Here is a 70,997-nt window from a genome sequence, read left to right as displayed (position 1 = left end):
ATCATTGTTCTGGGGCCCAAGGCATTGTCCGTTCAGCCCTTCCTGCGGGACAGTGTTGCTGGGCCACAGTGTAAGGGCAGGATCCTGCTAGGCCCTTCCACAGGACACTGAGCCCTCTCAAGGTGCTCAGCGCCCCATAGAAGATGATCAGCATCCCACAGATTTACACAAAGGGAGGACTGGGCACCTACCTTGACCTTCTCTCCTGTTGGGGACTCCAGCATGGCCTCCTCTCCAATAGTGAACTCATTGGTCAGCACTTTGCTGCCGGTTGTCACGGTGACCTTGAACTTTTTGCCATTCTGCACGATGTCTGAGATGCTCTTGATGTCCTTGCCCTTTTCAATCAATTCCTCAGAGAGACCTGGCCAGAAATAAAAGCCCAGGCTGAGTGAATGATCTGAGGAGAGCTACCACCGGGGAAAATGGGGGAAGCCACACACACAAAGCCAGCTTTCAGGGCTGTGAAATCCATGGCTGAGCAGGCTCCTTGACTTGTACACAGTGGTCCCACTCTAAGGGACACTTCCTAAGTTAGCACAGGACCATGCAGTCAGCTGCTATTTGGGTGCAATGAATAACGCAATTCATAGCCTCGTCTGGGGACAGTCTCCACCTCAGGACTTGTTCCCTGTCCTACAAGACTGATTAGAAAGAGGAAGCAATGCCACCCCCTGCTCTCTTCCCTGCACCTTGAAAGTCTCAGGAGAAAGGAAAGATCAATCAGAAGAAAATGGACGGAAGAGAGAAGAAGACAACAAATTTTGGGGTGATGTGGAAGGAGTAGGGTCCCCAAAAATATCCTGCGTGGCATCCCTCAAATTCCTGAAGCCAGTCGTACACATGAAAGGTAAAAGGCATGTCACAATATGTGGAACAAATGATAAAGCACATCAGTGATAAATACCTAGAGAGGCTGTAGAAAATAAAAACCCTGGCTAGAAAGTTATTGAAAATGTAAGCCAACATTTTCAAACTGGAGTGCCTAAAAGTAGGTCCCTACATCTACCTCCAGCCACTTCATTAAATGGCCCATTTTACCTATCTCTTGGTGAGCAATGGAATCAGAGGTTTCATTCAAAAAAACAAAAACAAAAACAAAAAAAAACCAACCAAACAAAAAAAGCAGAGTGACAGATTAAAAGAGTCCAGGCAATCAGATTCTTTTAATGGATTCCTAGGATGAGCTTCTCAGTCAGAGTAAATTGTCACAGCTCCACTAGCTTAGATGGAAATTCCTGCCAGTCTGCAGTAGCTGAGGATCTGGTCCAGAGATTTATAGACCAGGAGGGATCATTATGATCATTTTAGACCAATTTCCTGCACAATACAGCCCAGAGAATTGTATGCAGTGTTTCTAGCATGTCAGCCATACAGACTTACTCATTTGTGTGTTCTTTTCACAAGTGTAGGCACTTGTGCACATGCACAGTGTTATGTATTTTAAATGCACATGAATGCATAGAGACAAAGCAAGGTAACATTCAACATTAGACATGGAAATGATTTTGGTCTAAATCCTGGCTTCCTGCATACAATGTTATTTTGCAATTTTAAACAATGCTGGACACTACAGACAAATGGAAGAAACACGCAGTCAGCATAGTTACATTATTTGACACTTACCAAGGGCCTTCATGAAAGGCTCAAAATTTTCATGGGACTGCAGTTCAAACTTTCCGTTGAAGCTCATGATGGAGATGTTCTCTGTGGCCTTGTTGGGAGAGAATGTAGCTTGCCAATAACCACTGCTTGGGCTTTATAAAGATCCGTTGCCTTGAAAGTTGGTCAGAGGTAATATGATGTAATTCTTTTATGGCCTTGCTCAAACATTAACATAGGACTGAGCAATGGTCAGTGGTAAATTGCCCTCAGATTTGGACCTAGCCTTATAAAGTGGGGGTAGGCAGCCCTGGGCAGTGGGGCTCAGGCTTCGGCGTCAGTCCCAGGCAGTGGGGCTCAGGCTTTCGGTCTCCCAGCCCATGGCTGAAGCATTCTGGTTACCCTGCCAGGGATCACTCCTGGGATCGTGCTGTGATGATTGTCACGGTGCAATGAGGTTTACACCAGAACTCTGGAAATGCACATTGGAAAGAGCCGGGGAGGTGGGAAGCTATTCTGACGTCAGGGCGTAGTGCTGCGTGAGACGTAGGGATTTTCATGTGCTCTCCCCGAAGAGCCATGGCGGTGGTCCCTCAGCTACACGTATCACCTGAGTTGTAATGCTGAGCAGCATCAGAGTAACTGCAGTTTGGGTGGCAATTCAGGGTTATCCCTGGATATCGCAAGAGTATTAAAGAGCCCTCACCACCCTCCCGTAGGTCAGGGAAGAGACTGAGGAGCGTGAACCAAAACTCCAGACTCAAACTTGGAGAAACTGTGCTTCAGATTCCTGCTTGATCACTGGCCTTAGTCTCCAAACTGGGGTTGAGCTTGTTAAGAAAGAGCAACTTGCCACTGGATCAGTGATCACCAACCTACTGATAGAACTTGGAGCCTCTGACAGGGGATCCTGCCTGGATTGGCCAGGAGGTGGGACTTCACCTGTTCCTCCTTCCACTGCTGTGCTGTTTCTGCCCTCTGCCTTGAAGATGACCCCCCCCCCCCAAGATTCCTGCTTGCTGTGCAGTTTGGGGGAGGCAGGAATGGGGGGCACTGATGTCAGAATGTCCCCTTCCTCCTATATGCCATCTCCACAGAATGAGCAGGGTGCAGCCTCGGCGAAGGGGCAGGAAGGAGGTGGGGCAAGGTTTGGGGTAGGTCCTGGATTTACTTAAATTCAAAAAGTGATCTTGTGCCATAGATGAATGGCAGCAGCAGAGTGGATAATGCCACTTGCTACCCAAAAAAGGGGGAGGAGGGGGAACAGAAACAAGCCCTCCTTAAAATCCCACTTCTACCACTTTCCATCCCCATTCCTGCACCTGCACACACACACACACACACACACACACACACAACACACACACACCATTCCTGCACTCACACACACACACACACACACACACACAGCCAGTTGGCTACTTAAGGATAATTTCTTCCCCTCAGATCTGCATATTAGTGTCTTTAGGAAGCTGTATAATTAGAGGGGTGAGCAGCAGATGCCATGCTAAATTGTTGCACCATCTGCCCATTAAAACATGACTGTGAAAATCTTCCCGACTGCTTGGAATTTCCACGCTTTCACTCCTTTGGCTGTTCTCCGCCTTGTTTGTGCATCAAGCCCAAGCTTGCATTTATCACATGTAGAGCTTTGCACTGCTCCACTCCTGTCTCTGATCACATCTCTTTCTGCAGCCTCTGAGGACTTCTGTCATTCTCCCTGCAGCTCCAGCTAAATTACTCTCTTCTTTTACCTCCTTCCAGTCTTACTCGTGTGGCTCCTTATGCTGGGAGGAGTTTTCTTGTTTGCTAAATGACCAATAGGGCTAGCAAAAAAATTCTATCAACACTTTTCTCTATTGGGGTTTGTCCACTTGTAAATTTTGCAGTAAGATTATGTTTCCCTTCAACATTTTTGTCAGAACATCAAAAATCTGAAAATCTAGGCTTTATTTTTAGCCAAAATTTTTCAGTTTTTCAGTGAAAAGTCACAAATCACCACAGAAAACAACCCCATTTTCCAACCAGCTCTAGTGACCGAATTCTCTTCAGTCTTGTCCCTCTTTAAACCTTGCAACTTCCATTAAACCTTCCAGGGATGAGTGACTAACGAAAGCCATAACTCTTCACTGTCTGTGCCAAAACCTTTTGCTGTTCAGCTGGTTTATCACAGCGTATATCTGAACTGCCATGCCGGGGCTATACTCAGCCCAGCTGGCTAGCTAGTCCAGGGGGTAAACTTTGTGTTATCCCTTTTGCACAGAGCAGTTAGTTAAAAAATGTGGCTTTCACAGGCAGGGGGCTGACAGCCTTGCTGGGCCCCTGTGCAAGGTGTGCAGGGGCGAAGCCACACTCCCAGAAGGGGTGGGGCCCGGGGCAGACTGTGCAGCACTCCAGCAGCAATTTAAAAGGCCTGGGGCCTCTGGCCACTTCCACAGCCGTGGCTGGGAATTCTGGGCCCTTTGGAATGCCCTGTCGGCAGGCCTACTTGCAGGCTGTTTCAGCTGCAAGAGGAAATCGAAGACGAGGCCAGGTATCTTTCGTGCAATTCTGTTTGTGTACAAAGTCCCGTTTCCCTGAACACAGGAGGAATCAAACCACTGGGGCCAGCAGTTTTTCTCACAGGTCAAAGCCTCTCTGCACTAGCCCTCAGCCCCAAAAGCTCTGCCTCCCTAGGCTTTTCTCAAGGCCATGCTCCCAGGTCTTGCTCAGGCTTTGTCTGTTGCTTCCTTGCTGCCTTCTCTGGTCTTTCTGCTTTTTCTCTCAGACATACAGAGCTTCACAAAAGAGTAGCCAAAGAGCCCTCTTTGTTTTGGGCTGTGACATGTACCTGTGGTTGGGGTGAAGGGTGCTATTGTTTCAGCCACCTGGTTCCATAAAGGAGTGTAATGGTTTCTGACATTTACATTAGGGAAGGCAGTTAAACCACTTTCAAATGGAGGCAGGGTATAACTCAGCCCTCACCCTACAGGTTAATAGTCGGGGCAGCAGAAACACTGACGTTGGGGAGGCTTCTGCAGTGGAAAGTAGCTATATCTTTGCTGGAGGGTGGGCTGGCTTGGCCAAAAAACCTCCAGTAGATGGTGCTAGCTGGGATGACTGAATTCAGCACAGACTCCCTATGGAATTCCCTTCCCAGAGGGAATTAAACCTTCCCTGGGGAAGAATCCCAGAGGCAAAGTAGGTGACAGCAGCTGGCAGCGTGTGTGTGTGTGTGTGTGTGTGGGTACCTACCCTCCTCCCCCCCCCCCCCCCCACTGCTGTTGTTGGTGCATTTACACCTCCTCTAACCAGCCTCTGGTCATGTGGCCCTCTGCATAATTCAGGTAACAAGCCTCTTTGGGCAGAACCATGCTGTGCTGCCCAGCAGTGAGAACCAAGAATGCAGGGTAGATAAGAAATGCTACTGATATGTATGGCTCTCTGTCTCCTTTGTGAGAGGATTTCCCAAATGAACTATGCGGCAAGAGGCTCCAGCCCTGAAACAGGCTATCTCCCGAGCAGTGTTCCCCCTAATTGTTTCCATCCATGTGCGAAATAAATTTGGCTATGTACACTGAGGCATATGTGGATGTGCTCCACCAGCAGAAGCCCCTGCTGTGGGTGCTCTGCTAAACAGCTGAGTGGCATTTGAATCGCTTCTGGGTGGCCACCCCAGCACTCAGTTTACAGGGGACATTACTCCTGAATGCAGTTTATCACTCATGCTTGCTAGAAGGACTAATATTATAGAGTATATGGTGTTTGGCCAGACCCAACCTCTGATTCTAATGCCAAACTCCCACCCACTTCTGTGTGTTAGGTGGAGGACAAAATATGGACTTTGAATCAACAGGGAGTTGCCTGGCTACAGGAGTTTTAACAAGCCTCTCAGTCAATTTGAGATTCAGTTACAACATCCTGCACTCAGGGACCTTGCATGTGTGCATAGGTCTCTTAGGGTATATCTAGACTACATGCCTCTGGCGACAGAGGCTTGAGGATTAGGCTACTCGGCATAGGGAAATTATTTAAATTTAAATGGCTGCCGCGCTCTGCCGACCAGCTGATAATCAGCTGTTTGTCGGCAGATTGGGGCAGTCTAGACGTGCCGCAGTCGATAAGGAAGCCTTTTTTGACTGGCGCAGGTATGCCTTGTGAAACCAGGTTTACCTGCACCGGTCGACAAAGGCTTCCTTGTCGACCGCAGGGCATCTAGACTGCCCCGATCTGCTGACAAACAGCTGGTCGGCAGAGCACGGCAGCCATTTAAATTTAAATGAAGCCGCGATTATTTAAATCGCGGCTTCATTTCCCTATGCCGGGTTGCCTAATCTACATGCCTCTGTCGCCAGAGGCATGTAGTCTAGACATACCCTAAATATCTGAAGGGTTTGACTATTTGATTTATTATAATAACCAGATCCCAGTGAAACAAATGACGCCAATGGCCCAAGCAAACCTCTTCTGCCTGATAAAGGGCAGGATTAAAAACACCAGGATCTGACAGATATTGTTTTAAATTGTGACAGGTACAAATCCTGGTGGCTCAGTGGAAAAGTAAGTGTAGACTGGGACAGATTTCTGAAACCATGGTTACAGTCTGCTCTAGCCTTGCACTGAGAGGCTATGTCTACGCAGCAGCGTTATTTCAGAAAAACTGACATTCCAAAAGAATGTAGTGTGCGTCTACACAGCAAGCCCGTTATTTTGAAGTAATTTCAAAATAACGGGCTTCTTACTCTGACTCCTGTAACCGTCATTGTATGAGGAGTAAGGGAAGTCGGGGGAAGGGCGCTCTATTTCAAAATAACTGCGGTGTAGACAGCGCCAAAAGTCAAAATAAGTTATTTCGACCTAAGCTACGCAATTAGCGTAGCGCAAGTTGCGTAGCTCATTTCGAGTTTAGTCCTGCTGTGTAGACGTGCCCAGACTGTGTCCATCCCCATTTCAGTTTCATTCAGGCCTCACACCCAAGACCTGTCTGTGCATATGCCTTCACTGCAGAGTTAAGTTGTGATTGGCATATGGGGGCTGGTTACGCAACCTGCTTTAATCCAGGAATAGCCGTGAAGCTTTGGTGGCACGGCTCTGCTTTGGTGAAGCTCGCCTATTGGCCCTATCCCTTCTACCTGAATCCCTGCACCCCAGAATCCCCTGATCCTTCTCCCACGTCCAGAGAAGCCCCAGCTCACCTGCCTCAGCCACATTGGACCAAACCACCAGGCTGGCACCAGCATGGGGGTGAGCTCCCCTGCGAGCATGGGCCTCCTGCTTCCCAGAGTGCAGGCTGAGCTGCTGGTTTTCTTGCCCCTGAATCTCCTCCAGCCAAGCTGGGTTAGGCACCTACCCTCCCCCAGGCTACCAGCCCCACCCATCACCAAACAGTGCTTGGCCAAGCTGCTTGACTCCCCTGCCAGATGCCCCCAGCCCGCCGCCTATTGGCTTGTTGCATCCCTCCTCACTACCCGTACAAGAGGAAGAGGGATGCAGTGAGCAACAAGGTCTACTGAGGGGGGAGGGTGTTGTGGCAGGGCCCCTGTGGTCCAGATGTTCAAACAGGTTGGTGTCAGGAAAGCCTTAGCCTTCTCATGCCTACTATTCCTGCCACTCCTGGGCATGGCTCATCCTTTCCCCACTCTCTCTCCATTGCCAGAGTCTTTCCCTTGCCCACCACAGGGAAAGATTCCTGCAGCAGGGAGCTGCTTTTCCTGGCTATCTTCCCCTGCCAGAGCCTTTCATTGCTACACACCACAGAATGGATGCAGCAGGCGTCTCACTGCAGCATGTAGCTCGATTTCCCGTATAAGCCATCACCAGTGATGTGCCATGTAAAGTCAGGTTAGCTGAACCTATTTTAAACCAGCTAGGGTTTGGGGGAATTAGCCCCATTGTCAGCAACTGGTAGTTTTCCTAGCACAGACCAGGCTGTAGAGAAGCACTGTTATCCTATCTTGGTATTTACTATAGTGGATTCACTCTAGCCTGCTTATCTCAAGGCTGCTCAACTAAATTGCTGCTCATGAGTCTAGAAAACCAAATCCACAACCCTCTTCATATTTGGTAACAATAATTGATTGATCACAATGCTAAATCCCACTCCACCTCCTGCTTGTGGGGGTTTGTCTGCAAATCCTTTGGGAGCTTTGTTTTTTTTTTTATACTCAGGTATACAGAGGAACATTTAAAAAGAAGAAAAGAAAAGAAGACTTTATTGAATGAAATTTGGCTTGGATTATTATTATCTAGATAGGCTTGCTGACAAGTGAGATAAATGATCTCAATAGCAAAGGTTAGGCAACTTCTCCTTATGGGTTATTTTTAACCATGAGGTCAGTTTAACCTCTCTAGCTCAAGAAAGGTTGCCCGAGCTGCTTTATCATGGGATCCCTATCAAATCAATTGATTGTTGGGTTAAAATGAATTCATTTCCCCCTAAGCCTGAAATCTCAAGGGTAGGTTTCCAATGTGGGTGAGGGGTGAGGAAGGGGAAGTGGAGAGAGACAGACAGACAGAAACAGGGGCCAAGATTTTCAAGAGTGAATAGCAATCTTGGGATGGATGCTCATCTAGTGACACTTTAAAGTGGTCTGATCTTCAGAAGGTGAGTACTCAGAGCTTTCTAAAGATGACTACAATTTTCAAAATTGCCTAATATTGTATGAAGTGTAGTTGTAGCCATGTAGGTTCCAGGCTATTAGCGAGACAAGGTGGGTGAGGTATGTCATTTCTTGGACCATCTTCTGATGCCGAGAGACACAAGCTTCAAAGCCACACAGACTTCTTCTTCAAGTCATCCTAAGAAGAGCTCCAAGTAAACTCAAAAGCTCGTCTCTCTCACCAACAGAACTCTTAGCCAAACCTTTGTTCAACATGTTTATAAATGATCTGGAAGAAGGGGTAAACTGTGAGGTAACAAAATTTACAGATGATACAAAATTATTCAAGAGAGCTGAGTCCAAAACATTACAAAAGGATCTTACTAAACTAGGAGACTGGTCGACAAATGGCAGGTGAAATCCAATGTTGATAAATGCAAAGTAATGCACTTTGGAAAACATCATCTCAGCCATACATACAAAATGGTGCAGTGGAAATTAGCTGTTACCAGTCACAAAAGAGATCTTGAAGCCATTGTAGATAGTTCTCTGAAACATCCACTCAGAGTATGTCTAAACCTCATTTTTTGAGGGTTACAGGATCTTTTGAAATGGGGCATTTCTGTCAAAAGATCTCCATCTTGACTGCGATTTTTTTTTTTAAAGTGGCTTTTCGAAAAAAAGCTGTGGCCGCCATTATGCAAATGAAGTGTGGGAAATTCAAATCCCGGCTTCATTTACAATTTTGATATGTCTAATTTACATCCCTTTATTGAAAAAGGGATGTAGTTTAGACATACCCTCAATGTGCAACAGCAGTCAAAAGAGCTAATAGAATGTTAGGAACCATTAGGACAGGGATAATAAAACAGAAAATATCATATTGCTGCTATATAAATCAATATTATGCCCACATCTTGAATACTGCATATCAGCGGTGACTGGTAAGAGGAGGTCGGGGGGGGGGGGGGGATACACCAGCCATATTACACCCCCACCTGGGGAAGGGCTGGGATACACCCTTTCCACTCAGGCCCTGTCTCTCCTGCCCTTACTCTGCCTCCTCCTCACCCCTGTTCCACCCTCTCCCCATCCTTGCTCCATCCTGCCCCGCCTCTTCCCCCAACTGAGGCGATCTTTGCTTCTCTGGCTGCCGTATTGCTCCACTTCCTGTCAGGGAGTGCAAGGGTAGTCCCACCTCCTCCCCCGGAGCAGCACAGCCATGAAAGCAAAGCAGCGGGGCCGCCTTGCTCCGCTTCCCCTGCCACTGCTGGTGAGTGCAGTGGGTGGGGGGGAGAGGTGGAACCTCTGCTAGGGCACTAGGGCCCCTCCCCCTCTAGTACCCTGGCTGCTAGCTGGCCCCTCCTGCCCACGGCATTGGGTGCATGTGACCCCTTATAGGTTGCCCCTGCTGCATGCAGTTCTGATTGGAATTGAGAAAGATATAGAGAAGAGCACAAAAATGATTAGGGACTTTTCAGCTTGAAAAAGAAGAAACTAACAGGGACTATGACAGAGGTCTATAAACAATCAGTTTGTTCAAACATGGAGCATAATAAGGCGATAAACAAGAGGCGCACTGGATATGACAAGAACAAATCATGCCAAACTTCTTTGACAGTGTAACCAGCCTAATGGATGGGAGGAAGCAGTGAATGTGATATAGCTAGACTTTAGTGAGGCTTTTGATACTTTCTCTGATGACATTTTCATAAGTAAAGTAGGAAAATATGGTCTAGATGAAATTACTATAAAGTGGGTGCACCTCTGATTGCAAAACTATATTCAAAGAGAAGTTATTGATGTCCTGTAAGGTTCAGCCGATGGCACCTAGTTTGGGGCTATTGCAAGCACTTTGGCTGACAAGACAATACTTCAAAATGGAGAATTGGAGAATTGGTCTGAAATGAATATGATAACATTCAATAAAGAGAAGTATAAAATGCTACACGTGGGAAGGAAAAAACCCAAACCCAGATGCACAACTACAACATAGGGAATAAGCAGCTAGGCAGTAATAATGAAGAAAAGGAGCTGGGGGATATAGTAGATTACAAATTGATGATGAGCCAGATATGTGATGTTGCAGTGAAAAAACGCAAATGCCATTCTAGGGTATAGTAACAGGAATGTTGCTATATAAGACATGGGCGGTAATTGTCTTACACTACTTGGCCCTTTTGAGACTTCAGCTTGAGTATTTTGGGCAATTTTAGGTCTACACTGCAACTGAGAGTATATTTCCTAGCTTGAGTAGACAGACATGAGTTATCTCCGCTAGAGCTAGTGCACTAAACATAGCAACATAGCCAAAGGGAACCATGGTAACAGGTCGAGATGGGTTTATCCTTTGCTGGCTAGCTTAAGCTTCCACCTTTGCTATCCCTGGCTATGGGGCTATTCTTAGCATACTAGCTCAAGTAGAGCTAACATGGGTCTGTCTCCTTGAGCTAGGAAGCGGGCTCCCAGCAGTGTATAGGCGTACCCTGTTCAAAATATGTGAACATACTGGGGAGAGTCCACATGACAGCATAAAAAAATTGCAAAAAGGTTTAGAGACCCTCTGACCTGTGAGGAAAGGTTGAAAGAACTGGGCATGGTTAGGCTACAGAAGGCTGGCAGAGGGCAGGATAATACTCTTCAAATATGGAGGAGATGTAAAGAAAGCAGATACAAGACTTTATATGAATGAATCCACAGGCTGGATCCAGCACCCTGCCCTAGACTACTGTGTTGCTCGGTCCTGACTGAAGGCCAGAGCTCCTTAACTCTTGGTGCCCAGTGCAAGGGCTTGCCTCAACGCCAGGCTCACTGCTGCTCTGGCTGATTGAAGGCCAGAGCTCTTAACTGTTGGCTGCCCTGCCTTGTCTGAGGACTCAACTGAGGTTCACAGACTCAGTTGCTGCTCAACCTTGGCTATGGGCTTGAATCTATTAACTGTCGGCTAATTCTCTCCTGTGCCGAATTTCTCCAGAGGTGTTGTAGCATGGGGGTGTGGCCTCCTTTAGGTTAAAGCTGTGTCGGGGCCTATCTATGAATGAAAATTTGTAGAAGGTAGAATGTAAACTTAAAGCAGAATAGGTATCCCGCATAACTCCATGTGTGAATAGTCCGATTCTGTGAGAAAAGGCTTTTTACACATGGTGTTATTCAGGAATAGGTGAGCTCTTAATAAGGGGTTCCTCTTATCCATATCTTGTTTGATTTTTTCACCCAGTGTTATTTCTCAAGTGCCAGGCCTTGATGTCTATTTCCTAGATTAGATTGCATCTTTATCAGCTGCCTGATAAGTTCTTGCAAGCATAGCAGCTTGTTCAGAAGGCTGCGACATGATATACTTCAGTGAGTAATGCTCATAAGGGATGAAATTCACCCCTGCTCTGTGCAGAAGGCCAGTTCCAGGCCTACATGTCGTGTAGGTCCCTATTTTGAAAACTTAAAGGGTATTTATGCAATGTGTAGTCACTGTGCTCGCTCATGGTGAACAGGGCTGAATTTCACCCAAACAACCTATCACACCAGATCTTAACTTACTGTCTTAGGCCAGGTCTGCACTAAAAGGGAAGGTCAAATCAAGATAAGCAACTCCACCCTACGTTAATTATGTTGCTGGAGTCAAGGTACCTTGTTTTGAGTTTCCCAGCTGTTCCTGCAGTGGGAACATTTGCTCCGGTCGGCTTCCTTACTCCTCGCAGGAGCAGGAGTACTGGCAGGCAGTGGGGGTGCTCTATGAGTTCAATTTAGCATGTCTTAACTAGACTCACTAAATCGAACTCTGGAAGATCAATCACAGCAGCATCGATCTTCGGTTTAGTGAAGAGATGGCCTGAGGCTACGTCTACATGGACTTTTTTTGCAGCAGAAGAGATGCAAATCGCACTCTCATTTGCATATCTTCTCCAATCCTTTTTGCAGAAGAGGTTTTGCCGCTAAAAAGCCCCGTGTAGATGGAGCCATTTGTCGGGAAAATGCCTTTTTGCGCAAGATCCTGTAAACCTCATTTTTTGCGGAATAAGGGATCTTGCGCAAAAGGGTTTTTTCCTGATAAATGACCCCATCTACATGGGGCTTTTTAGTGACAAAACCTCTTCCGCAAAGAGAATCAGCAGAAGATATGCAAATGAGAGAGCAATTTGCATATCTTCTGCTGCAAAAAATGGCAGTATAGACGTAGCCTGAGAGTCCATGCTAAACACAAGGTAGATCAGTTTTAGAATAAGTAGTTAACACTTATTTCAAGGCACCCTTGTCACTAAGTACATTTTCCTAACCTGGAGAAGAACTCTGTGTAAGCTTGAACGCTTGTCTCTATCACCAACAGAAGTTGGTCCAATAAAACTTACTACTTCGCCCACCTTGGCTCTATAATTTCCTGGGACCAACATGGTTACAACAACCCTGTGCATTTGACAATAGATAAATGTGTGCATCCAAATGTACTGGATATTCTCTTGTATCCTCCAGTGTCCTATAAATTGTTCTGGCTGGTTTTAGATTCTGCGGTGGTGTGGCATGCCACTGATAGTGGGGGTGGAGATGCCCTGCGTCCTGAATTTCATAGCACAGCTCTGACTTGCATGGGTCTTTCTGCCCCTTATTCTGCAGTTGGAGTCCTTCATTTATTTTGGGACTGCTGGGGCTGTGGTGCAGTGGCTGACATGACGTCACTGTGCATGGAGGCACTCTCCTGCTGGCAGGAGGAGGAGATTATGGTTTTGTGACACAGCTGCATCTGGCTGTTTTGTTCTGCAAATCACTGGGAAATACAATGAACTATGATATGGTCTCATGTTTGAGTGAGGCTTCCTCCCAAAACATGCCCTTGTAGTACCCATGCTTAATCCTACATGTGGCATCTGATCACAGAGTGACATTTGGAGTTAACGCTCTAGGTGGAATCAGTCCCCTTTTGCAGCATTCAGCAGCATTTTCCTTGTGAAATGTTCTTATCCATAAGGCAACCTCTGAGAATGCCAGAGGGTCTTGGAGAAGCTGAAACTTATCAGTGTCACTTAACGAAGTGTCCTGGTCAGTGTTCCCTGTCAGCTGAGCACTGGTGCAGCTGCCCGTGGGAGAAATTCCCAGAGTTGTTGACTCGAGTCCCATGACTTGAACTCAAGTCTGACTTAAGTCGCCTAGGTGACTCGACTCGTGTTCATTGTTTGTGACTTCAGACTCGACTTGAGACTTGCTAATTTTGTTAAATTGACTTGGTGAAAAAATTGTCTGAAAATGCCGATATTGATGGCTTATACAAAAGCGACTTGACATTTTTTAAATTAAGACTTGAGACTCGACTTGGGACTTGACTCGAAAGTGACTTTAGGGACTCGAGACTTGACTTGACACTTGAACTGTAGTGACTTGAGACTCGACTTGGACTTGACAATGACGACTTGAAGACAGCACTGGAAATTCCAATGCCACCCAGCTGATTAGCAGAGCGCCCATAGCTACGTTTGTGTTTCCACTGGCAGTGCACATTCTCACATGCCTTGGTGCACCCAAATTTATGCCATACACGGATGGAAAAAATCCTCACATCGATGGGAAAGATTAGTGGGAATATTGGTCATGGGGCCTGCCAGATTGTGCCTTAATGGGTATGCAAAATGGTGTGTGGGAATCAGATTTGCTGCTCCTTGAATTCTATGAGGAAGGGCCAAGGGTGAATGCAATCTCTGCCCTTTGGGAGCAGAGAGGTGGCTCACTCTGTGCATCGAAATGGCATGAACTAATTACTCCTAAATCAGACACTGCCCTGCTGTGCCACTGGAGTGACTATGAAGCTGTGACGGTCCTGTGGATGCCCTACCAGGCATTCAATGAAACTTAGCGACTCCAAGATTTCATATGCTGGGAGCATTACACTGTAGGGATCTGCTCAAGCCCCGCCATTTGCATCTGGATTTGGAGCAGGGACAGTCTTTTTGTTTTGGGTTTGTAGAGTGCCTATCACCATAGTATCGGTCCATGCCTGCGGCTCGAGGCGTGACCATGATACAATATAACAAATAATAGTCATTTATGTCATTGGCCCCCTAATTCAAGAGAGTCAGATTTGTAGGTTACAGTTTGCATCCAGCCCAAGTCATTAGCTTGATGGTAACTATGCTTTCACCAGTTTGACACCATTAATTGCATTGGAGTTTCTACTTATTTGTACTGCTGAATCAGGGCCTATATATATAAAGTTTTCCTTTAAGCCTTGCATATGCATATTCATTAACTTATAAGGGGTTACTGTTATTTATCACTAAAATGTGCACGTGTTGGCAATCAAGTTATTTTCCTTCTTGATGCCACTTGGGAAATAGCATGATCTAAAAACTGCTGTGTGCATAAAGATTATTTGTATTATGTCCTCTCTTTGCATAGGAACACCACATTTCCGATCCCAAACTATGTTCCGTGGTCTGTCTATGGACCCCATCACTATAGGATCTGAGCACTCCCTACTAGTTAACATATATATCCTCAAGATACCTCTCTGAGGTAGGAAAGTGCTACTGTCCCCATTTTGTAGAGAGGGAACGGACACACACAAAGATGAAGTAATTTGCCCAAGGTCATAAATTTTATCTGTGGCAGACCTGAAACATCCACTCAATGTGCAGCTGCAGTCAAAAAAGAAAACAGAATGTTAAAAATCATTTAAAAAGGGATATAGAATAAAACAGAGAATAACTTATGCCTCTGTATAAATACTCAGTACGCCCACATTTTTAATACTGCATATACATATGGTTGCCCCATCTCAAAAAAAGATGTCTTAGCATTGGAAAAAGTTCAGAAAAGAGCAACAAAAATGATCAGGGGTTTGGAATGGCTGCTATATTAAGAGAGATTAAGAAGACTAGGACTTCACAGCTTAGAAAAGAGACGACTAAGGGGGATAAGATAGAGGTCTATAAAATCATGAGTTATTTACTTGTTCCCATAACATAAGAACTAGGATTAACCAGATGAAATTAATAGGTAGAAGGTTTAAAATAAACAAAAGGAAGTATTTCTTCATGCAATGCACAGTCAACCTGTGGAACTCCTTGCCAGAGGATGTTGTGAGGATCAGAACTTAAAGGGTGCTGCGTAGACGCAAATGGCGTAGCTTATTTTGAGGTAATTTTGAAATAAGGAGCTATTCTGAAACGTCCCTTAACCCACATGCAATGAGATTTATAGGGACGTCAGGATAGTGAGCCCATTATATTTTGATATAACAGGCTTGCTCTTAAGACGTGAAATAGCCCCGCAGTGTAGACATAGCCTAACAGGGTTCAAAAAAGAGTTAGATAAATTCATGGAGGATCCATCAGTGCTTAATAGCCAGGATGGTAGGAATGGTGTCAGAAGCTGGGAATAGGTAACAGATCACTTGATGATCACCTGTTCTGTTCATTCCCTCTGGGACACCTGGCTTTGGCCACTGTTGAAAGACAAGACTGGGCTAGATGGACCTTTGGTCTGAGACAGTATAGCCATTTTTATGTTAGAGAAGGAATTGAACTGGGTTCTCCCATGTGTTAGATTATTAGGCTAACCTCTGCATTCTTTTTTTTCTCTGGTTTGGGCTAGAGGTCCCATTCCTCATTTGTTTTCATTCACACTCGTGTACAGCTGTTGAGATAAAATTTAGCCCCTGCCTTTGATTTAATTACCAGACTTTTAGGGCTGGGTTTTGCAATCCTTCCTTTGGGAAACCCTTACTAACTCAAATTGTCCCATAGTCAGGAGTAAGAGTTGCACAATCTCGCCCTCAATCTTCCTGTGACCTCTGTCTCCACAACTGTGTCTTGCACTTTGCTCTACTGAACACAATTGGAGGCAGTGGTGCCCTTAGAACCTATTGTGAATGAGAAGATGAGATTAAAGGACTTGAATCCTCTTTCAAGCCAGCTTGTCTCTCCCTCCCTCCCCCAGTGATCTTTTACCTTATTAACTCTTGGGGAAGTTAGGGAGGAAAGGGGAAAAACCACCCACGTGTAAATGTTATCTCTGAGTCCATGTCAAATAACAGCCATTCTTTTACACACACTGTATCTGGAAAGGGGATGTATATTTGTCATGCCAAAAGGGCAGTTTTGTGCACTTTGGTTTGTTTGTAGATTTAATAATATATCTATATAAATATGTCAATAAAAAGGCATTAAAAGAAGATTAAGAGTGCACAGTTACATGATCCAGAGGGTATATCTACACTGCAATCACAGGCTGTGATGGGTTACTCATAGAAAAATCGTCCAACCTAACTGTAATCCAGATAGCCCGAGTAACTACCTAATATTCTGGGCAAGCATTGTACACACAATATTTCCCTATATCCTTAGATATAAAATGGACAGTCTTCCAGTGCTGTCTACTTCTCAGGCAGAATCAGAGGAAATACCACATTGGACTAGACCAGGGGTCTCCAAACTTTTCTGCCCGAGGGCCGCATTAACTATCAAACAGCAGTTCGGGGGCCGACTACACACTTGAGGTCCAAATAAAAAACAATCAAAACATGGATGTTGTTTTTAATTATTTATTTAATATTATTTTATTCAGTTATTATTTAATAACACATTGATACACTACACATGAACACCTGTATTAGTGTGAATGGTGAAATTGTTTCCTGGATGCCAAAATAGAGCCCAGCCCACTAGTGACCTCATGAGAGAGCTAGCCAATAGGATAAGAACGCACTGGCCAATAGGGAGCAATTGTCCACGCCAAGTCCCAACCCCTCTTGCTGTGAGGGACGCGCAGAGCCCGGGCTCGGCCGTCGGTCCGCAGGGCGTGTGGCCGTCCGTTGGCGGCTCCGATCCCCCGCACCCCTGGCCGGGGAGTCTCGCTGCCCAGGGCAAGGGCTGCGCGGGTCCAGAGTCCCTCCTCCGTCCCGCTGGCTCCTCCGGCTTCCCTCTCCTGGCTGCCTGCCCAAGAGAAAGTGAGTGCCGGCCGCCCCTGTCCTTCCGGCCCCTCCCCCTTTTGAGCCGGCATGCACGGGGCGTGCCGCTCACCCTGGCGTCCCTGCCCCTTCTCCTCCTGGGTCCTGCCGCCTTCCTCGCCTGCCGCGCCTGCGGCTGTGCGCCCTCGCTCCCCTCCCCGTGGGCTTTCCCCTGGGCTCCGCTGTGCTGCGCCGCTCGGCGCTTCTCCGGGGGAGGGGCTGTCAGTGTGGGGAGTTTCTTCCCCGCCCCAGCTCCGCGGCGCTGCGCCGCTCGGCGCTTCTCCAGGGGAGGGGCTGTTAGTGCGGGGAGTTTCTTCCCCGTCACAGTCTCCACGGGCCGGATGAGAGGGCCTCGCGGGCCGCATCCGGCCCGCGGGCCGTAGTTTGGAGACCCCTGGACTAGACCAATTAATCATATATCGATTCATTTTGATTTGATTTTGGGGGTTTAACATCCAATTAGATAGAACTTTGCTTATGGGATGGTTGGGATTTGTAGTCCTTATGCTGAGGTATCCCTGGCCCTTTTTTTTTTTAATGTGTGAACTGTGAGGAACTTAAAATGTGCTTTTGACATGAGGATTTGCAATGACATGTTATGTTGATGGATGACAGAAAATTAATATTTAACCCCCAAGAACTTGTGTTTAAATCTTCTCCTGATGGATGAGTTTTTTATTGTTTTCCTCTGCAAAGGGGAAAACAGTGCAAGCTTTTTGGGCCTTTGTCTTCTTCTGTGTTAAAAATTGACCTAATTTTCTAGTAGCTCATCCCTATTGCCCATCTCACAGTTCCCATCACTGCTCCCCAACCAGGAGTTGTCAGAGAACGTGCAAAGTATTGTAGGATCAGAAGAGGGTGAACATCCCACAACTTCCCTCCTGCCCCCACTGGATGCACTAGGCTCAGGGCAGTCGTAGGGTACAGCCATTATAGACAGCTACAAGGCACTTCAGTTAATGCATGTGATGAACTGGGCAGGGGGCACAAAGTCCAAGAAGATCCCTGCAGGTGAGGCAGACATATTGAGGGGTTGTGCCAGAACCTCCCTAGCTTGGGAATGGTTTGAACCGAACCGGTTTGGGTGGAGGCACTCATAAGACCTACCCGGAGATGGTGCAGTCATCATCTGGCAACAGGTGCTTGTGTGTGGTTTGCAAACATCAGCCTGCCTCACTGAGCATGCAGTGTGTCCCTTTCTCTCACAGTGGGAGCAGAAGCCTTCCATGGTGTGTGTAGCAATGAGATTATAGCTCACTAGACGATTTGCCTGGCATTGCTTGGGTTGGCAAGGTCCCCGTGTGAATTGTGGGGGAGAGTTCTACCCCCCTGCCCTCCCTAAAGAACACCTGGGGGCTGGGAGGCTTGGGTGGGGCTGAGGAGGAGGAGCTCAGTATGCAGGCTGCCCGGGGGAGAAAAGCCAATCCCAGCCCTCTCTCACCGCAACAGCTTGGGGACAGGTGAAAAGCACCTGTCCATGGCCACTGCAGCTGCAGCAGCCACAGGTGGGGAGGGGACCAGGTTCCCTGGTTGGGGGATAGACACACACACACACACACAGAAACAGATAAACTCTCTCAAATATATAATAGATAGCTATCCCTTTCTCCACCCTTGCCCCCTGCTGACCCAGTTATAGCTGTCCTGGTCCCCATCTCTGGCCTTTTGCTGCCCCCCTGTGGTCATTATACAATAAAACTGTCCCTGTGAGCAGAGCCCTCCCTTTCCATGTTATGAGCAACAATTGCATTCCAGCCACACCCTGTTGTCCCGGCACAACCAACCCCTTACTTTGCTTTAAGATATAATAAGAGGAAGCTGCATACCAAATTTGGTGGTCCTAGCTCTTTCTGTTTAGGAGTTCTTGAACAAACAGACAGACAGATTCACTCACAGACAGACAAGCTCTCTCAAATATATAGCAGACTAGGACTGCGTATTCCAACCCAAGCAGGGAGCAAGTTCTCTTCAAACTAACTAGCTCCCAAGGAGAGAGTCACAAGGCCAGGTAAAGCATTACATCAGCACAGCGTGGGCCAGTCTTGTAGCTGGTGCAAACTGGTGTTGTTCCACAGACTTCAGTAGCGCCTTGCCAAGCCACACCAGCTGGGGACCTGACCTTCAGCATTAGAGCACAGAGTAAAAGCAGGTTTGGAGAATGTGGCAGCAACAGACGACTCTGGACAAATAGATTTGGGGCTCACCAAACTCAGGGATTCATTCACGGCTTCTAGCCTGATTCTGAGGGGTGAGCACTTGCAGCCCCGCTGAGAGTAACTCAAGGCCACCTCTCAAGTTCAGGCTGCTAGGGATCATACCCTCATAATTCATTTCTGGGCTCCCCTTCCTCTGAGGGTGCTCTGAGAGAGTCAGAAATTTGCAGGCCAGCCTGAGAAACCTCTGAGAAGCCCAAATGTGCGGTTGAAATTGGTACAGTGTGGCTAATGGTTCGTTGTATTGCAGGTGTTGTTGTGTGACCACCCTGCACCTCAGTTTCCCCAGCTGTAACAATGAGGGTAACAATACTTACCTCCTTTCTAAAATGCTGTGTAGGCCTCAGCAGGATCATGAAAATTAAATGTGTACACAGGCACCCATCTATGTTCTGTAAGGGTATGTCTACACCACCACCCTAGTTCGAACTAGGGTGGTTAATGTAGTCATTCGAAGTTGCAAATGAAGCCCGGGATTTAAATATCCCGGGCTTCATTTGCATCTTGCCGGGCGCCACCATTTTTAAATCCCCCTTAGTGAGGACTCCGTGCCCGCGGCTACACGTGGCACAGAGTAGGTAGTTCGAATTAGGCTTTCTAATTCAAACTACCGTTACTCCTCGTGGACATCCAGCTAAGTAAACTCATGCCGAACCATGGATGGTGCGGGGCCAGAGAGAGCTGTGCTAGAGCTGCTTGACCTGTATAGCAAAATGCTTCAAGTATCAGAGGGGTCGCCGTGTTCGTCTGAATCTGCAAAAGCGGTGAGGAGTCCTGTGGCACCTTATTGACTAACCCAAGTGTAGGAGCATAAGCTTTCGTGGGCAAGGACCCACTTCGTCAGATGCATGCAGTGGAAATTTCCAGAGGCAGGTATAAATATGCAGGCTAGAATCAGGCTGGAGATGACGAGGTGGATCCAATCAGGGAGGATGTTTGCGCCACATGGCACTGTGTATGGAAGTGGTGGTTGCTGCCACCTAGTGTTTAATAAGAACAGTATATGTTGCTCTGGAAGAATAAAGCTGGGGAGGGAAAACTTTTTTGGGTCGGGGCCACTGACCCACAGAAAAATCAGTTGGGGGCTGCACAAAAGTGAGAAGCCAGAAAACCCCCCACCCCAATACAAACACTCACTGATGTGGCCTCTGAGTGAGAAGTAGAAAGACTCCCCACATGCCCCTCTTACACCAGGGCCTAGAGGGGCCCATGCAAGTAGATGTTATGTGCTCTAGCCCCATGGTTAGGCAACAGGGGACTGGAGTACCAGCATCAGTTCCCCAATGCTGCGGGGAGGGGGAACCATGAGCCCAGGGGCTGGATCCAGGCAAACTGGGGGCCACATGAGGCCCCCGGGCCTGAGATTCCCCATGCCTGGAATAAAGGATATAGTGGCTGGCTGGGTTCGGTTTTGTGGTTACATTATTTGAGGCCTGCAGCATCTGTTCTTTGAGGTTGACAGACTATTGGTTTGCTTGGAGTTTCTGGTTCCCCTCAACCTAAATATCATTAGCCATCCCCAACCTTGCTCCTTCCCCTCCCTTCCCCGCAACCTTGCCTTTACATAATTGTGGAGGATGAAGGGAGCTAACAAATCAAATCCATCTTAATACAGCCAAAGAACGGCGCACTCTCCCCTCCCCCACAATCATGTACACAGATTTCTTTTTTTTCATCAAGAAAAACACCTAACAACCTAGGAAATGAAGTGCAAAAAATAATTAACATGACATGAAGGCTGGAGGCTTACGCACTAAAAATAGGGTTGCCAGTTGTCCAGTATTGAACCGGACAGTTTGGTATTTTTGCCTCCTGTCCAGTAAAAATATTCATTACATCACAATCTACATTACATCTTATTTAGAAAAAAATGGACATTTATATTTTCTCGTTTATATTTTTTCAATTTGATTCCTGAACGGAAAGCTCATATACCGGACTGTCTGGTTCAAAACCATACTGGCAACCCCACCAGTATTTTCTGATTTTTTCTCCCGGCCAGGAGGCAAAAATTCTGGGCTGTCCGGTTCAAAACAGAGGCAGGGTTCTGCAGGCGAGATGTCCGGCCTGTGCAGAGAGGCAAGATGGCTGGCAGCTGCCAGCAGCCTGTTAGGGCCAAAAAGCCTCCCCATGCATTAATGGGCCATGCTGCCTTTTTTTTTTTTTTTTTTTTTTTATGCTTTGCTTTGCTTTGCTTAACAACTCTTGGGGGTCTTCTACTCCCAGGGTCTTTTTTGTTTGTTTTGCTTAACAACTCTCAGGGTCCTTTTTTTTTATTCGGTATTTTTTCTGATACCATCTGGCAACCCTAACTAAAAAGTGAGGAAAGGCAAATGTGATGACTGGGTGGGTACACAAACCAATTCCTTTTGTTCACAGGCATTATGATACAGCCTTTAAATGTGTGCTCACTGGTTACATAAAGTATTTGGGGAGTATTTAAGATTGCAGCAAATGGTGTATTATTTACAGTTATCTGAGAAGCAGTATGTAATCACATACTTACTGTCATCATGTAAAGGCCCAAGGACAGTGGAGCTGTGGGAACAGCCCTTGCTTCTGTAGTTCGTTGCTTTTGCATGCTTAATGGTGCAACTTTAGGCCTGGTCTGCACACAGTGTTTGTTCTGATTTAGCTATTTTGGTTAGGGGGGGCTGCTTTAAACCAATATGGTGAAAACAGTACAACCACTGCTGTGAATGTCGTTACACCAGCGCAAAGTTGCCTACCCCAGGATAATTTTATTTCCCCAAATTAAGGCGTATAAGTTATCCAGGCATAACTCCATTCATACTAGGAGGTTCTGCTTTAGCTATAGTAGTTCTCTATAGTGAAAGCAGTAACATAACTGTATATTGACCAGCCCTCAGTGTTGCACTACTACTTTTTGCATCCAATAGCCCTGGTCTGTTGTCAGTTGTGTGCAGGGGTATAACCAGTCCATCTTTGTAGTTGCAAACTCTGCTTGGCAGAAGGGTTACCCAAGAGCAGATTTTGGCTGATCATTTCCAAAGACCCTAGGGATTATACTTGAGCTATACCTGGGAGCTAAGGCTGAAGTGAAGACAAGCCTTAAACTGATGGACGAAAAAGAAGCAAGAAAGAGAGGAGGAATTGTCTTGTGGTTAAGGCAGGGGGTTGGTCTGAGTGCCACTGAAAGGGCACAGTGAACCCTGTGTGTGCGCGCCACTAGAGGGGACAGTGTGTGTGTGTGTGTGTGTGTGTGTGTGTGAGTGTGGAGTTCTTCATTAATTGTCTGTAATGAATCCAAAGATCCCTGGAGGGATGGAAATGCAAAGGTTATTTATGCCGACTTTTGGCTTACCGCTGGCTGGAGGGAGGCCTATTTACAGGGGAACCGGCCGCCTCCAGGAGAGGTGGAGCGGGGGCAGTTTCCCGGGAGCACACACAGGAGGAGGCTGGCTTGCAGCGGGGAGCGAGAACGGCTTGTTGCTGGCTGGCAAACGAAGCAGAGCTCGGTGAATGCCGGGGGCTCTCGGTTTTGCTCTCCCCCGGAGTCCAGGCGGCGTGTGCAGTGGGTGGCCGACGCGTCCTGCCTTGCTAGTTATAGTAAGTGCCCCCCAGCACCTCGGGGAGGGCCAGGGCGGCTCTGTCTGGGTAGAGCCGAGAGCGCTGCTTGGAGCGGAGGGGTCGCTTTCTGCTGCCGGGCCACCCTGGCAGCCAGCTGGCTCTCACGCTCTGCGGGACTGGCTGCCGGTCGGGGCTCAGCAGCCAACGCTGCAGGGATCTGAAGCCGGGACCTGGCCGGGGTCTTTGCACGGGACCTGGCGCGCGGGGCTGCGAAACGCTGCAGCCGCAGCTGGCAAGAGCGGGCGCGCCCCGGGCTGGGCGAAGCATGGATCGGTCGGGGCTGCGGCCACGACCGGGTCGCTCCCGCCGGCGCGGTTCTGCCGGTCCCATGGAATTGGGGTTTGAACCGACCCGTGATTGTGCATCAGAAACTGGAACGCCAGAATCGCCCCTCCCCCAGACCCTCTGGGGAATCCAACACATCTGGACTCCTGGGGACCCCGGTCTGCATTTTGGGAGGGAGGGGTAAAAAAAAAAAGAGTCACTGAAAAAAATTCTTCCCGGCTCTGACTGAGCTCTCCAGGTGGGACAGGGACACCTCGCGCTGCAAGCGTGACTCAGGAAGGGCATAGGTTTGTCCTAGTCATGGACTCGTTGTGTTAGGCGCTGTACAGAGGTGGAGCAACAAAAATGGGCCCGGCACTAAGTTGCTTCCAGTCTTAGACAATGCAAATTATAACACGATGAGATTTTTAAAAATGAGTTTAGGCTCTTTTTGGTTGTTTTCAGTGTTTATATTTTCCAGCTTTAATTTAACAAAACAAAACAACCCTCCCTCCCACTCCTACCGCCCTCCCCGCCCCCGATTTTCCAATGAAAGCTATGAGTCCGAGGCATTCATATGTGCTGGGATGTAAAATATCATTTTAAAAGTTAATCGTTTAAATGGCAACAATTATGTTGTTTAAATAGTTAACTGATTACAATGAGAGAGGCTGTGACTGGGCTGGGATTGAACAGTTGTTGAGGCGCTGTTTGGCTGGCCCAGGGGTTAGCAGTTAAGCTGGGTGAACCAGGAAGACTGATGCTCACCGATTAACTGGTTAATATTTTACATCCCTAATGCAAGGCCCAAAGGGACCTCTCTATCTAGTCTGTCCACCTGCTTAGCATAGGCCTTGGAACTTCCCTTCAAATAATTCCTACAGCAGATCTTTTAGAAGAAACATCCAATCTTGATTTTTAAATTGCTAGCCATGGAGAATCCACCATGTCCCTTGGTGGATTCCACTACTTAATGATTCTCACTGTGCTCAATGTATGAATAATCTATATTTGTAAGTATTAAAAAGTTACTATAATGTAAGTGTTGCAACTGTGCACATTGTGGTTCCCAACTATAAAATAATTTAAATAATACTGGTCCCAATCTTGAAACAAATGCCTGTCAGTCCTCAAAATAATAACTGGAAATTCTTAATCTGTATAATTAATACACAATCTAACAATCCCAGCAACAGGCAGATGCAATACCAAGAGAAGCATTTCTCTATCCTTCTCCAAATTAATCTCCCCGCCCTCATAGAACATGCAGGGTTCCTCTAATGTGGCCAGAGAATCCTGGCCTGAGACTACCCCTTGCACTTCTAGGCTACGTCTACACTGGCCCCAAATTCGGGAAAAGGGATGCAAAGCAGGTAAGTCAGCATAGGGAAATCCGCGGGGGATTTCCCTATGCTGACTTACCTGCTTTGCATCCCTTTTCCGGAATTTGGGGCCAGTGTAGACGTAGCCCTAGAGTACTAGTTGGAATCAGTCCTGAACCCAGTCTTGTTCCTAGTTTCAATGACACTGATCAGTAAAGGGCACAGCAGCATCCACAAAACACCTGTCTGTCTGTCATGAGCTATCCCAGACTGCTCTGCCAGGGGGCCCTAGTGTAACTGCCACGTCTCTTGCAGCGACGCTGGAAACATGAGGTACATCAGCACTCGAGGAGAAGCCGGAAGCGTTGACTTTGAAGGAGCCCTCTTTTCTGGCTATGCCCCGGATGGTGGCCTTTACATGCCCAAGGAAATCCCTACCCTGGACTATCACACCCTGCGAACATGGAGTACCTTCTCCTATCCAGAACTGGTGAAAGAGCTGAGTTCCCTCTTCATCTCCTCTGAACTCATCCCACGGAAAGAGCTGAACGGTAAATGGAAACTGGACTGCAGTGCAAGCAGCCTGCTGTAGGGGTCGCTCGGTTTGTAGCAAAGATTTAGAGGAGCCTGTTACCTTGCCTTGTATTAACCCATCATCCTAATAACCTTGATCCTCACTGGACCTGTACAGGCCCTTAGTGGCCAGAATCTGCATAGTTATTTTAATATTACTCTGCTCTTTCTCCCCTCCAATTGTGTCATCAACTTGGTCTTGTCATCACACTAGCTTATTGGAGATCTGCTCCTCTTGTGAAGACAAGCGGAAAAGTCACCAAATCCTGTCTGTCTGCCTATAAATGTCATTCTCTGAAAGGGTCAATGCAGTTTCCTAGGTTACTGTAGAAAGGGACATCTCTACTGCAAGTGGATGCAAATACAGTGTATCTAATGCTACAGTATCAGTGGTACTGGGCACTAGGAATGTAAAAAGTCAGTTAAAAAGGTAACCACTGAAAATCCTAGCAGTTTCATGGTTACACAAGCTGCAGGCTCTGCAGTATAAAACTTAAATAAACTTTATACTGCAGAGCCTTCAGTGAAGCCTCCTTGGGATGAGGAGGGTTCACTGTAGGCTCTGGAGCTCCTGCCATCCCTGCTCCTGGGGAGCCAGCATGTAACCTGCAGTGGGGGAGGAGGAGGCAAGCTGGCCATGGACAGGGGTTGCTCTGGCCAGGTAATCGGAGCAGCCCCTGTCTGCAGTGGCTTCTATGGGGCTGGAGCAGTCCCCGTCTAGGGCAGGTGGGAAGCTGCTCCAGCCCCTATGGTTAACCAAAACCGGTAAGTGTTACCCATTTAGGGTGATGCTTACCGGTTAGCCGGTTAACCTTTCACATCCCTTCGGGGCATCTCTGTGTTGTCTGCTGCAGCCTCAGCCCACACTGCTGTTCCATATAGAAAACTCCTTTTAAGAACATGGGAGAGTGTCATATGGGCCCTTTGCTGTATCAGAGGGTGAGCATGGAAAGGATACGCTGGCTCTGTCACCTTTGTAGCTTCCCAGCCCACAAACGTGTTTAAGTCTCGGCTTGACAAAGCACTGGCCAGGTTGATTTGGTTGGGATTGGTCCTGCCTAGAGCAGGGGGCTGGACTTGATGACCTTCTGAGGTCTCTTCCAGTTCTATGGTTCTATGATTCTATGATTCTGCGATAACGTTATGTGCACCATTATGGAGGCGGTGTCCTACATCACGTATTGGAGCACATAACAAAATTCATTCTGCACATGTGGGGGGAAAATTCAGAGGGAACGCTGCTTCTTGTCTCTCACTTCCATACCTCTGTGGTACTGGAGAGTCTTGGGTTTCTCAGTAAAGAGTTTGATGAGCTTGGCAAACCATGGTCATGATGAGGCTGAAGTGTTGGAAATTTATTGCTGGTACCTACTGTAACCGTCCTCGTCAACTGCTTCCCTCTAGATCTGATTGACAGGGCCTTCCGGCGGTTCAGACACAAAAACATTGTGAATCTGTCCAGGCTGAAGAACGGGTTGAATGTTTTGGAGCTCTGGCATGGGGTCACTTATGCCTTCAAGGACTTGTCCTTGTCCTGCACTGGTCAGTTTTTACAGTACTTCCTGAAGAAGAGGAAGAAGCACGTCACGATTCTCGTAGGTAGGTTACAGCTGAGCAGATGGATGCAAGCAATGTACTTGGCATTTTCCCTGGTGCCGGGGCTGCTGAGAGAGTACAATGGCCTTATGTGGGTCTGCTGCACTGGGCTATATATTATATGGACTCTATTCTCCTGTTAGTGCTTGTGAATGGAACTGGGTTGTTAACCAGTATGTAAGCCTCCAGGATTATCTCCAGAACACAGTGGCTAATATGCCTCACTTGACCTATAGAGGGCATCTTTCATAGGCACTGACTCCATGCATGCTCTGGGGTTGGAGCACCCATGGAAAAAAGATTAGCAGGTGCTTGGCACCCATTTGCAGCCAACATCTCCTTCTCTCCCAACTCCTCCTGACCACTGACAGCCCTGCCAATTAATTCTTCCTTCCTCTCTCCCAGTGCCTCCACCTGCCACAATCTGCTGTTCTACTGCGGGTGGGTGGCTGTGGGAGGGAGAGGAGCGGGAACAGGACATGCTTGGCAGAGGGGGTGAGAAGAGGTGAGCAGGAGTGGGATGGAGCTGGAAGCTGGAGAAGGCAGGATTGGTGTGGAGGGGTGAGGGAAGGGATCAGGTGGGGGCGGGGCCTATGGCAGAATGGGAAGTTGAGCAGCCCCTGGGCCTGCAGGCAGCTGCCATCAATGGCATCTTTACTGCATCAGCCTCCCATTCAGTACTTGATGCCTCTGCTGAGACCAGCAAGGATGCCACTGGTGGTGGTGGGTTGTGATGCAGGCATTTGGGCTGAGTTTCCATTGTTGGGTGCCGGGTACTAGGGATGTTAGAGTGTAATTGAATAACCGTGTAACCGCTGTAGCCGCACTAACCGCTCTAGCCTGCCCTCCTCACCCTCCGCGATGCTGCCTCTTTATCAGAGGCAGTAGCGCAGGGGCAGGCAGATTCAGTGCTCATCGGTAGCCTACTTAAAGCCAGCTCCTCATGGGCACCGGCTCCCATTCCTCCCCCCAATGTATCTGATACAGAGGCAGCAGGGGGGAGGAGAGTGTGTGTAGTCAACAAGAGTAACCAGTAAGCCCAGGTTTATCGGATAATCGTGTAGTTGACTACACGTTGACATCCCTACCGTGTACCTGGCACGAACCAAAAATATCCCGACCTGCTGACTGCAGCCTTCTTCTGTGTGAGAACACACACTTGGCTGAGCTTTCCATCATCAATTAACCTTTCATTAATAGATATCACTCAGATTTTTCTCCTTGATTATGTTCATGTGTTACAGGAACTTCAGGAGACACTGGCAGCGCGGCAATTGAAAGCGTGCGAGGGGAAAGCAGTATGGACATCTTTGTTCTATTACCCAAAGATCTCTGCAGCCAGATACAAGAGCTGCAAATGACGACGGTGATCGAGGAGAACGTCCACGTGTTCACTGGTTTGCATGTCTTTGGGTGACCTACTTTATACTGTTGCTGGGTGGATGCTAACGTCAATCCCAATGTTTACTGGCCAGTAATTCTAGAAAGTCTCGGGGGGATTGTGTTATACCCAGCTCCCACTATGGCCGTACCATGTTGGGCTATCAGACAGCACAACTTGCATTCAGAATTGTTGTAGCAATGCGGGTTCCAGGATATTAGAGAGACAAGGTAGGTGAGATAATATCTTTTTGTGACGGGATCCCCGTGGGGTGCAGCCTCAGACTGTGGAGCCCCTGTAGCCCGCTGAACTCTCTACAGCCTGGGATGTCTTTCACAATGCCTTGCTAGCGACCAGCAGCAACCCCTCCAGGTCCTGTTATCACTCAGCACCACCACATGTGGAGCCCTACCCCCAACAAGATTGCATGAATGCTCCCAGAGCCACTCAGGAATCCCTCAGAGTAAGGCAACAGCCACATTTCCTTCCCCCAACCCCCCAATTCCCAGCACTGCACATCAGGGATATGCTGTCTGATTTATGAATGGGTTCACCAGAGTCAATTTGCCACATATGTACAGATTCACAGGTAAAGATAAACAGTGAAACAAGTGTATTGACTTCAGCAATAGAATTTAAGTGACTATATGTGTTAGACAAAAAGAGTAGTTCTAAATATAGCCACCCAGTCTAAACGCTCAGCTCTCTGAAACTGCATACCAACAAGACCCAGCAGTTTTTCTCACTTCGCTGGATATTGAAATTGACTAATTTTCAAATACCAGAGCCATGAAACTGACCAAAATGGACCTTGAATTTGGTAGAGCCTTACTCATGACTCCCTTTGGCCCAGGCAGCACTCTGAGGGTACGTCTACACAGCAATATTAATTTGAAATACCTAGTGTTATTTTGAAATAACTTAGTCTGGGTATGTCTATTCATCAAAGTTATTTTGGGATACTCAGAGGTATCCCGAAATAGCTACCCCACATCTTCACAAGCCACCATTATTTCAGAATATTTTTTGAAATAATGGGTGTGCTGTTTCAGCATCCCGGTAGCCCTCATTCCACAAGGGTTAAGGAATGTCTCGAAATAGCACTTTATTTCAAAATAAGCTACACAATTTGCATAGCTCAAATTACATATCTTATTTCGAATTTAGAGTGCAGTGTAGACATAGCCTCTGTGTCTACACAGCAGGCAGTTATTTCAAAATAATGTTGAAATACTGACAAGTGGGAGGACTTCTTACTACCACTCCTGTAACCCTCATTGTGCAAGGATTAAGGGAAGTCGGAGGAAGAGTGCTCTATTTTGAAATAAGTGCTGTGTAGACACTCCTAATTTCGAAATAAGCTATTTAAACTTAAACTACACAATTGACATAGGTCAACTTGCGTGGCTTATTTTGAGTTAAGCCCTGCTGTGTAATGCGACCTGAGTTACCGAACAAAACTGGAAGCCACGTCCTGACTCTGCTGATGGTTCATAACATTGGAATAAGCTAGAAATGGGCCTGAACCAGAAACCCAGATCCAAATGCCCTTAAAAGTTGGGAATTCTTGAGTACCTCAGAATTAGAACCTCATCTGGATCCAAATATTGCTGTTGGACTTCTCTCTGTGTGATGACTGAACCAAACCCCAGCTCCATACTCCAGTTTGATGGCTGGAATTACCTTTCAGTCTTGAATCCCATTAGTAGATGAAAACATAGGCATAAAATATGTCACCAATTTCAGTAACATTTTTATTAATGCTCCTGACTATGATGTCCTCTTTTCCGCAGCTCTTGGAAACAGCGATGAAATTGATGAACCAATCAAAGAATTGTTTGCTGATGCAGATTTTGTCAGACAACACAATCTGATGAGTTTGAACTCAATCAACTGGTCCCGGGTTATGGTGCAGATCGCTCACTACTTCTACGCTTACTTTCAGTGCACTCCATCCATGGACGTGACTCCACTGCCAACTGTGGAAATCGTTGTACCAACGGGGGCTGGAGGAAATGTCACAGGTAAGGTGGGGGGGAAAAGACATTCTTTGGGCCTTAAAACAGCAAGCAGCTTGAGATGAAAAGGGAGGTTGTGTTTTATTTTTTGTGGAGGGATAGCTCAGTGGTTTGAGCATTGGCCTGCTAAACCCAGGGTTGTGAGTTTAATCCTTGTGGAGGCCATTTGGGGCAAAAATTTGTCAGGGATGGTACTTGGTCCTGCTGAGAAGGCAGGGGACTGGACTCAATGACCTTTCAAGGTCCATTCCAGTTCTAGGAGATAGGCAATCTCCATTATTAAATTAAACACTTACATCATGATTGTTCATATTTAAGTCCCAACAACATTGTTGGTGCCACATGAGGCACAGATAATCCAACACTATGATATGGTGCCATATATAGATATCACGGGAGTGAACACATTAGAAGTACACATGAACAGAATGAGTTGGGTATTAAGGCACCTGGCCAAAAAAAAAGGTTCTCTCCACTACTCACCCCCACTTTACGTGAATCGTATCTTTTGTAAAAACAATACAAGGGGATGTGAAAAGTTGCATTCTTGGTAATTGAGGGGCAGCTATCTGAAGCTGCATTAGCAGGGCCCTGGGAGTTCAGTGTCCACATCCAATCGGATGATGCTTTCCATTCAAATGGCCATTCTCAGCACTGTATCTCCTAATATGATGGTGCGGTCCACAAAGATCCTAGAACCAACCATGTTGCAGTTTCTCTTGCTATGAGACTGATCAAATGGAGCATTGCATAGTAGAAACTAGCTTTCTTTGGGTATATTAAACATAGAGCTGCATTATGGAACACAATAATAGCACTTCCTGATAAATTGGCATGAATGGAGGAACAATGATTTCACTGGTAAATCTGCTTTATGAGAGTTTTGTCCTGGAACTAAAGGCCACATTTTTGAATTTTTCTTTCTTAGGTGGATATATCGCACAGAAAATGGGCCTTCCAATCCAACTGGTCGCTGTGGTAAATAAGAACGACATTATCCACAGGGCAATTCAGCATGGAGATTTCTCATTGTCAGAGAGTGTTAAGCCCACCTTAGCTTCTGCAATGGATATTCAGGTAGGTGTCTGGCTAAGAAGGAGAGATCATATAAACTGTGTCGAATGATAGATCTACTAAAGGGCTATGTCTACACTGTAGGCTTTTTGTGCAAAAACTTGCGGTGCGTCTACACTGCATCAGTGTTCTTACGCAAGTAAATTTACAGTAAAGCATCAGAAAAGAGGGCTTCTTGCGCAAGAGTTATTCTTCTCTCCATGAGGAATAAGCCCTCTTGTGCAAGAGCTCTTGAGCAAGAAGGCAGAGTAGTCGGGCCACATGGGTTTCTTACGCAAAACACCCCTGTGGCTAAAATGGCCATCAGAGCTTTCTTGTGCAAGAGAGCATCCACACTGCCATGGATGCTCTTGCGCAAAAGCACATCTCTTGCGCAAAAGCACATGGCAGTGTGGACGCGCTCTTGTGCAAGACTTTTTGTGCAAGAGCTCTTGCGTAAAACAGTTCTTGTGCAAGAAGCCTGCAGTGTAGACGTAGCCAAGGTGTTTTGCTATCCATGTTTCGTTATATGTCGGCTCTTATACCACACTCAGCAGTGCGGAGTCTGGGGGCCTGCCGGTAGTGCATGAAGTGATGAGACTAACATGTCGTGTGTGGTTCATTCTCCCTCTGTCTCCCTAGGGAGAGAATTGTGCGTGCAGTGTGGTGCTTTGGTGGGGGTTGTTTTGTTTGGTTTACATGTTGCTGTGTGTTGATAGTACCAGTGGCAGGTTGGAGAAGTGCCACTGGCATTCGGAGAAGGTGAGGAGAGTTGTGATGGTCCATAGTCTCTAATAGGCCATTCCACAGCCTCAGACCATCTTCGAGGCAGCCCTGTCTCCTGTACAGACGAGCTTCTCCTCTGTGCTCCATTGGGTCTGAGAAGTGGAGTAAGTCCATGTTGTTCATCCAGGAGTTCAATGAAAAAGCCTGGGTCTTATTCTTTGCCAAGTTGTCCTCTTTGTTTTGTCTTCCTGTTGTATCCTTGGGCTGGCCACCATTAAAACATTGGGTTGACTCAGCTATGTTGCACAAGGGTGTGAAAATCCCCACACCTAAGTGATACAGTTAAGCAGCCCTAACTCCTCAGTGTAGACAGCACAAAATTCTCTTTCCACCTACCTACCACTTTCCGGGAAGAATTTTCTCCATATAATCAGTGTCGACACTGAAGTGCTATAGCTGTGCGGTGGCAGCGTTTCAAGAGTAGCCAAACCCCTAGATTTTAAGCTCTCTAGGTTGGGACTTCTCTTTCTTTGTTCATACAATGCCTAGCACAAGGGGGGGGGGGGCTACTCTTTGTCTCCCATTCCTAGAAACTCCCACAATAATGCCATCTACAATATTTCCCATTGTGTTCGTGGTTTTCCTGCTGCCGTTTCCAGTTCTGATGAGCAACCGGACTGAGACCAGTCCCTTAAAGAGTATCTTCCGTATCAGCTAGTAGAGGGTCATCAGAGGGATACCTACTTTGTTATGTTTCTTCAAACAAGAGAAATTACAAATAAGGATTTAGAGAAATAGTAAACATATACTCCATTCAGCAAACAGCATCCCATTGTTTGCACTGAATGAGGCTGGAGTCCTGTGGAAGGGGTGTAAAGGGAGGGTCAAAAAATAAGCTTTAGCAGAAAAGTCTCTCATGTAGACATTCCATTCCCTCCAAATGTGAAATGAGCTGTGAATTGTTTTCTAGGAGGACTCAAGAGGGGTAGACTTGTTAGTCTGTAACTTTAAGAACAAGGAGCACCGGAATGCCATGGGGCCACGGGAATACTCGTTGTTTCTAGGAGGAGCAATTCCAATAATAACAGTAGTGTACAGGAAAAACTTAAACAACAAATAATCTGGTAGCACTTTAAAGACTAGCAAAACATGTTGTAGATGGTATCATGAGCTTTCATGGGCACAGCCCACTTCTTCAGAGGACTGGAGTGTTGGAAGGAATGTACAGGTCTGTGCAAACTTCTTTGCAGATAGCCTGGATGGAGCCAGGTAGCTGGACTTTTCCACTTTGGCTGAAATATGCAAGGAGCTGAACATCTGCAATTCCCACTGAGCGCACAGGAAGTCCTAAGCACGAAGTGTCGCATTAGAGATCACTGGTGCTGCAGCTTCTGAATTTGACTCTCAGTTGATGGAGGCTCATGTGTAGTGTGTCTTTTTATAGGCTCCGTACAATGTGGAGAGGATCTTGTGGCTGCTTTCGGACTGTGATGGCAGCCTGATTAAAACTCTGATGGAACAGTTTTACATGTCGAGAAGCCTGACCCTGCCAGAAGAATTACACAGAAAGGTCAGTCTCTGCATGTGTGTGTGCAGAGCAAATACTTTTCTATCATATTTTAAAAAAAAAAGCTGTTTTCAGAACAGATATTAATGTTGCAAGTGTTTTGAAGATGTCATGTCGTCTGACACTTAAAATACAGGTATCTATCGATTTGGGGTGATGGAAGACAGGAGTGTAAAAAAACCTATGTGCATAGTAATCTTGTCATATAATCCTTTTTTAAAAAAATACAATTCTTTTGTTTGGATTTAATCATTCCCCTGCAATCCTAGAAACCCTAGTGCAGTAGAATGTGATTTATTAGCACAATGGGCCAAATCCAATGTAATTTCACTGACCAAGACTCTGATCCAGCATAGCTGTTAAACAAATATGTAACCTTAAATTTGTAGTGGTTCTATGGATTTCGTTGGGACTACATGCGTGCATAACCTTATAAGCCAGAGCTTTGGTGAATCCAGCATCCAGTGTGGGGAAAACAGAAAGCAAAAAGTAAACCCATCACATATGTCAGAGGGTTCTTTGGGTGGTTTGGGATTGATATCCTCAAGTACCAGCATCAGTTACATTGTGTCCCCCACACAGTGCAGTGATTAACCAACAGAGCTGGGTGTGCAAAAAAGCCTGGATAGGCTGGGTTGACCCAGATGATGACATTAATGTGTCCATCAGCCATGCTTCTGTGTCTTGCATTCAAGATACTAACAAATAAGAAGGACTTACATATAAGTGGTGACATCACAATACATTTCTTTTTGAATGATTTGACATGGCTTTGCAAATTCCACTGTGGTTTTTGTGTCTGATTGGGGTGTTTCCTGTGGCTTTTTTTCACCCCTCTCTGTGGATCTCCAGCTTTCTGACATCCTGCGCTCATGTTCCGCGTCTGACGAAGATATCGTTCAAGCAATGAGGCGCTGTTGGGAAGAGAACAGCTACCTGTTATGTCCCCACTCAGCTGTGGCTGTTCATTACCATTATAGGCAATTGAAGTGCCATCTTAGCAGGTAAGAAGTGACTAATAGAAAGCCAGATGCCTTTCAGGGAATGGCAGCAGGATAACTTTGGTTATAATCGTTTCATGGGAGGCAATATTTAAGGGCGGGTGTAACACGTTTCAGGCTAGCCTGGTGGGGATCATCGTGGGGTAGATAGAGTCAGGTACTTCTGTCAGTTGGACTGATGTCCCACTCACTTTGGAGTGATGATGCAGCTAAGCCACTCAAGTGCTGATAGTTCTCAGTGCCTCCCCGCAGTCCAAACCTCCCCACATGGCCAGAAGAATGGACAAGTTCTCCTACTGTTCACTGAGAGAAAATCATAGAGGGCTCAGTTTCAGAGGGTTAGCCATGTTCGTCTGTAAGGGTGTATCTACGCTGCACCCTTAGCTCGAAATAAGCTACGCAATTTGAGCTACGCAAATTACCTAGCTTATTTCGAGAGAATTTCAAAATAGCTTATTTTGTAATTTGGCACTGTCTCTATTCCTAAACGTCCCTTAATCCTTGTGGAACGAGGTTTACAGTGACCTCGGAATAGTGAGCCCATTATATTTTGAAATAACGGGCTCATTCAAAAGACACGGAATAGCTATTTTGGGATACTGGAAATATTTTGAAATAGTGCTGGAGTGTAGATGTACCCTAATAGAAAATAATTAAGAAACAACAAATAGTGCTGCAGCACCTTAGAGACTAACAAAAAATGTAGATGATATCATGAGCTTTCATGGGCACAAGCCCTTGTTCAGGTGAATGGAGTTCAAGGGGTCCAAATTCCACATAAATAGCAGAGAAAGAGAGGGGATGGGGAGGGAAAGGAAAGGAGAAATAAAATGGGAAAAGAATAGTCAGAACTTCCATGCTAAATGAAGCTAATAGAGAGAGTTCCAAATATTATTAAGTACCTGGTGTTTGATCTTTTATGTCATTAGGATGTAGGTATCAAACGTTACATGAAATTAAGCTCTGCAGCTTCCCTCAAGCTGTTTCTGAAATTGGCTTGTAATTGAGCGACTTCAGCACAAGGTGCTATGGGCCTTTTAGCAACACACACAAGAGGGAACCCTCCTGAGGACAATGAGACTGCAAAGCCCTGCCTGAGATACTGTGTCCTCATGGGTGCTGCCAGCTGGTGTGTATATTGCTAAAACTCAGGCTTGGCTAATCCCATTGGCTGTCTGACATCCAGCCGGTCTGACTCTGAACCGTATCCATGCCTGCTCTCGTTCTCCATGCCATTTACTTCCTTGCTTTCATGTCCTACCTTGACACCAAATGGTGGAACCTGTAGCCACGTGAAGAGATAAGGAACCCCAATAGCCAGTCCATACTCCACTCTAGTCCTGTGGATCACTTCATGATCCTTCATGAACCACACAAGATTTACGCCCTTGCTTATGGCTCCATGAACTTCCCTGACCCATTTCTTCGGCAGCACAAGGGAGGTCCCAGCTCACCTCAGAGTGGGTGCCTCAAGTTGCAGCCTCTCTTCTAGCTCCTACAGAAGGTGTGGCTTCACTTTCCCCCACACCTGATCCACTCACACCCCATCCGTACCTCACTTAGCTGCAGGAAGTCCTTGTGAACCACCTCCTGGCCAAGTCCGCCATCCATCACAGCGGGAGGAGAAAGATGGAGAGGGTGCTCTGGGGCCCTATTTCTAATCCCTTTGCAGATCACACTTCCGGGCATAGTTCCTCTGGGCTGTGTCCATTCATTCCTTACACACCTTTGAGGAGCTGTGGGCGCTTTCTGGAGTTCTCTGCTCAGTGTCCCCCACCTGGCTCCCTCCTTCCTAACCTTTGATACACTCCCTCCTGCCCCCCGCGTGTTTTCTTTTTCATTGTCCTCAGAAATCCCAAGCTCAGTGGCTCTGCCTCTCCCTGAGGGGCCTTTTTGTTTGGGTTGGGGCTACACCCGACTGGCCCCAGAACCACTGATAATGGTGCTCTTACATCCTATGTCTCTCTCTTCCACAGCAGACCCAGGTGCTGCTTAGCACCCGCCTCGGCAGCCAAGTTCCAGGATGCCGTGCTCAGAGCCAAGCTTGTTCCTGAAGTTCCGTCCGAGATACAAGCTTTAAAAGCGATGGAGACCAGGTCCACCACCCTGACGCGGGAAGACGACTGGGCAAAAACCCTAAGAGCCCGAATAGAAGACATGGCCAAGCGCAGACAGACGTAGATGGAGTTCATCAGACCCTGAATATGCAATTACTGGGTGGTTGCCTATAAAAGAAAAAGCTGCCTTAGCCCTGGTCCACACTATGGAGTTATTTTGAAATAATTCCCCTTATTTCAAAATACCATCCAGAGCATCCACACTACCAAGCCTGTTATTTTGAAATAAAGGGCTGGTTATTTTGAAATAATAACTCCTGCTTTCCATGAGGAATAATGCTTATTTGGAAATAGAGTTAGTGTGGATGCTCCACTGCTGCTATTTTGAAATAACTGCTCCCCTAGAGTCATTCAGGGTAATTACTTCCCAGTACTTCCTGGGGCTCTAAGTCGAGGTAGAATGCCTGCAATAAGGGAGCCTGCCTCAAACTGATTTCGAGGCTTCCCTGTAGTGTGGATATGCTATTTCGAAATAGTTATTTCGGGCGTTATTTTGAAATGAAATAAATTCCTAGTGTAGACGTGCCCTTAATGATGCTTAAGCTTTCTGCTAGTTTCTCTTCTGTGAAAAGTCCTAATGAACTCGATAGAGGATTATAACATCTCCATATAACACATAACCCAAGCAATAGAATTTTATAGCAGGAATATAATTCTTGATCAAATTCTATAGAATGGTTTAGAATGGTTAAAGAAAAGATCTGTCTGTCAAATTCAATCAGGTTTTTAGCATAACTTCAGTAGACTCCAATGTAAACTCTCTGGACCCATATTGATTTTTATCTCTGTTAACATGAAAGGAAAAGTTCTTTTACATTATATTCAAAGTGCCTTACAAACATTAATCATCTAAGTCTTTACACGATTAATATAAGCCCATATCTTGCCTTTCCTAGAGAAAAATCCCTAAAGGAATACAATACAAATTGTTGTAATGATTTTTTTTCCCTGAACAGTTATGTTGTAATTTGAATAAGTGAAAAAAAATTGGTGTCCCAAGTACATATAATAAAATCAGTGCTGAATTCTGGCTTTTGTATCGATTTTTTTTAAAAAAATCTTGATAATGCTCAGAAGCTTCAGGGGGTAGCTGAGTTAGTCTGTTACAGAAAAAAAAGCAACAAATGGTCTGGTGGCACTTTATAGACTAACAAAACATGTAGATGGTATCATGAGCTTTCGTGGGCACAGCCCACGGTCATCTGAAGTGGGCTGTGCCCACGAAAGCTCGTGATACCATCTGCATGTTTTGTTAATCTATAAAGTGCTACCAGATCATTTGTTGGTTTTTTCTTGATAATGCTGAATTTTATCAGTTTCTTTAACTGTCCACCAGAGGGCACAGCAACATAACTTTTTCCTATTTTAAGAGCACATTAATTGAAAGAGTAGGGAGGAGTTGTCACTTCATACTGTTCAAGAGGCCATAAAGAATCTTTGCAGACTTGGATCTCCATTTAGATGTACAAGAAATGCCAGATCATACTTCAACAATACTTGCAGGGACTAATCTTCACAATTCAATATGTGAATTTTTCTGTCGGCGATTGCATGCCTTATTTGCATGCACACATATTGAATGCCTGCAAATGGAGGACTTGCACAGTCATTTACGTGCCCAAATAGTGGCACTGCCCAGGCAGTTGGGGTAATACGACATACAGATTAGACGAGCAGTTTGTCACTCCTGAGTGTGGGCAACGAACTGTCAAATGCAATCTACGGGTATGTCTAGACTGCATTGCTCTTTCAGTATATCGGAAGTGTTCCGAAATAGCAACGCCACATCTCTAAAAGTGCCCGCACCCTATTCCGGCGTCCCTGTAACATTAAGAGATTTGTTGGAATAGTGCCTTACAGCACCAAATTTCAAAATAAGCTCTTTAGATTTAGACTCAGAATAAGCTACGCAAATTGTGTAGCTTATTCTGACAGAAGGGTGCGTCTAGACAGCATCCTAAGTCACATCACTGCAAATAACAGGGAGTTGCCAAAGAAGAAGAGTTTCCAGGTGGGGTAGATGAAGCCATTCCATATCCAAAGAGGACAGGATGTTTTCAGTTAAGGGAAGGTAAGTGCTGTGGGTACTTGGAAGAGCTTGGACTGATATATGGTGAGGCCAACTATATGTAGAATGTTTTTTACAGTCAACTATATGAGCTCTTGCAAATGGACTATATGGGATTCTCTCTGGTGAAAATTAATTATTTTATTGACACTTGACACATTTTGTGTAAGATTTGTTGTTATTATATAACAATGGTATATGATCTACCTGGTCAAATGGCAATGATATACCTGGTCATATTTTAATCATTTGATGTCACACCAGTGTTGCAAGATATTTATATGCCAGATGTGCTAAAGATTCATATGTTCATTCATGCTTCAACCACCATTCCAGAGAAAATGCATCTGTGCTGATGCCGGGTTCTTCTCGATAACAATCCAATATAGTGTGGACAAATGTGTTCATCTTCATCATCTGAATCAGATGCCTCTAGCAGAAGGTTGATTTCCTTGTTAGCGGTGGTTTGGGTTCCGTAGTTTTGACATTGGACTGTTGCTCCTTTGAGACTTCTGAAAGCATCTTCCACACCTCGATCCTCTCAGATTTTGGAAGGCACATCAGATTCTTAAACCTGGGTTTGACGGCAGTAGCTATCTTTATAAGTCTCACATTGATACCTTCTTTGTGCTTTGTCAAATCTGCCATGAAAGTGTTCTTAAAACAAACAACATATACTTGGTCATCATCCAAGACTGCTATTACAGGAAACATATGGCAAAATATGGGTAAAACAGAGCATGAGACATACAATTCTCCCCCAAGGAATTCATTCACCAATTTAATTAACACATTATTTTTTAATGAGTGTCATCATCATAGAAGCATGTTCTCTGGTATGATGGCGAAAGTATGAAGGGACATATGAATGTTGAGCACATCTGGCATGTAAATACTTTGCACGGCTGGCTACAAAAGTTCCATGCATATGTCTGTTCTCATTTTCAGGTGACCATTGTAAATAAGAAGTAGGCAGCATTATCTCCCATAAATATAAACAAACTTCTTTATCTTTCTGATTGGTTGACCGAGAATTAGGACTGAAGAGACATGTACACTCTAAAGTTCACATACCTTTGTTTTGAAGTGCAGTTATGTAACCAAAAAAAATCTACATTTGTAAGTTGCGCTTTCAAGATATAGACGGAACTAAAGTACTTGTATGAGGTGAATTACCCTTTCTTTTGTTTGTCATTTTTACAGATCAAATATCAATCAGAGAGTGAGCACTGTACACTTTGTATTCTCCGTTCCAATTGAAATCAGAATATTTGCAAATGAAGGGGAAAAAATCTAAAAATATTCAATAATTTTCAATTTTTTTATGGTGAGATTAACACTGGGATTAATCACAATTAATTTTTTGAGTTAATCACCTGAGTTAATGGTGATTAATTGACAAACCTAAAAACAACATACAGATGATGAATTCAGCACTGGTTGACCTGGAACTGACTCTGTAGCACCTCACAAGAGCTACCTCCAAGAGCAATTGATTACTGAGTGAATGATTGATGAGAGACTAAACAGCAGGTGGCCTTCAGTCTGTCTTTAGCGCCCAGTCCAAAAGTATTCATTAGACAAAACAGATTATGTAATGCCAGCATAGCATATTTTAGGGACATGTGACGCCTCTGAAAAAGAAGTAATAAATATTGGGGAATAGCATATGGTCAGTTCCCACCCCAGTATACATCTGAAGAGGCCTGTGACGGTCTAAAATGAAGGAGCCAGTGTAGTCAACAACCTGCTACGAAGGACTTGTGGGACCTGTGAGCCAGAGGGCTTCAGGGTAGCCAACAATCTGCTCCGGGGGATATTTAACTGACCAAGTGCTTGAGAGGAAGAGAAGAAACAAAGGCCTTCATCTAGGACTGGTAGCTATATCTGATTTGTTTGCTAATCAAGATACTGTGTAGGGCCAACATAGTTACTCAGGGTTTATGCATGGGGAAGTGAGGCGTATTAGAAAGAGGCACTGTAAAACTTTTTTGCTGCCTGTTTGTGATTCTTTCAAATAAATAGCTTTGCATTAAAGAAAATTGAATTACTAATTGAATTACTGAACTGAGCACTAATACTGTAAATGTGACCAGCTGCAGGCCAGTAAAGGTCCCAGTTCATCCTCCCCAACATACAGGAATGTGAAGACAAACCTATATAAACTGGTGGAAGAAAAAGAAGCTAGAATGAGAGGAAGGATTGTCTTGTGGTTAAGGAAGAGGAATGGGCTCCAGGAAAACTGGGTTTTAGCCCTGACTCTGTCACTAGTTTGTTGTCTGACTTTGGGCGAGTCCCATAACTGCTCTATGCCTCGGTTTCCCCATCTGTATAACATGCTTTAGAACTTCCCCCAAATTCTTAGAGGAGAGCTTTTAGAAAAACATCCAATCTTGATTTAAAATTGGTCAGTGATGGAGATTTCACCATGAATCTCACTGTTTACAATTTATACCTTATTTCCTGTTGGAATTTTTCTAACTTCAACTATAAGCCATTAGGTGGGGTTACAACTTTCTCTCCTAGATTGAAGATTTGTTCTCTAGGAAGGTACTTACAGACAAGCCACCTCTTAATTTTCTCTTTGTTAAAATAAATAGCTTGAGCTCGGACTCTATCCTGGATAAGGCATGTGTTTGATCCTTTAATCATACTTGTGGCTCTTTCTGAACACTTTCCAATTGATCAGCATCCCTCTTGAACTGTGGGCATGGAACTGGACACAGTATTCTGGCAGCAGTCACACCAGTGCCAAATATAGAGGTACCGTAGCCTCTCTACTTCTGCTTGAGATTCCTCTGTCACTGTGTATGCAGCCCAGGATTGCATTAGCTCTTTTGGCCACAGAGTAACCCTGGAAGCTCTTGTTCAGGAGATTATCCACCACTACCCCACAAGTCACTGCTGCCCAGAATAGAGTCCCTCATCCTGGAAGTATGGCCTATTCTCTGTTCCTATAGGTACATGTTTACAGTTAGCCATAACCATATAAAAATGCTGTTTGCCCATGCCCACATTACCAACCAATCCAGTAGTCCTGTGGCACCTTAGAGACTGAGGGTATGTCTACACTACCGAATTTTGTAGTGTAGTAATGTCTGTACTGCAATCGTGTTCTTTCTAAAGTAAATTGAAAGAACAGAGGGGGTTTTCTGGCGTTGGTAATCCTCTTTCTATGAGGAAGAAGCTTTTTTCCAAGAGTTCTTTCGGAAAAAGGCTTGTGTGGATGGGAAGAGGGGGAGTTCTTTAGCAAGAAAAGGAAAAAGTACAGGTGCCCTGGTGGCCATTCTGCCCATTGTAATCACAGCTTCCATGTGAGAGAGCGTCCATTCAGCGCATTGCTTTTTCGATGCGCTTTCGCAGTGTGGACGCTCTCTTTCGGAACAAGTTTTTGTGGAAGATCTCCGAAAGAAGCCTACAGTCTAGACATAGCCTGAGTAGGTAACTTGTCCCGGACTTTCTGCTACCCGCTGGTCAGTCAGCATAACTTGGTTTTGGCAGGTGAGTGTGGGCAGGTGGTGGCTGGTCAGTCAGAGCACATCGTAGCCTCAGGCTGGGTGGAGAAGTGGGAAAAACCAACGCCAGGTAGGAGGGTGTGTGTGAGGGGGAAGTAGGGATGAGTGTCACCCTTTCTCATGTGAAACCTAAAGCACCTCATAACCTTTCCAAAGACGCCTTTCTTGATAACCTATGCACCAGATTTGTTGCAAATACATAACAGTGGTAGCGACAATGATCTACACAGTCATAAATCAGTCAGCTAATGTCACAACTGCCACAGTACCAGCTGCCTTGGTGAATTGGTCCATTTCTATGTTTCCATGACACCAATCACTGAAGGGCACAGCAGCATCCACAAAACACCTGTCTGTCTATCTGTCATGAGCTATCCCAGACTGTTTCCCCAGGGAACCCTAGTGTTACTGTCACGTCTCTTGCAGCGACGCTGGAAACATGAGGTACATCAGCACTCGAGGAGAAGCCGGAAGCGTTGACTTTGAAGGAGCCCTCTTTTCTGGCTATGCCCCGGATGGTGGCCTTTACGTGCCCAAGGAAATTCCTACCCTGGACTATCACACCCTGCGAACATGGAGTACCTTCTCCTATCCAGAGCTGGTGAAAGAGCTGAGTTCCCTCTTCATCTCCTCTGAACTCATCCCACGGAAAGAGCTGAATGGTAAATGGAAACCAGACTGCAGTGCAAGCAACCTGCTGTAGGGGTTGGTCTGTTTGTAGCAAAGCTCTTAGATGAGCCTATTACCTTGCCTTGTGTTAACCCATCATCCTAATAACCCTGATCCTCACTGGACCTGTACAGGCCCTTAGTGGTCAGAATCTGCATAGGTATTTTAACGTTACTCTGCTCTTTCTCCCCTCCAATTGTGTCATCAACTTGCATCTTAGATGAGACTGTTATTTTACCACAGACATCCTCAAACTGCGGGGGTCACACCCATCCCCTGTGAGCTGTTCAGATGTGAAGGCAATGCTGTTGCCAGCAGCAGTGCAGGAATAAGGATGGTGATTGGGCACAAAGTGTCGTGAAAAGCAATATTGGCAAAGTTTCTTTGTACCCCAACATTACCCAGTAATATTTTTTTAAACTCTTTCTGCTCATAACAATAATTCACTGAAATGTGCTTGTCTTAATTTAAAAGTGACGAGAAAAGGCAGATCCATTTTGAACGATGGGATATAAACTTAGCACTTAAAATCATGTTTAATATAAAACATGTTTTTAATTTATAAGTGGAGGGTGCACTCAAAGGTCAGTTGTGTGAAAGGGTCTCCAATACAAAAAGGTTGAGAACTGTAAGCCTATATTAATCCATCAGTCTAATAACCCTGATTCTCAGCGGTCCTATGAAGGCCCTTAGAAATCAGAATATCAATGTTTACTTTTAATGTTACCCTCTCCTTCCTCTCCTCCAATTGTTTCATCCACTTGATTTATCTTGTTGGCACACTAGATTGTTGGACACCTGCTCCTCTTCTGAAGACTGGCAGAAGAGTTGTTTTAAACAAACACAGCACAAAATCCTGTCTCTGTCTATAAATGTGTTTCTCTTAAAAGGCTAATGCAGTTTCCAAGCTTGCTGTAGGAAGGGAGATTTCTACTGGCAGTGGGTGCAAATACCAGCATGTATAATGTTGCAAAGTCAGTGGTACTGCACACCTTAATGCTGGCTACAACAGCCCCAGCCCACACTGCTGTTCCATGTAGAAAACTCCTTCCAGGAGCATGGGAGGGTATCATACGGGGCCCTTGCTGTAGCAGAGGGTGAGCATGGAAAAGATCAGCAGGCTCTGTCACCTTGGTGACTTCTCATCAGAGAAGATCCAGGGAGCTCTAGATGGGTTTTGAGAGGAGACAGGATTGAGGAGGAAATTTCCTTTCTTGCTGCATGTGTGGTTTTTCTCTGCCTTTGGGTTGCACCCAGTCGGAATTGGCCCCACACTGTTTTAAATAACAGGTATTTGTACACGGGTGTAAAAGCAAATGTGGCAGCTTGATTCCTCCTCCTGCCGGGAGTTCCTGATTCTATATTTTCCCTTGGCAAAATGGATTATAAAACAAGCACGACCCATGAAGCCAGGTGCTGTTTTCGGTAAAGAAACCCTGTACATCAGTGACCAAATGGTGCTTAAGATTGGCTCTATTCTACACTCCATGGATGCTCAAATTTCTACCCAACAGTAGGAAAGGAGTTCGGAGTCTTCTGCTGTAAAAGCAGCATCTCCTTACCTGTCAGCCGTAAAGGGCCTCTGACAGACCGTTCCAGTGTTTCATTTATACAGTTCGATTTTAATATAGCATTGATCCAAAGTCTCACTGCACCCAATGGAAGGCTGTGGGAGCCATTCACCCAAGCTGGTTCATTACAACATGCCTTGGTTCTTTATTTTAATTGTTCAAATAGTTCTGATTGGGTCAGATCCTCAACTGGTATAAATCTAGTTCTATTGAGGTCCATGGAGCTGCCAATTTACACTGAGGAGCAGAGTCTTAATTGATGTCCAGGGAGAATTCAGCAGTTGTTGCATTTGAAGAACTAATTGCAGAATTCCCCCTGGGCTGCAATTTGTAAGAGGCCAATGTATCGTGTATCTGTCTCTCACTTCTATATTTCTGTGGTACTGGAGTCTTGGGTTCCTCAGTAAAGAATCTGATGAGCTTGGTAATCCATGGTCATACGGCTGGTGTGTTGGAGATTTATTGCTGGTACCTACTGTAACCGTCCTCGTCAACTGCTTCCCTCTAGATCTGATTGACAGGGCCTTCCAGCGGTTCAGACACAAAAACATTGTGCATCTAGCCAGGCTGAAGAACGGGTTGAATGTTTTGGAGCTCTGGCATGGGGTCACTTATGCCTTTAAGGACTTGTCCTTGTCCTGCACTGGTCAGTTTTTACAGTACTTCCTGAAGAAGAGGAAGAAGCACGTCACGATTCTCGTAGGTAGGTTACAGCTGAGCAGATAGATGCAATTCAAGCAATGTACTTGGCATTTTTCCTGGTCCAGGGGCTACCAAGAGGGTCGAAAGGGCCTTATGTGGGTCTGCTGCACTGGGCTATATATTACATGGACTTTACTCTCCTGTTAGTGAGTGGAACTGGATTGATAACTAGTAAGTTTCCAGGGTTATCTCCAAAACATGGTGGCCAATGTGCCTGCCTTGACCTAAAGAAGCATCTTCATTGCTTCAGCTCCCAGTCATTCCTTGCTGCTGAGACCACCAAAGGCGCCACTGGCAGTGGTGGGTTGTGATGCAGACATATCATTAGGCTCATTTTCCAGTGTTAAATGCCGTGTACCTGGCACTAACTAAGATTGATGACTGCAATCTTCTTCTGTGTGAGAACACACACTTGGCTGAGCTTTCCATCATCAATTAACCTTTCATTAATAGATATAATACGTTTCTCCTTGATTATGTTCAAATGCAACAGGAACTGCGGGAGACACCGGCAGCGCGGCAATTGAAAGCGTGCGAGGGGAAAGCAGGATGGACATCTGTGTGGTGTTACCCAAAGATCTCTGCAGCCAGATACAAGAGCTGCAAATGACGACGGTGATCGAGGAGAACGTCCATGTGTTCATTGGTTTGCATGTCTTTGGGTGACCTACTTTATACTGTTGCTGGGTGGATGTTAGTGCCAATCCCAATGTGAATTGAGCATTAGTCCTAGAAAAACCTCGGGGCATTGTGTTGTACGCTGCTCCCACTGTGGCAGTAATGTGTTGGGCTATCAGCCAGCATGCCTTGTATGCAGTATTGTTGTAGACTTGTTTTTTACGATATTAGAGAGAGAAGGTAAGTGAGGTAATATCTTTTATTAGACCAACTTCTGTTGGGGAGAGAGAAAAGTTGTCAAGTTTCTACAGAGCTTTCCTTCTGGTCTGGGTAGATTTCCCAGATCTAAAGAAAAGCTCTGTGTGGGTCAAAAGCTTGTCTCTCTCACCAGCATCAGATGGTCCAATATAAGGAATTAACCTCCCCCTCCCTCATCTCCCTAGTCAGCACTAAAGTTATTTTTCAGCACCCCATGCCTCTGAGTAATGGGAGGCTAGTTGGAATACCAGATCTCCATTTCTAATGGAGATCTGGTATTCTAGTGGAGAAAAGCCTCTAGATAAGGCTTTTCTCCAATGGCTGACTGGTATTTACAAAGACTGTTGTTTTGCACCAAAAGAATGTGACCTCCCTTCAGGGGTAATGTATCCTCTTTGCTTCTCAGTATTTCCTCTCCCTTGAAAATAATTTGACTTGTTCTGGTGAGTTTTCTTCTCAGAGGGATCTTTCATGACTCCCTTTGGCCTAGGTAGTACTCTGAAAAAAACTGGGAGTCACAAGTTATGAGTTCAATTCCTAACTCTGCTGTTGGTTCATTCACCTTGGAATAAGCTAGAGATGGGCCCAAAGCACAAACCCACAGCAAGACACTCTTAAAACTAGGGCATTCTGAGTCATTTAGATTTGGCACCCGCGTCTGGATCCAAAGATTGGTGTTGGACCTCTCTGTGTGGTGGCTGAACTGAACTCCAGTTTAACGTCTAGAATAGCCTGTCAATCTTAAATCCTGTTTGGTTGGTGAAAACAAATATTTTATACCTAAGTCACCAATTTCAGCAACATTTCAATTAATACTCCTGATTGTGCCTTCCTCTTTTCCGCAGCTCATGGAAACAGCGATGAAATTGATGAGTCGATCAAAGAATTGTTTGATGATACAAATTTTGCCAGAAAACACAATTTGATAAGTTTGAACTCACTCAACTGGTCCAGAGTTATGGTGCAGATCGCTCACTATTTCTACGCTTACTTTCAATGCACTCCATCCATGGATGTGACTCCCCTGCCGACTGTGGAAATCATTGTGCCAACAGGGGCTGGAGGAAATGACACAGGTTAGTTGCGGGGAAAAGACATTCTTTGCGTTTGAAAACCAACAAGCAGCTTGAGATAAAGAGGGAGGTTGGGATTTTTATTTTCTTGAATCACATAGATCATGATTATTAATATTTAAGCCTCAACCACATTTTTAGTGCCATATGAGACACAGATGATCATAAACATTGCTATGGTGCCATATGTAGATAATATGGGCATGAGCACATGAACAATTCACATGAACAGAATGAGTTGGATACTGAGGAGAAAAAATAGTGAGGATCTGTTTTTTTTCCTAAATTAAATGCGAATCCATGCGTAGTAGTGTAACTCATCTGGCCTGTCTATACATTCATTAGCTCATGAACATTGTCCTAATGAGGTGAGGTGGGGAGGGGGTAAGTCATAGTAACAACTCTCTCCTAACTTTACCATTCTGGCTTTTTAACTTTAGGGGAATCATGTCTATTGGAAAAACAATACAAGGAAGTGATGAAAAAGTCACATCCATGATATTTCAAGGGTGCCTATCTAAAGCTGCATTAACATGTTGGCAAGAGTACAAAGATCACATCCCATTTGGAATGAAACACATCTTCCAAGGGCCCCTTTCTTCACTACATCTCTTAATATAATGGGAGGGTTGGCAAAGACTGCAGCACCAACCAGGTAGTGGTCTCTTTTGCAATGAGGCTGCTCAAATGGAGCGTTGCATAATGGGAGATATAGTATCTTTGGACAATACCTGTATATTAAACATTGAGCTGCATTATGGAACATAATTTACTGCATTTTTAAATTTTTCTTTCCTAGCTGGATATATCGCACAGAAAATGGGCCTTCCAATCCAACTGGTCGCTGTGGTAAATAGTAATGACATTATCCACAGAGCAATTCAGCATGGAGATTTCTCAATGTCAGGGAGCGTTAAGCCAACCTTAGCTTCTGCAATGGATATTCAGGTAGGTCCCTAGTTAAGAATGAGAGATCATACGTACTGTGTTGAATGATACATCTACTAAAAGTGTGTGGCTATGCATGTGCTATTCTACATCAGCTTGTGGGTGTGTGCGCTCCTCCTGTGTGTTGTGTTGACTTTTCACAAGTAGTCAACACAGCAGACTTTGAGAGAGCCCAAAATTAGATAAGGACTGGGCCAGGTTTATTGTCAAACAAAGTACAATAAATAGTTGTTTGAAGATTCTACCGAACCATTATGCATATGCACCCCTTACAATCTGTGTTGATAGTACCAGTGGTGGGTTGGAAAGTGCCACTGGCATTCGGAGAAGGTGAGGAAAGTTGCGATGATCCATAGTCCCTGATAGGTCATTCCACAGCCTCAGACCATCTTCTAGGCAGCCCTGTCTTCTGTACAGACGAGCTTCTCCCCTGTGCTCCATTGGACCTGAGAAGTGGAGTAAGTCCCCATTGTTTGTCCCAGAGCACAATGAAAAAGCCTGGGTCTTACTCTTTGCCAAGTCATCTGTTTTTCTGCTCAACTTCTTTCTGATCTGTAGCCAGGTCATTGCATCGTTTCTCTGTTCTGGGGTAACACAATCCCACCAGACGAGCTGTTTGTATGTTGCCTCAGGCAGTCTTCTCTTCCAGCTGTAGGTCCTGTGCCGCTTTGTTAGTGGCTGATAAGGGAGTCCTGACCCACCTGCTCCTCTGGGTTCTAGCCCAGGGGTCCTGCAATCTAGGGCTGCTTGCTCTGAGACCTTGTTGCTGTTTCTCAGAGCTCCTACCCTACCTTCCTATCTCTGGTTTACCACAGAGCTTCCTGTGCTCTCCAGAGCTAATTTACCCTTTTTGCTTGGATCTCCAGTGTAGAGCAGCATCCCAGGCTTACTCTCCTCCTGGATCTCCTCCTTGTCCATGGCCAGCTCCCATGTTCCTGGACCAGAGAGCCCCTGGAGCCTAGTAAGAGGAGAGTCAGCAGCTCGCCAGGACTCTGGGCAGCAGGACAGGCAGCCTGCCTGGGGTCACCTGGCTGGGTCTGGCAGTAGAGGGGGCAGAGTCAGGGGGCCGGCTGGGGTGGAAGCAGAGCTGGAAGTGCTGATCAGAGGCGAGCTCGGGGGCTGGTGGTAGGGGACCTCCCCTGGTCCGACAAACGTCCTCGTTCGAGACTGGTCAGGTCCCAAGGGTGCCGGATCAGGAACATTCAACCTGCGGTAAGGAATAAGTGAAATAGTGAACATCTACTCATTCACTGAGCACTGTGCACTGTTTTCACTGAATGTGGCCAGAGTCCTGTAAGGGAGAAAAGGGGAGGCTGAAAAACTGTAGCTCTACCAGAAAAGATTCTTATGTAGACATTCCAGTCCCTCCACATGTGAAATGAGCTGCGATTTGTTTCTTAGGAGGAGCAATTCCAATAGTAACAGGAATGTACAGGCCTGTGCAAACTCCAAAACGTCTGGGTGCACCTTGCAAATAGCCTGGATGGAGCCAGGTAGCTGGATTTTTCCACTTTGGCTGAAATATGCAAGGAGCTGAGCATCTGCAATTCCCACTGAGCATGCAGGAGGCCCTAAGTATGAAGGGTCCCACTAGAGATCACTGATGCTGCAGCTTCTGAATTAGATCCTCCGTCAATGCAGGCTCATGTGTGGTGTGTGTTTTTATAGGCTCCGTACAATATGGAGAGGATCTTGTGGCTTCTTTCCGACTGTGATGGCAGCCTGATTAAAACTCTGATGGAACAGTTTTACACGTCAAAAAGACTCACCCTGCCAGAAGAATTGCACAGAAAGGTAGGTCCCTGCATGTGTGCAGAGTAAATACTTTCCCAGTGCAATTTTTTCAAAATCAGCTGTTTTTAGAATAAATATTAATGTTGCAAGTGTACTGAAGAGATCATGCCATGTTATCTCAAACCTAAAATGTAGGTGCCTGTAGGCAGGCCTTTCTTTAGAAAGTAAATAATTTTATTGGGATTTAAACCTTTCCCTGCAGTTCTAGAATCACTGTATAGTAGCAGGTGCATTATTTGTACATAGGATCAAAACAATCTTATTTCATTAACCAACACCCCGATCCAACAAAAGCTTTTAATCAGGTGTGTAACTTTCAATTTGTGAGTGATGTCTGTGGGACTATATGCACGTATAACTTTTTAAATTAGAGCTCTGATGAATTGGGCATCAGACTGGGAGAAATACGAAAAGGAGAAAAATAAAAAGTAAGCTAATGGTTTCAATGTTTGTTATCTCCATGGAAAATAAAGACTGGCAAAATCCTTGTTAAACAGTGAAAGATATGAATTATTGCACTCATCATATTAGGGGAGCTGACAGCCTCACAGAGCCCCTGCGCATGGTGTGTGGCTAGGTCTATACTAGACCCAGAAAGTCGGTGTACGGTACACAACTCCAACTACGTAAATAAAATAGCTGGAGTCGACATACCTTAAGCTGAGCTTGGCACTGTCTTCACAATGGGAGGTTGATGGGAACAAATGCTCCTCTGGGCTTCTCTTACTCCTTGCGACTGCGAGGAGTACCAGCACTGACTGGAGGTGCCCTCAGCATTCGATTTAGCGGGTCTTAACTAGACCTGCTAAATCAAATGACATAATATCGATCTCCAGCACATAAGTATAGATGTGGCCTATGAAGGAGATCCCAGCTCCGTGCTCCAAGAAGAGGCAAGGCCTCAGGTGGAAGGAGCGGGGCCGGGGCACTCAACTCTCAGTGCTATCCAGACCGTGGTGTCCCCTCCATCCCTCAGAGCTGCCCATTGCATGCCGCGTGGCACTCTGGCAGCAATTTAAAATGCCCAGGGCTCCAGTTGCCACTGCTGCCACAGTAGCTACAGCAGCAGCCAGGAGCCCGGGGCCTTTTTGAATTGCTAGGCCCCAGGGCAATTGATCCCTTTGCCCCTCCTCCCATCAGTGGGCCTGCATCACTTACGTCTGGAGGTTCTTTAGATCAGTGGCTCTCCACCTCTCCAGACTGCTGTACCCTTTTCAGGAGTCTGGGTTGCCTTGCGTACCCCCAAGTTTCACCTCACTTAAAAACAACTGGCTCACAAAATCAGACATAAAGCACAAAAGCGTCACAGCACAGTCTTACTGAAAACCTGCCAACTTTCTCATTTTACCATAGAATTATAAAATACATAGAATATAAATATCATATTTACACTTGAGTGTATCGTATATAGAGCAGGGTAAACAAGTCATTATGTGGCGTTTTAGTTTGTACTGACTTCGTTAGTGCTTTTTAATGTAGCCTGTTGTAACAGAAGGCAAATATCTAGGTGAGTTGATGTACCCCCGAAAGACTTCAGCGTATTGTCATGGGAACATGTACCCCTGGTTGAGAGCCACTGCTTTGGATGGTTTGGGACTGATATCCTCAAATACCAGCATCAGTTTCATTGTGTCCCCCACAAAGTGCAGCTATTAACTGATGGAGCTGGGTGTGCAAAAAGCCTGGATAGGCTGGATTGACCCTGGTGATGACATTAATGTGTCCAGCAGCCATACCTGTCTCTCTTGCATTCAAGACCCTAAAAAATAAGCAGGACTTACATACAAGCGGTGACATCACAGAATGAACTTTTCATACATTTTTGAACGATTTAACATTTATTTGCAAAATCCACTGTGGTTTTCGTGTATGATGGTTGGGGTCTGTTTCTGTTTTTTCCCTCTCCTGGATTTCCAGCTTGCTGAGGCCCTGCGCTCATGTTCTGCGTCTGATGAAGATATTGTCCGAGCAATGAGGCGCTGTTGGGAAGAGAACTGCTACCTGTTATGTCCCCACTCAGCCGTGGCTGTTCATTGCCACTATAGGCAATTGGAGTGCCACCTCAGCAGGTAATCTCCTAAGGCATGGCCAGATTCCAACACCCCGGGTAATCATATGAGGCCAGCATTTATGCCACTTAGTAGGAGAATTCTTAAAGGACCCTAATTTGTAGTAGGAGCTTTTGGAATTCTGCCTTTGTTCAAGTGTCTCCAGTACTTTGAGCAGCCTGGTTGACTCTGACGATGCAGATGTCATGGGCAGCAGGATAACTTTGGTTCTAATTGTTCCATGGTAGGCAGTTTTTAAGGGCGGGTGTAACACACATGTTTCAGGCTGGGGCCATTATGCGCTAAGGTCAGGTGCTGCTGTCACTCAGGCTGGTGTCTCACCCATGTTGGAGTGAGGCTGCAGCTAAACCCCTCAAGTGCTGATAGTCCTCAGTGTCTCTCCTACCCTTCGTGCCTGGAAGAATGGACAAGTTCTCCCACTGTTCACTGAGGGAGAATCAGAGAGCAGCTCAGCTTCCTTCAACACAAGGTGCCATGGGCCTTTTAGCAGTACACACAAAAGGGAAACGCCCCCCTTGAGGACAATGACACTGCAAAGCCCTGCCTGAGATAGGGTACGTCTAGACTACAGGCTTCTGTCGACAGAAGTTTTGTCGACAGATACTGTCGACAAAACTTCTGTTGACAAAGAGCGCTAGACTACATTGAGTTCTGTCGACAAAGCAAGCTGCTTTGTCGACATGATAGTGTAGACGCAAAGGACAGTTTACATGCAATAACACCTTCTGTCGACAGAAGGCGTTATGCCTCGTAAAATGAGGTTTACCAGCGTCGACAAAACTGCTGAGTTCTGTCGACGTTATGTCGACAGAACTCAGCGGTAGTGTGGACACAGGTATAGTTTTGTCAACAAAAGTCCACTTTTGTCGACAAAACCCTGTAGTCTAGACACACCCATAGAGTCCTCAAGGGTGTGGCCCACTTGTGTGTATGTTGCTAAAACTCAGACTTGTTGGCTAACTGCCATCCAGCCGGTCTGACTCTGAAACGCATCCAGGGAACATCTGTACCTGCTCATGCTCCATGTTATTTACTTCTTCACCTTCATGTTCCACTCTGATACCCTGTGGTAGAAGCTGGGGAACCCCAGGGCAAGCCTGTACTCCATTCTGGTCCCACGGCTCTGCGGGGATATAGGCTGGTGATATAGGTCCACTGACCCCTGCCTCTTCTGCAGCATGAGGGAGACTCTGGCTCACCTCAGAGTGGGTGCCTCAAATCTCTCTTCTAGCTCCACCAGAGCTTCACACTGAGGTTGTGACTGCACTTTTCCCACATCTGATCCACTCACCCCCCCTCCGTGCCTCACTAAGCTGTGGGAAGTCCTTGTGAACCTCCTCCTAGCACTGGCCAAACTGGCCATCCATCACAGCAGGAGGAGGAAGATGGAGGGGCCTATTTCTGGTCCCTTTGCAGATCTCGCCTCTGGGCAGAGTTCCTCTGGGCTGTGTCCGTGGACTCCTTACACACTTTTGAGGAGCTGTGAGTGCTGCCTGGAGTTCTCTGCTCAGTGTCCCCCACCTGGCTCCCTCCTTCCTAATCTCTGACACCACCCCCTCCTGTTTTCTTTTTCATCGTCCTCAGAAATCCCAAGCTCAGTGGCTCTGCCTCTCCCTGAGGGGCCTTTTTGTTTGGGTTGGGGCTACACCCGACTGGCCCCAGAACCACTGATAATGGTGCTCTTACATCCTATGTCTCTCTCTTCCACAGCAGACCCAGGTGCTGCTTAGCACCCGCCTCGGCAGCGAAGTTCCAGGATGCCGTGCTCAGAGCCAAGCTTGTTCCTGAAGTTCCACCCGAGATACAAGCTTTAAAAGCGATGGAGACCAGGTCCACCACCCTGACGCGAGAAGACGACTGGGCAAAAACCCTAAGAGCCCGAATAGAAGCCATGGCCAAGCGCAGACAGACGTAGATGGAGTTCATCAGACCCTGAATATGCAATTACTGGGTTGCCTATGAAAGACAGGGCTGCCTTGATGATGGTTAAGCTTTCTGCTAGTTTCCGTTCCTAGGAAAGTCCTAATGAACTTGATAGGGGATTATAACATCCCCGTACAACACATAATCCAAACGATAGAATTCTGTAGCAGGAATAGTATTCTTGATCAAATTCTGAATGCTTTAAAAATATAGAAAGGGTCTGGCTGTCAAATTCTACAGGGTATATAGACTAACTTAGAATCCTGTGTACGCTCTTTGGATCCATATGGAAACATTCTTTCAGATGTATCTTCAAAGTGCCTAATGAACATGAGTCATTATCTGACTAAGATTTTATGCAATTATTATTAGCCCATATCTGTCCTTTCCCTCGAGAAAAAAAATCCTAAAGGAACATAATACCAATTGCTGTAATGACTTTTTTCCTTCAATAATTGTGTTGTAATTTGGAGACCCAATAAAAATGAACTACTTTCCAAAGTACAGTACGTAAAATCCGTCTCTGAATTCTGGTTACTGTATCCCTTTTTTGATATTTTGTTAATGCTAAATTTTATCTTGAAGGCCAAGGTTATAACAGGCTTCAAAAAAGACCGAGAGAAAATCATGGTGGTTAGGTCCATCAATGGCTATTAGCTAGGATGGGCAGGGGCAGTGTTCCTAGTTTCTGTCAGAAGCTGGGAATGGGTGACAGAGGATGGGATCTCTTGATGATCACCTGTTCTGTTCATTCCTTTTGGGGTACCTGGCATTGGCCAATGTTGGAAGACAGGATACTGGGCTAGATAGACCTTTGGTCTGACCAAATTTAGCCGTTCTTCTCTTCTTATCTGATTCTTTAAGGCTGTGTCTAGACTACACCTCTCTGTCAACAGAGAGATGTAGATTAGGTATGTTGAAATTACTAATGAGACAGGGATTTAAGTATCCTGTGCTTCATTAGCATAAACATGGCCACTGCTTTTTTTCAAAACAGATCTCTTTCGAAAAAAAACCTGGCAGTCTACAGGTGGATCTGTCGAAAATAAATCCTTTTTCGAAAGATCCTGTATTCCTCAAAAAATGAGGTTTATTTTCAACAGATCCGCTTTTAGTCTGCCTTTTTTTTTTCGAAAAAGCTCCGTTTCGAAAAATAGCGATGGCCATGTTTATGCTAATGAAGCATGGGTTATTTAAATCCCTGCCTCATTAGCAATTTCAATGTACCTAATCTACATCTCTCTGTGGACAGAGAGGTGTAGTCTAGACGTACCCTAACTGTCCACTATAGCTTAACTTTTTCCATATTTTAAAACTAGAAGATATATCTAGCTCAGGTTCTTCACTCAATGAATTTTGGGGGAGAGGGGAAAAGGTTGGGTGGGGGAATAAAATGAAATTGTCCTTGCTTCATTTCAATCATTGCTCTGGGATGGGGCTGCGATGAGGGGTTCAGTGTGCAGGCTTCCCCAGGGAGAAAGGATTACCCCAGCCCTCTCTCCTCGCAGCAGCTTGGGGATAGGTGAGAAGCATTTCTCCATAGCCCCTACAGCTCCAGCATGCGCAACTGGGGGAGGGATGCATGTCCCCAGGATGGGGCAGGTCCAGGTTCATCTGTCCCTTGCGTTCCCCAGACAGAGTGAGGAATGCAGCAAAGTGTGCACTTTCACCCCACTCCCTAATGAAGGGGAACATCCAGCAGTGTTCCTACATGAATCAGGGCAGGTGAGTTTCAGTCCCCCGCAAAGGGCACTGAGGGTGGGAGACTCGGGGCTGGGGCAGTCCCAGATGTGAGGGAGGCACCCCCAGCCAGCCCCTTTGCCCTGGCTGGTGATTCTGTCTCTTTTCAGTATAGTTTTCTGAGAAGCAATCCCATTCTCAGCACATCCTGTTTTCCTGGCACAACCAAACCCTGACTTTGCTTTAAACTAAAAGAGGAAGCTGCATCCCAAATTTGGCAGTCCTAGCTCTTACCATTTAGGAGTTCTTGAATGTACAGACAGACAGACAAACTCTCTCAGATATATAGTAGATAGAGCATAAATTGAACGAGTGCTGGCTAGTTGTCACCTGTATGCATTAAGGATGTAATGGTATAACTGTTTTAACAGTTAATCGATAAGCATGAGTCTGTTGGTTACTGTAATGGTAACATGCAGCTCCCGGCCCCTGGCCCTGCTTTCAGGTAGCCAGCTGCCACTTGCACTGCAGGCTTTACCGCATAAAGATTATATGACAGAGTCCATGGTACAGCTGGCTCTCTGGGAGTGGGGCTGGCAGCTGGGAGCCAACCCCCAGCATGCACTGGCTGCCAGCTCTGCTCCCGGGGTGCCCACAGCGGGCAAACGCTCAGATTTTCAGTGGTTACATGGTAACCTAATTAACCTTTTTTTAACATTCTTAGTATCGATTCCAACAGCCTTAGACGGTCTTTGGAGACTTGGAATTCCATTTTGATGTACGATAAATGCCAGATCATGCTTCAGCTCCACGTGCAGGGACTAATCTTCACAATTCAATATGTGGATTTTTCCACAGGGAGTTGCTTGCTTCATTTGCATGCAGAGCTATTCAGCGCCTGCACTTCGGGTACTTGCACAGTGAGCAATGCAGCTCTTTCCATGCCAAATAGTGGCGCTACACAGGCAGTTGGGGGGCGTGATAGAGCACACAGGCTAGGCAGGCAGTTTGGCACTCAGGAATGTGGGCAACATACTTACACGTGCTAGAGAAGCCACCTCACTGCAAATAACAGGGAGCAACCAAACGATAAAAGTCTCCGGGTCGGGGAGTGGGGTGGGGGATGAAGCCATTCTGTGTCCAAAGAAGAGAGGCTGAGTTAAGAAAAAGTTGGATACTGGGGGGGAGGGGGGAGAGGTTCTGTCTTAAAATGTGGATGGATGTGCTACCAAAAGAAATACAAAAACCCAACCCAACTTCAAAGAGGTATGTTTTCAATTATGGAGCACCTGGGGCTTGTAGTAACTTCATGAACACCAGCAAGGTCTGGTGTCACCATAGCCTGTGATGGGAATTAGTCATGTGTGTCCAGGTGGAAGATGAATGACAGGGCACTCACAGAGCTCAATGGTTTCCCTTTGGTGTCCACCATCTCCTTTGCTCACTTCTTTTACCTGGACAAATGTAGCACAGTGTCTTGAACTAGCAATGTGCAGTGTAAGTTTCAAGTTGGCAGCCAGATAGATTGTAGAGAGGGGGGCATCAGCATGCATGGGAGTATGTGTAGTTGGTTTTAGATTAGAAGTAGGGAGGTCCAGGTGTGCAGCTAAAACAGGGATTCCCCTGCTCTGTTAATAAAGTGTATCCTCCCACAATTCACTGCACTTGGATCCCAGTTCAGGAAAGCACTTCAAGGATTAAAATCTTTTAACTGTAAGCACATGTGAAGTGGTTTCTTGATTCATGGCCGTACTCTACTTAATTGCATGGGACTTTACAAATAAATCAGTTCGTTAGCTTGAGTTAAAATTAATTGAAAAATTAGATCTTTCACTAATTTAGGAGTCTTTTATTCTGAAGCATCATCCTAGGAGAATAAGATAGGGCAGGTCTTCACTCACAGCCTTTTGCTGATGCAAGTTACATGGGCAGGAAGCTGCCACAGTTAGGATGTTGCTTGTGTGCATACTTGGCTCCTGGTATTGGCACAGTGCATACTCACCAGAGGTGCGTGTGTTCATGCACAAAGTCGTACACCAAGCCCCCTGTTCTTTTAATCGCTACCAGAGTTCCGGGCCACGTGCTCTGGGCAGCAGTAAGGGCAGGAGGAAGGCAAGGCCAGGTCTCACCCTTTCCGGGAGAATGGAGCTGGGGACCCCACCACATTGTCCAGGAGCTCACGGATGTTGTTGGCTCTGCAGGCCTGGCCTTACCTTTCATAGGCTGATTCAGTGGAATGGGATTCTCTATCTGCCTCCGCCCACAAAGGCCGACAGCAGGCCAGCCGGTTGCTGTAAGTGTGTCCCCCAAAAGCTTTGGGCCCAACCACCAATCACTGGCATTGCTTGTGCCTACAGTCAGCACTGGCTCCTCCAGCTCCAGGCCTGTCGTTTCCTGTGAAGAAATGAACGTCCATCTGTAGGTGGCCACAGCAGGTTCTCATAGCCTAAGCAATTCCTCCAGGATGTGACCTCACAAGTGTCGGGCATATTGGCACTGCTCTTAGCCTAGGATAAATGACTTACAGGCCAAAGCTGGGCACTTCTCAGCCACAGACCAGTCCAAAGCAGCTCTCAGCTATCGCCACCGTTCCTCCTGCCCTGCTTTAGGAAGTGTTATCCTAGCAGGCCACCTAATGGAGATGGATTGTGGCAAAGCACAAGTGGGAGTCTTTTGTTTGGGCCCGTCTGCCATAGCCCCGTGTAAACAAACGAATGCAGCTCTTGGGCTCTTGTGACTGCCTTGGGCATGGTGGGGGAGAGGGGAGGCTTTGCGTTCCTGTCTCACTTGATCGATGGCTTGTGCACGGCCTAAAGGCACTGCACATCCTGACTGAGAGGTTTTTGTTGGGATAATGACTGAGGAGGGGGGACTGGCACCTTTGCTAATTCTCAGGGTTTAGGCTGTTCTTGGTAGGAAGAGAGCTCATACATATAATCTGAGGTGACCTTTCACACGAGTGGAAAAGTGGATCTTTCAGCTTATGACCTGGCTTCTAGAGGTTTCTCAGATCACCTCACTGCAGACGGGAAGTGAGCGAATGCTCCTACTAGTTAATGCATCTTATTTTTAAGAAATTGAACAGCCAGTGGTGGTTTAGGCAGAGTTCCCACAGCCCTCCGCTACCCGAACATGGGGAATAATACAGCAGAGGATCACCAGCTTCCAAAACAAAGTTCTTTGCAGCCCCTGTCTGCCGGACTGACACCTCCCACTGAGAAAACCATATACCAACAAAGCAGTCTGTTCCAACAGTCTAGGACGATGTTTCACACAACTCCATATGCAGGAGTAGTAGCAAGCATAGTCACCAGCGCTGTCTTCTCTCCGGCCTTCTGAGGTAGAGACATTTCTGGCTCTAAACATAATTTGTGTCCATTCACATCATCTAGAGGAGGCAGGTAGCTGATGGTAAAACTTTCTGCAAATCTAGTGCTGTTTAGGTTGTGTGAATTGCTTGCACCCCTGAGCAACATATATAGGTTGACCTAAATTTAAGTCCCATGACTCTGGCCATGTCTGCACTGGAAAATTAGGTAAACTCAGCTCTGTCAGTCAGGGATGTAAGAAATCCACACTGTGGAGCTACGTAGTGAAACAGACCTGCATGCTGGGGTAGACAGCAATAGGTCGGTAGGTGGGAGAATTCCAAACTGCTGCCTTTCCGGAAGGTGGATTAACTATGGCCAAGGAAGAGTTTTTCCCACCGCCATAGTGAACGTCTACACTGAAGCAGTACAGAGGTGCTGAGATATGCCATTCCAGCTGAGTTCAGGGACAGCTGAGTCTGCCCAGTCCCTTTTACAACCATGCATATGTGCTCTGGCCTGTTCCTCTGAAAATCATAACATAGCTCAGCAGCTTGCCAAATAGACTTTGAACACATCTGGCGTCAAGCACAGCTGGATCGATTCACTGTGGTGTTACTACAGTTGTGTGCCAGAATAACCCCATGAAACTGGAGGGGTACCATGAAGAAGCAGGCCCCACAGCCAATGAAACAATAGCATTGGAATAAAAATGTAGAGCTATCTGCTCAACAGGTTTAAATCACTGTTATCAGATGAAGTCCATGATATGGCTCTGTCCCTCAGTGCTGAATTAACCAATGAGCTATTGTTTTGTTCTTTAAATCCTCAAAATAGCTACTTAAAAACATCCCATTATTGGTCATTCGTTCACCTCTAAGATGTTATTTTCCACTAAAAATGTTACCTGGTAATTCACTATTAATACTACCACTGTTCATTATTTAAAAACCTGATAACTCCCCTGAGAACTATAGCCAGAATCCATCTAAACACCAGTTTCACTCCACTGAATTTAAGGTAGCACCTCCAGAATTTCTCCCCATTATTCTCCTATATGGGCATGTAGTTCAACTCATAAATTAGCCCGTAATCTCAATTCATTGCATGATGGGGATAAAACCCCTACATAATCAAATCAATCCCATATTTGCATCCAAATGCAAAGTTTGCAAGTCTGGTCCATGTTGGTGAGAAAAAAAAAATCCAATGGAGATAGCTAATTCACTAGGTAGGTTAGTAGCAGAGGTGAACAAATAGAGTTGTGAGAATTATCAGTGGAAAGAAAAATGTGACATGCAAACAGACCATTCCTCAGTTCTGCTAGAGGATTTGTTATTATTAATAATCATCATGATAACTACTGAAAGGCAAGAATGGTTCAAGTGCTGGGATGCTGATTTGGGAGACCTCTATCCTGGGAAAGTCATTTTGGTCCAGCCCCTCAAAGGAATTTGGAATGTTCACTGCCCCTGAAAGAAAAAAAAAAAAAGTCAGCGGACATTAGGAGCCTAAATACCTTTGAGGTTTGGGACCAGAAGCATGAACATTTATCCTTGATCACACAGATCATCAGGGAAATAGCCAGGGACAGGATCCAGATTTTGCTATTCCCACTCATTTTGCTAGCTCTGTGCCTCCGTTTTCCATGTGTGAAATGCAGATAACAACATTCCATTAGCGCAGAGGGGTGTTGTGAGGTGCTCAGACAACATGGAAATGGTATCAAAGGGTACGTCTACATGGCAACACTATTTTGAAATAACGAGCACTATTCCGAAATAACTTAGTCCGCGTCTACACAGCAGTTATTTCAAAAGAGTGTCAAAATACTGTCACACTGGAGGACTTCTTATTCCAACTCCTGTAACCCTCATTGTATGAGGAGAAAGGGAAGTTGGAGAAAGAGTGCTCTGTTTCGAAATAAGTGTTGTGTAAACCAGGGGCGGATGAGAGTGCCGCGGGGCCCAGGGTAGCACCGCGGGGCCCCGGGCAGCGAAATTTTGCGGGGCCCCTCATTTGCCACAGCGCATGCATGGGTCCTCGGGACGCGTGGGGCCCGGGGCAGTCGCCCCGCTCGCCCTGCCCTAAATCCGCCACTGGTGTAGACGCTCCCTATTTCAATTTCAAAATAAGATTGACGTAGCTCAATTTGTGTAGCTTATTTCGAATTAAGCCCTATAGGGTAGACGCACCCTAAGAGATACAGAAGTATTCACCTAATACTGTAGTTTGGATGAATTATTTTCAGACTGTTAGTGGAAACTTTTTATTTAATATTTATTATGATTTTTCAGTTAATGAATCTTTATAATGAATAAGGCCTTCAAAAAACTTCCAGGCAAATACTGACATGAATACCAGTGATCATCCAAATAGCAGGAGTGATGCTTAGCATAAACACATAAATAGCAATGAGTGACTCAAGTCACTGTTTCACAAACACATTTGCACGTTTCCCTCCCCCCCCCTTATTCAAGCAGTTGTAGAAACAAGTAACATTGTCATGGTGCCCTTTCCAGATATCAGATATGGAAGCAACAGGCCTCTTGCATTTTAGGCAGGAATGGGCAGAGAAAATCATTTTGATTTAAGATATTTAACCGAGGCTGAAAATATAAAAGCTTTAAAGCGCAAACTACTGAATGATGGCAGAACTATTTCCTTCCAGTAGAGGGCAGTCTTCTGTAATATTTGACTCCCGCCACTTATAGAATACTAGAGATACTGTGTTAACCCTGGTGTAGTAGCATCTTTCAGTATTTGTTGAGTGTTGTTATCAGATGCAATAGGCCTGATTCTTAGTTTATTTGATTTCGAGGTCAGAAGGGACCATTGTGGACATCTACTCTGACTTTCTGCATAGCACAGCCAGAAAACTCCATCCAGTGCTACTGGCATCTAAATGACACCTTGTTTCCAGTTTGAACTACGCTGCCTTCAACTTTCAGCCACTGGCTCTTAGACTGAAAATGCTGCAGGAAGGGATTCGGTAATAACTGTAATAGCTCATGTGGCTCACAAGAACCTCACTATAAATTGACTGAAAATATGCTTGAAAAACGCTAAGGGGGAAAACCAGCTCCTCGTTCAGGCTGGCTTCCTGCCACCCCACACTGCTGCTACTGTGGACAGAGGCTGCTCCATGGGTTGCAGACCAGCCTCTGTTTGTAGGGAGCTCAGGGCCACTGCAGACAAGAGGCTGCTTTGTGGCAGCCCACCCAGCATCTCCCTCCTCCCCACACACATACGCTGCTGCCTCTGATAGACACAGCAGCACAAGGGGGGGAGCAGGTGGCACCGGGCATCTGGTGCTGGAGAGAACCAGCTTTTAAGCCAATTCCCTCCAGCACTGGCTCCCCCCATCTCTGTAGGAGGCAGCAAGAGAGGGGAGGAGCCAATACGGGTGGGAAGCTGGATTGAAAGCCGGATCTCCACATGTATTGGCTCCAGCCTTCCTCTTTCACACTCCACACGACTGCCTCTCTGTCAGAGATAGCAGTGCAGAGGAGGGGGAGGATTTGGAACTGTTGCTCATTGGGAGCCAGCTTTGAAGCTAGCTCTTCCCTGGCAGCAGCTCCCGCTCCCCAAACTTGCTGCCTCTGATACAGAGGCAGCAAGGACAGGGGGAAATGCATGTCATCGACAAGATTAACCGATAAGCCTAGGCTTATCAATTAATCATGTAGTCATCTTCTACACCATGACATCCCTAACAGGATACAAATTTTGAAACTGTACATATCCAGTCCAGGTAAAGTGACTAAGGCTATGTCTACACGACTAGCCAGATCGATGGGCAGCAATCAATCCAGCAGGGGTTGATATATGTGAAGTCTAGTATAGACTCAATAAATCAATGGCCAATTGCTCTCATGTTGACTTTGGTACTCCACCAGAACAAGAAGCCCAAGAAGCAGCTGACAGGAGAGTATGTCCCATTGACACTCTGCACTGAAGACACAGTGGTAAATTTATCTTAAGCACATCAGCTTTAGCTACATTATTCATGCGGCTGAAGTTGCATCACTTAGATCGATCTCCTCCACCCCCCACTCTCTGTAGCGTACACCAACCCTAAAAGTCATTTCCATCTGGCAGCAGTTCATTGGTTTATAGTAAATGAATTGGTGGCCTCACTCCAGCCCTGTGAGCGAGGGCGCATGGACACTGCCAAGAAACACCCAGAGCGCTGAATCTCAGGGCATGACTACAGCGCAATTGAAAACCAGGGCTGGCCTGGGCTCATGGGACTCAGGCTAAGAGGCTGTTGGCCTGCCATGTAGATGTTTCAGGGGCCAGGCCAGCTCTGGGAGCCTCCCACGTGACAGGGTCCTAGAGCCCAGCTGACAACCCAAGCCCGACTGTCTGCTCCACAGTTAAACAGCCCCTTAGCTGAACCTCATGAGCCAGGGCCAGCTGGGGCTCTGACTGCAGGGCAGACACACCCTCGGAATCCAGATCAACTAAATTGGGCTCATGTGGCTCCGGTTACAGGACTAAAATGGCTCTGTTGGTGTTCTGGAGCCTGGCTTCCAAGAGCCCCCTCTCCCAGGTCACAGACCGGAGCCTGAGTCCAAATACCTATCCAGCAATTTTTGGTCACCCGATCCCCATGAGCCCAAGTCAATCAGCCTGGGCTCTGAGACTTGGCACCGTGGATTTGTCTTTGCTGCGTAGATGTTCAGCATCTCCTGTGGGCCAGCATTAGTGTAACCACCACCAGGCAGATTTGAACCTGGGACCTCCAGAGCTTAGTGTAGGAGCTGCTACAGTGGGGGTGGGGGTGGGGGTGGGGGGGGGTCTCCAACCTTTTTAACCACAAGATCACTTTTTGTAGTTAAGTGCAATGTAAGATCTACCTCAAACCCAAATACCCTTGCCCTGCTTCCTTCCCGCCCCTCCTTTGAAGCCCTGCCCCTGCTCACTCCATCCCCCTTCCTCACTCCCTTTCACCAGCTGGGAGATGGGGTTGGGGTGCAGGCTCTGGTCTTGGGCCAAGGGGTTTGGAGTGTGGGGGGGGGCTCCGGGCTTAGCCCAGGGCAGGGGATTGAGGTCCAGAAGGGGTTTCGGGGTGCAAGCTCTGGGAAGGAGTTTGGGTGCAGGGGGACTCACATCTGGGGCAGGAGGTTGGTTGTAGGAGGGGGTTCAGGGCTGGGACAGGGGTTCAGGAAGCAGGCTCTGGCTGGGCACTGTTTAACTGAGACAGCTTCCAGGTGGTGAAGCAGTAGAGTTAAGGCAGCAGGCTTACTCCAGCACTGGCCCTGCATCGCTCCTGAAAGCAACTGGCATGTGCAGCAATGACTCCTTGATAGACATCTATCTTGATAGGCACTGAGCCCGCAGCTTCTACTGGCCACACTTCCCTGTTACTGATGAATGGGAGCTGCAGGAGTGGCGTCTGCAGGCAAGGGCAGCATGTGGACACCTCTTGCTCTGCCTTTCTCAGGGGCAGCAGGGACATGCCAGCCAGTTCCAGGAGCAGCAATTACCACAGGGATAATTACTCCAGACATGCCAGGTTTGGCATTTTAGAACTCATTAATCAAATAATTAAATGTAAGCATAAGAGAGAAATGAAAATCATGAAATGCACAGACCAGTCAAAACCACAAATTACACACTTTGCAAGCAGTAACAGAAGTAACAACGCCTCCCCTTCCTCCACACACACACACACACACACACACACACACACACCCTGTGTTGGGTTGGGAGATGAGAGTGAAAGATAGTGTGTGTTTGTGAGAATGACAGACACATGCAGTGTGTGCGAGCGACAGAGATTTGCACTGCCAAGCTCCCTCCATCCCCTTCTCTCTGTGTGGAGATTGAGTACAGAAGTGGGGTGAGGAGGGACACCCTGACATCAGCACCCCACTGATTCTCCCTCCCACACCCGGCACAGCAAGCAGGAGACTCCAAGGTAGAGGGCAGGGGCAGCATGATTGTGAGAGGAGGGGCAACTGAAGTGCTGGCACTGGATAGCTTCCCAACCAAACCAGTCAGGATCACCTGTCAGAGGCTCCAAGATCTACCGGTAGATCCCGATTTACTGGTTGGTGACCACTGCTCTACAGCTTGAGCTAGAAAGCCAGCTGGCTTTCAGCTTAGGCTGTAGAGCTCCCTTGTTTTTATCTCTCACTGTAAGTGGCCTAAGTGCCACTGCATGGGGCAGTGAACCACACTACCTGTGTGGGTTACATTAGCACAAAGGCCAAGTACTGAACAGACCATAGCATATGGATCACTCTTGCATTAAAGCTCACACTAGCTATGGTATCTGTGTCTAGATCCCTTGTTAGAGACACAATACATGGGCTGCGTCTAGACTGGCAAGTTTTTCCGCAAAAGCAGCTGCTTTTGTGGAAAAACTTGCCAGCTGTCTACACTGGCCGCTTGAATTTGCGCAAGAACACTGACAATCTAATGTAAGATTGTCAGTGTTCTTGCGCAAATACTATGATGCTCCCGCTCAGGGATAAGCCCTCTTGCACAAATGCTTTTGCTCAAGAGGGCCAGTGTAGACAGGTAAAAACTGTTTTGCGCAAAAAAGCCCTGATGGCGAAAATGGCGATCGGGGCTTTCTTGTGCAAAACCGCATCCAGATCGGCACGGATGCTTTTCTGCAAAACGTGCTTTTGCGGAAAAGCGTCCGTACCAATCTAGACGCTCTTTTCTGCAAATGCTTTTAACGGAAAAACTTTTCCATTAAAAGCATCTGCGGAAAATCATGCCAGTCTAGACGCAGCCATGGTGTTCCAAACACTCCCTACAAGGCTGGCTGTGAGTGGACGTGATGATCTTCTGCCCCTACCTCTGATTAGGTAACATTATCCTCATGGGCTGGAGAGAAAGAGGTGGGATGGAAGTGAGGTGCAAGCCAACTCTTTAAAAGGGGATTCCATCCAGGACACACCATACGATCCATCGTCTATAGTCAAGCCCTTAGGTACAACCACATCTGCTCTAATCCCACTGACAGAGACCAGAAACTTCAAGATCTCTACAAAGCATTTGTAAATCTCAATTACCCACCGGAGGAAATAAAAAAACAAATTGAAAGAGCCAGACGAATACCCAGAAACCATTTACTCCAAGATAGGCCCAAGAAAACCAACAATAGAACACCACTTATCATCACCTATAGCCCCCAACTTAAACCCGTCCAACGCATTATCAATAACCTACAACCTATACTGGAACAGGATACTACACTCCGAGAGGCTCTGGGGGACAGACCCATAGTCTCCTATAGACAACCACCTAACCTCAGGATGATTCTTACTAACAACCACAGGATATACCACATTAATATCAACCCTGGAACTTTCCATTGCAACAACCCCATTGCCAACTTTGTCCACAAATTTACTCTGCTGACATCATCACTGGACCTAACCATGTCAGTTATATGATCAAGAACACATATTCCTGTTCATCCAGAAATATAATTTATGCCATCATGTGCCAACAGTGTCCTTCTGCTATGCACATTGGACAGACTTCTCAGACACTTCGCCAAAGAATCAATGCCCACAAATCAGACATCAGACATCTTCACAAGGAAAAACCAGTTGCTTTTCATTTCCACCTACCTGGAAATAGTCTTAATGACCTTACTACATGCATCTTACTTCAAAGAGACTTTAACACCAGATTACAGAGGGAAACTTCAGAACTTTATTTTATGCTTAAATTTGACACTTTACAAATGGGCCTAAACAAAGATGCTAATTACCTTAACCATTACAAAGATAGCTTCCCCACTTATCACCCCTGATTAGCCATTCATTGACTCATAAATAGCTATTCCCTCCTTTCCACTCCCTCACCCCACCTTCTGTACTAAATCTGGCTTATCAGTTTAATAACGTGTTCACTTTTTTCATTGTATTCCTTTGGTATATATGGTCATGCCAATTCTTTTCCAGAGTATGATCTGAGGAAGTGGGTCTGGCCCATGAAAGCTTATCACCTATTAAACCATCTTGTTAGTCTGTAAAGTGCTACCTAGTTTTTCCTTTTGTTTTAGCAAGATCAGACTAACACGGCTACCTCTCTATTACTATTCAAAACCAATGAAGACAGAGTTCTTATACTCAAAGAGTTGACAATCTAGAGACCCCATCCCACAAATACCACCCTCCCATAGCACTTACTATCCGGACAGGTGCCACTGCATCAGAGGTTCACAAATCTGGTGCAAATGGATGATTTACTCATTTTTTTAAATGAATGTATTCCAAGAGAATAAAAGAAAATGGAGTTGCTTTGTTGTTGCAAATGTGCTGCTAGGCATTCCTATGTGTGCTAATAAGTACTAATTAAATACCTTGCTGTTGTCTTTTAAATGCTGTTCTTTCAGGGCGCAATTAAGCAGAGACACCCAGCCCTTTCTGTCTGCAGAGAGAGGCAGCAGGCCTTTGGAGCAGCCTGTTTCCCTTTGTGTAGTAGGGGAGAAGCAAAATATGAGACCAAAAAAAAAGCCATTTTTACCACTATGTATATGCTTGCTGGGAAAAGCAACCAGGTGAAGAAAATTAAAGGGACACTGTTAAGATACGAGCCCCACATTTGTTGCTAAGTTTGTGCCACTTTAAGATTTCAGTTTTTCATGCTTTCATAGATTTTTAAGGCCAGAAAGGATCTTTAGATCATCTAAGTTGACCTCATGTGTATCACGAGACACAGAATTTCACTCAGTCACCCCTGAATACAGCCCAGCAATGTGTGTTTGGACAACATCTATTTTCCAAAAAGGCGTCCATGCTTCATCAGGAGACTCCACGCCCTGGTCTACACTAGAGAGTTGTTTTGAAATAATAAGCAGAGAGTCCACATTACTAAGCCCGTTTTTCGAAATAACTGGCTGGTTATTTCGAAAGCTGTACTTGTGCTTTCCTCTGGGAATAAGCCTATTTCGAAATAGTTATTTTGGGAGTTATTTCAAATTTTGTTTGTTTCAAAATAATTTCCTAGTGTAGGCATGTCCCAAGAGATGGTGGATCCTCCACTTTCCTTGGTCATGTTCCCCGGTGGTTACTCACTCCCACTGTGAAAATGTGTGCTGAAATGAAATCCTCCTTTGCTCACAGTACACATCTGCACTCTCTTCTCCTCACACACAAAGAAATGCAGATTGGATCACAACATAGTCACCCGTCCTCCACAATCTCACAATATACACCCAGCACCAAAGCCTTCTGGAACTTAATGTAAAAAATAATGTCGGTGCACATTAGCAACACGTAATGATCAAACACGACTCCTCATCTGGATATAACCCTACCACAAATCCCTAGCACTTAACAGTGTGCCTTCCTGGGTAACAACACTTGCAACATTATTCCCAACAAGCAGCGATGATCGGTTATTTATTACAAATAATTTACCAGCCCATAAAGAGACTGACCAATGTTTACCGCTGATAACTGGTAAATAAACAGAGATGGCACTCCAGACAATTCAGGGGCCAGAACTATGCTTGTGCTGAAAGGTGAATTTCTTTGTACTCCTTGGCTACATCTACACTGGCCCCTTTTCCGGAAGGGGCATGTAAATTTCACTAGTCGTCGTAGGGAAATCCGCGGGGGATTTAAATATCCCCCGCGGCATTTAAATAAAAATGTCCGCCGCTTTTTTCCGGCTTTTAAAAAAGCCGGAAAAGAGCGTCTAGACTGGCCCCGACCCTCCGGAAAAAGTAGGAATAAGAGCCTCCGGAAAAGGGCACTTTTTCCGGAGGATCGGGGCCAGTCTAGACGCTCTTTTCCGGCTTTTTTAAAAGCCGGAAAAAAGCGGCGGACATTTTTATTTAAATGCCGCGGGGGATATTTAAATCCCCCGCGGATTTCCCTATGACGACTAGTGAAATTTACATGCCCCTTCCGGAAGAGGGGCCAGTGTAGACGTAGCCCTTGGGATCACTGGCACTGATAGTGAATTTTGTAGGGCCAGGGCTGGGGTATCCACCAGGGTCAATCAGTGATTTTAACTACCAGAACGCAATGTAAAGGTTCCTGTCTTGCATCAGGTCTGTGCAGTAATGGCTTTCCCTGAGACATTCCTCACGGCCCAGTTCAAACAGCGCAGAACCTGGCACCCACATGGAATCACAGTGGCTTGTCTTTGGGGGCCTGGGTGTAGTACTGCAAAGATCACAATGACAAAGGACATTCACATGCACTCTCAGAATAGTAGGGAGGAGGGGAAGATACAGCCCCTTGTGCCTTGGCAGTGAGTGGTTGCTGCATGTCGATGTGTCGGTGCACAGACCTCACGGATGGGGGCATTAGAAACCCCCTGATGGACAGATTAGATCCGACAATGGAAACTTCTCCACCCACCTTGCTTTTGTGCCTCAGATCTGACCCACAGCCGTCTTGGCAGGGCCTCATGTATTTGGAGATCCTGTGGCTTTGCCCCAGAATCCCTCCCTCACACTGATGTAAACTCCAGAATAGATGTTTTTGGTTTTCAAATGGTACAATATGTAAAATACGTGTCTGTCTAGACTGGGTGGTTGTGAGGAATACTTTGGAAATCAGGAAACCCACTGGGGGGCTATACATGGGCTCTGGGATTTGCTGTTGCAGGGTTGTTTGGTTGTTTGTTGCAGTGCAGACATCCCCACAGATACTACAGTGATGGGCAGTTTGGTGATACCATACAACAGAGATCTGAACCAAACACAAAAGGTGTTGCGAGTGGAGGGGCCACCCAGAGGGACATATGAGGGCACCTCATTTAGTAATTAAAATTTTGGTGGAGATATAGGGCGGTGATGTACCTCCCAAGTCACCTGTGATTTGAACTGACCTGAATGAATTGCCAGCCTGCCACACTGAAAGCCAGGGCCCCTGCCATGGAATTTAGGCCCATCTTACCATAAGGCCTTGCAGACAGGTGATAAGCAGGACCTCTGGGAAGATGGGCCCAGATTTCAATTTTGTACTGAAATACCACTCGAGGTTTCCCAGTGGTTGCACCTGAGACAGAAGTGAGACCAATGCAAGTCATGTGGGTGCTCTCTGAACTGTACTAGACATGACTTCGGGTGCTCTCTGAACTGGACTAGAACCAGAGACACGCTCTGCTCCCCCACACGTGGGCCTGAAGATAGGACCCTCAGGTAAACAGCTTTCCAGAGAGACTTAAATGAGCCCAGATAGCTCCTCTTCACTGTGCTCTTTTCTCTGCTTCTCTTTGCCATTTCTGGTATCTGTCCCACTGTCAGAGAACTGCTGAGATTAGAGACAATTGCTTTATTGCTTTCCACCCTGACTCCTCTTCCAAGGCATCCGGATTTCTGCAAATTCTTTAAATATCTGCTAATAAAAGCGGGTCCAGTAACCACATGCTCTCTCCTGAAGACAGAAGGGTTGGGATTTAGTGTTATCTAAGCAATTCATTTTGGCACAAGGAGCTCTGCATATGAACGCTTTCTGCCCATTCAGTTTATCAGCCATCTCTGCTCCAGCGCAAGCCCTCCTCTCTGATTCCTAGTTAATTGGTGTGAAATTGGAGCAAGTTCTCAGGTGATAATGTGTTTGCATTTACTGCTTCACTGAACCACCCTAGCTACTCAGTCCTGGGTTCATTAAAGCCTCAATTTTAGCTTTTGCTCCTAGCTGTGAGCTTCAAACCTTATTTCCTGTGTCCTAGACATCCAGCATAGCACATGTCAGGAAGACAGTTTGATTGTAGCTGCTGGTAACAAGGGGGTGACTGCCCACTCAGTGTTAAAGAAAAATCATTTGGGACTGGAAAGATACTTAAGATCACTACATTGGGCAGAGCACATTTCAGAATGCTTCAAAGGAATTTTGATTGGTTCCCATACTTGAAAGGACACGTTTAATAGCCTTTAATTTTCTTTCATTAATTAATTTATCTTTCCACAGCACTTTGAAGATATAAAGAGTTAAATGAATTCTATTATTGGTATTTAAGGTCTCAACCACAATCGAAAATTTAATATTTGTACACACAAAAGAATGTCAATTTTCAAACTCTGTAGAATCTGTTCAAATAGCCTGATGCAATTGTTATGACTAGTAATAGGGATATAACTGTATCATTGGCATCAGGTTTTTTGTCCAGAACATGCCACTGACTGGAGGAAATGGGGGAGAAAGAGGATACATTAAAGGAGAAAACTTGTGAACATTTTCATGAAAAATAGTGACTTTTTTCCCGAAAAAAGTTAACAACACTTCAAATTCTTGAACAAATCAGACGCTTTAGAGAAAATGTGCAGTACTTTTAAAT

General features: G+C 45.9%; 3 protein-coding genes across 4 annotated transcripts in view; 2 read left to right on the top strand and 1 right to left on the bottom strand.

Moving 5' to 3' along the window:
• FABP1 (fatty acid binding protein 1) overlaps positions 1-1,782 on the bottom strand; it is a 5,342-nt gene extending 3,560 nt beyond the window's left edge. The window contains exons 1-2 of the mRNA XM_006111611.5: positions 1,627-1,782; positions 192-364 (exon numbers count right to left, since the gene is read on the bottom strand). Of these exons, the coding sequence (XP_006111673.1) occupies positions 192-364; positions 1,627-1,693 (240 nt within the window). The 5' untranslated portion in view covers positions 1,694-1,782. The remainder of the gene's footprint in view (positions 1-191; positions 365-1,626) is intronic.
• Positions 1,783-22,689: 20,907 nt separating this feature from the next.
• THNSL2 (threonine synthase like 2) lies at positions 22,690-37,561 on the top strand. The gene is made up of 9 exons (XM_014574553.4): positions 22,690-22,892; positions 24,815-25,050; positions 26,477-26,671; positions 27,913-28,065; positions 29,843-30,073; positions 30,996-31,144; positions 33,291-33,416; positions 34,266-34,417; positions 36,391-37,561. Exons 2-9 carry the CDS (start codon positions 24,828-24,830, stop codon positions 36,593-36,595), a joined length of 1,434 nt encoding a protein of 477 aa, XP_014430039.3. The 5' UTR covers positions 22,690-22,892; positions 24,815-24,827; the 3' UTR covers positions 36,596-37,561.
• Positions 37,562-39,975: 2,414 nt separating this feature from the next.
• Positions 39,976-54,254, top strand: LOC102448678 (threonine synthase-like 2). Of its 2 annotated transcripts, XM_025185651.3 has the most exons (10): positions 39,976-40,476; positions 41,200-41,362; positions 42,541-42,776; positions 44,863-45,057; positions 45,550-45,702; positions 46,778-47,008; positions 47,805-47,953; positions 49,622-49,747; positions 51,665-51,816; positions 53,527-54,254. In XM_025185651.3, the coding sequence occupies exons 3-10, from the start codon at positions 42,554-42,556 to the stop codon at positions 53,729-53,731; spliced, it is 1,434 nt and encodes a 477-aa protein (XP_025041436.3). In that variant the 5' UTR covers positions 39,976-40,476; positions 41,200-41,362; positions 42,541-42,553; the 3' UTR covers positions 53,732-54,254. The 2 variants fall into 2 exon arrangements, with proteins under 2 accessions (XP_025041436.3, XP_006111672.3); XM_006111610.5 differs by lacking the exon at positions 41,200-41,362 and having other exon boundaries at positions 39,994-40,476; positions 53,527-54,253.
• Positions 54,255-70,997: the final 16,743 nt, after the last annotated feature.

The sequence above is a fragment of the Pelodiscus sinensis genome, chromosome 4 (assembly GCF_052426305.1).
Source record: "Pelodiscus sinensis isolate ZL-2025 chromosome 4, ASM5242630v1, whole genome shotgun sequence".
Lineage (NCBI taxonomy): Eukaryota > Metazoa > Chordata > Testudines > Trionychidae > Pelodiscus > Pelodiscus sinensis.
Note: the sequence above shows the minus strand (reverse complement) of the source record. Positions and strands in the feature narration are given on the sequence as shown.

Bases quoted from the DNA above. Each gene is read 5' to 3' on its own strand.
- THNSL2 (XM_014574553.4), top strand. From the start codon at position 24,828: ATGAGGTACATCAGCACTCGAGGAGAAGCCGGAAGCGTTGACTTTGAA. The intron at 26,672-27,912 runs GTAGGTTACAGC...CATGTGTTACAG, and splicing joins GCACGTCACGATTCTCGTAG to GAACTTCAGGAGACACTGGC. The intron at 31,145-33,290 runs GTAGGTGTCTGG...GTCTTTTTATAG, and splicing joins CTTCTGCAATGGATATTCAG to GCTCCGTACAATGTGGAGAG.
- LOC102448678 (XM_025185651.3), top strand. From the start codon at position 42,554: ATGAGGTACATCAGCACTCGAGGAGAAGCCGGAAGCGTTGACTTTGAA. The intron at 45,703-46,777 runs GTTTGCATGTCT...TCTTTTCCGCAG, and splicing joins GAACGTCCATGTGTTCATTG to CTCATGGAAACAGCGATGAA. The intron at 47,954-49,621 runs GTAGGTCCCTAG...GTGTTTTTATAG, and splicing joins CTTCTGCAATGGATATTCAG to GCTCCGTACAATATGGAGAG.